At 44.0% G+C, this 72,089-nt stretch overlaps 2 protein-coding genes across 5 annotated transcripts in view; both read right to left on the minus strand.

Annotated features, from left to right (window-relative positions):
* lonrf1 (LON peptidase N-terminal domain and ring finger 1) overlaps positions 1-11,638 on the minus strand; it is a 13,134-nt gene extending 1,496 nt beyond the window's left edge. The window contains exons 1-12 of one of the 2 annotated variants that reach the window (XM_071911397.2): positions 10,916-11,638; positions 8,620-8,738; positions 7,277-7,399; positions 5,516-5,719; positions 5,171-5,390; positions 4,557-4,662; positions 4,314-4,428; positions 4,007-4,128; positions 3,664-3,822; positions 2,818-2,980; positions 2,478-2,630; positions 1-544 (exon numbers count right to left, since the gene is read on the minus strand). The exon at positions 1-544 is cut by the window's left edge and continues 1,496 nt beyond it. In XM_071911397.2, coding sequence (XP_071767498.1) covers positions 386-544; positions 2,478-2,630; positions 2,818-2,980; positions 3,664-3,822; positions 4,007-4,128; positions 4,314-4,428; positions 4,557-4,662; positions 5,171-5,390; positions 5,516-5,719; positions 7,277-7,399; positions 8,620-8,738; positions 10,916-11,534 — 2,262 coding nt within the window. In that variant the 5' untranslated portion in view covers positions 11,535-11,638 and the 3' untranslated portion in view covers positions 1-385. Of the gene's footprint in view, positions 545-2,477; positions 2,631-2,817; positions 2,981-3,663; positions 3,823-4,006; positions 4,129-4,313; positions 4,429-4,556; positions 4,663-5,170; positions 5,391-5,515; positions 5,720-7,276; positions 7,400-8,619; positions 8,742-10,915 lie in introns of both variants that reach the window. The other variant, XM_071911396.2, reaches the window with a different exon arrangement.
* Positions 11,639-21,302: 9,664 nt separating this feature from the next.
* On the minus strand, positions 21,303-48,817 carry dlc1 (DLC1 Rho GTPase activating protein). 3 transcript variants are annotated; one of them, XM_071911379.2, is made up of 14 exons: positions 48,526-48,817; positions 41,704-41,775; positions 39,655-39,736; positions 37,606-37,669; positions 33,275-34,944; positions 32,482-32,661; positions 29,707-29,866; positions 28,338-28,545; positions 27,302-27,518; positions 26,719-26,833; positions 25,017-25,232; positions 23,819-24,036; positions 23,482-23,655; positions 21,303-23,339 (listed from the first exon to the last, which is right to left on the minus strand). In XM_071911379.2, exons 1-14 carry the CDS (start codon positions 48,536-48,538, stop codon positions 23,240-23,242), a joined length of 3,489 nt encoding a protein of 1,162 aa, XP_071767480.1. In that variant the 5' UTR covers positions 48,539-48,817; the 3' UTR covers positions 21,303-23,239. The 3 variants fall into 3 exon arrangements, with proteins under 3 accessions (XP_071767480.1, XP_078146758.1, XP_078146755.1); XM_078290632.1 differs by lacking the exons at positions 21,303-23,339; positions 23,482-23,655; positions 23,819-24,036 and adding an exon at positions 24,060-24,627; XM_078290629.1 differs by lacking the exons at positions 21,303-23,339; positions 23,482-23,655; positions 23,819-24,036 and adding an exon at positions 24,060-24,630.
* Positions 48,818-72,089: the final 23,272 nt, after the last annotated feature.

The raw sequence follows: 72,089 nt of genomic DNA on the forward strand, positions 1-72,089 counted from the left end.
TGAGGACAAATCCTCTCATCGATGTCTCAAAGAAGTTAAATCAGCAATATTCTAGATGGTCTCAGATAAAGAGTGTGTGCCGTTTGAGGTATCCCTGAGGCGGTTTGGCCGTAATTCTGGTTTCTCTGCTGTGCTGAGCAGTGATCATCAGTTCAAGGATGTTACAGCTTCGCTCTGATCTCGCGTGGATGTCTTCCCAACATTAAAATAAGGTTTCACATCTCTGACAGCCAGTGGGAGAGCCAGGTGAGGTGCAGAATACTGTAGAATGATGAGGGGCTTGGTGGTGGCAGGGAAAACGAAAGTTGGCGATAGGTTGACAGAAGGTTGCCTGAATGTCATTCGAGAGTCCAGAGGATGTTCGGGGCGGTGGGAGGAGGAAGCTCTAGTCGCTGGGGATGCTCTGCAGATACGTGAGAATGTGCTGGATCTTCACCAGGCGGTCTCGGAGGGTGGTCATGGACAGGACAGACAGCTGGTACCGCGGGTCGATAGGCAGGACAGCCAGGAGCCACCAGCAGCAGGCAGGACCGTTAGGAGTTGCCTAGAAGAGAGGGGGAACAGTATGAGACATGTGTTTCCACAAAAATATCTTTTCTTTCATGCAATTTGAGCCAAACCAAGCTAAGGAGCAGCTTACTGCCTGGAACTATTCTAGACAGGACAATGTGAGAACCTGTCTGGGCCAAAACACCAGGACTCAGAGTGGGAAAATAGTAGGAACATTTTTACTAGTTGGAATTAAAGAATAATTTGTAATATTTTGGTTCCTGGGAAACTTGTGCATTTGACTGCTCTCCTAAAAAAATAACTTTGCCAATATGTGGAACCAAATCAGACGCTTGGCCATCACGTCTTCCAAGAATCAGCTGGCACACTTGAAACTAAATCAAATAAAACATAAATGAGCTTTTATGGTAAGCTGCTTGAGGACTGCATGTCCCCGTATTACCGGATGCTGCGTCAAAGTTACATGGCTGAAAAATCCCTGTTTCTTCAAGTTAAGAAACCTGAGCCACAGTTTCAAAATGTGCTTAACACTTGCAAGCGTAAGAGGCAACTCAAATTCACCATGACTGTGCTCTGTATCACTTTAAGACAACACATTGGCTTTTAACCAAAGCATTAATGTATTTTGCCCCGGAACAAACATGCTTAAAAAATGACATAACGCTTCCGTTGAGAATGACCGATGCTTTGCCTCTAAAGTGTGTGTGTGTGTGCGTGTGTGTGTGTGTGTGTGTTAGTATTGGGGATTCTCTTCATGACACCCTTATGACGCAAAACAGCCAGAGGGATTAGGTAAGTAGTGCCCATAAAGCTCTTTAGCCTATATATTGTGAGCGGACTCCGCCCTGTGGTTGTCCTTATAGCAGATCTATAATCCTTTTATAGAGTGCAGGGTGGAAGCCAGAGCACAAATACACGTAACACCTGCGTGCCAGTATTCAGACCTCTGAGGCAGGTGCACACATGGAGGTTCCCCAAAATGCAATTGTGTCCTGAGATGTTCCAAATTCAGACTTCAACTTAATTTGTTTTTAGATATGGAATATCTGCTCTTTTGCCAGATTTGCTAGAACTCTCAAGAGCAGAGTTCTGGCAAACTGTAACAGTAGCAATAATAGTAGGTAATAATAGGCCACAGCCTAAAACGAGTTGGGGACATGAACAAGCCAATTTGGTTGATTCACAATACATAAAAGAATGCCTTTCTTTTAATTGACACTGTTATGATTTCCAAATTTACAAACACACCCCACTCTACAAATTGTTTATACAAGTTATTATGTTGATTATTCACACTTGAACATAGACAACATTATTTCACTTTGGAGTGGATAGTACTTTCTACTAATCTAGTTCTAATTCAGCATCATTAAAATGGTTTGTATTGTAGCCTAAAGCTATTCAAACAAGTGGAAGCCAGATGGAGCCAGTTCTGCAGTGAAGTAGCTGCCGAACATCTGCTTTCTCAGAATTAAAGGCAAGTGCCTTTTTAGAGGTGACAGCCAAGACACACTGAAAACCCAATTCCCAAAAAACTTTCTAATGACAAAAAACTTAGAAATCCAGGGGGCAGGTGCTGCATTTGACTGATTTCAGTATTTTGGATGCATTTGGAAGAGTTTAGCACCCCATATCTGAATACAGAAAGCTTTCCCTGCGGATACATTGCACATTTTGTTTCATGTGACAGCCAACATTAAATTAGAGCCTAGATTATCAGTGCTAGTTCCTGTGGGGAAACCAAGCAACAACACTTCACAGCATCAGGAAACATCTCCTCCTCATTAATATCCTCAAAGGGGCCATAACAGTAAACTGGATTAGAGGAGTGAATTATACACATTACAAACTCCAAAGGGCATCACCAAAGCTTAGGATGTGGCCCCCAGGGCAGCTGATGTTGGCAGGGATTGGTAAAAAAAAAATCCTACAGGTGGAAGTGGAAGGACACTGTGTCTGAGGTGTACCTGGATGTCGGCCTCTCTCTCCGGCATGGGTCCAAAGTGCTGCAGGATCTGGTTGTGGAAGCGGATCTTGAGGTTCTGGAACCAGGTGCGGGCCTGCTCGTACACCGCGTCATGCAGCTCCTGCAGTCTGACCAGCTCCTCGCTGTCCTCCACCTAATAGAGTCAATCAAACAATTAATCAAACAATCACTGGAATCTGGATTGTCAGAATTCAAGATAAAAGCTTTTGTAAAGAGTTTGTAACAAAAGAAATCACTAAAAAACATTGAATGGACAAATATTGTACTTAACAGCACAACACAGACAACCTCAGTTAATTGAGGGTAACTGTGGTTCTTACCCTGGTGTCCTCCAAATGCTCGATGTCAGCAATACTGTAGCCATCCTTCATTCCTCGGGACAGCACCCGAAAGCGCTTCCCTCCGATGGTGTCCACTACTGATCGCCCGTCAGGGAGGAAGTGGACGCTCCTGATGATCAGCATACAGCCATAATCTGCAAACCTGCAGGGAGGGATCCAGTCATTCAGTTAAAACATAGGAGAGATGTTGTGGCAGTTTGTCCCAGTCATCGCTTGGAGGTCTTACATAACCCATAAATTGGTTTATCTTGGTATGTATGTTATGGACGTATGTATTATGTTCTTGGCCAGCATGGATTAGAACCCCAAACTGGTTGTAGGCCTGTTTCTGTTGATTGCCCACATGAAGTGTGTATTAGTGTATTAGTGTGTTTTCATTAGAGTGGGTCTCATAACAAGACTAAATCTGAAATATTTAGGTGCCGAACTGAAAAAAGGTCCAAGGTCCCCTAAAAGTGCAAGCCATACAAACTACGCCATGTCCTACTTAATTAATGAATACTAAGGACATATGACATTATAATAGCCCTTGAAATGCAAAGGGTATTACAGTTCATACATTTTCAAATGATTCTATAAACCTGCCTTAGCATTGGATTATTCTGCTACTAGAACGCTTAAAATATTAAGTCTGAAAGCCTGTTGGCTAAAATTTTCACAGTTACACTCTCTCTCTCATTATCTTATTCCAGCAGAGAGTAAAACATTTTATTATTTCTCCGGGCAAGGTTACAAAGAGAAAAAGCACTAGTGCGGAGCAGAAGAACAGAACAGAACAGAGCAGTATGGGTGTGTGAACATATGCTTGTGCGTGAGATGCCTTACCCTTTCTGGGGATCGTTGATGCACATCCCAAATTGCCGCGTGCCTGTATCCATGCAGCGGCGGATCATGAGGCGGTAACGTGGCTCAAAGACATGGAGGGGGCAAGGCACGGTAGGGTAAGCCATGGTACACACAAAGATAGGCACGTTCTTCGTCAAACTACACCGAGGGAGGAACAGACAAAGAGAGAGGCATAAGTTAGACTCTCAAACTTTTTCCAGACAGAAATACCTGATGATGAAAGCTGGAATGAACCAGAGACAGGCTAAAAGAGAGATGGAGGAAGAAGGAAGTAGAGAGACAGACAGACAAGAGAGATAAACAGTGCTACAAGGCTACTCACTCTGAAAGCTCTCTGGTCTCCTCCAGATGAGTTTTTGTCCTCTCTGCATGCTCCTCTCTCAAATACTGCTTGATCAGCGCATCCAAGACACTGGTCACCATGTATTTCCTAGATGCTAGATACTGGAGAGAGCAAGATACAGGTGTGAGATAAATAGAGGAAGCAAGAGGCACTTTGTCAATTCATCAATGTTTATCCAACCAACCCAACAATTATACATATTCTGACAAATCACATTTTCTCAAAAATTAAGCATGGATAGAGGGTCAAAATCCAGATTCAGCAGCAGCCAACAATGCTTTCTCACCTCTTTGAGGCTCTCTTTGCAGAGGGGGCACTGAGGTGTATGGTCCAAGCAGCGCTCCAGACAGTTTTTACAGAAGGTGTGGCCACACGGTGTGGTCACAGGCTCATAGAACAACCTGTAGTGGTCAGAGAGACGCAAATTGTCAAGTGGTCAATCTTAATGTTAAGTCGCAAACCCACCCAAAAGCACACTCCAATGCAAGTGTGTGTGTGTGACCCCTTGTGTGTGTCAGCGTGTCCCTACCTCATGCAGAGAGAGCACTCCAGGTCGTTGGGGTCCGGCAGGGCCTGAGGACCAGCTCTGCAGGCTTTGGCTGTGGCGGCCTGTTGTTTGGAGGCACTGGCCACACCTGGGGTACGGACAAGGAGAGAAGGTCATGCATCACACACACACAAGCAGAGGCAGCATTTCATCACCGCTAGGATATGCTGTTACTACTCTTTAGTTGCTAAGACAGCTAGCAATTAATTGTCTTAACGAGGCACCTGAGCTGTGTGTGAGATGTCCCACCATAATCATCATGATATATTAAACACAACCAGTCATGCTAATGAGGTCATTAAACATGTACCAAGGTGGCGGGACATAAAAAGTGTTGGGAATAGCCTTCATAGTGGGATTGAATGAATGTATACTGAATCCAACATACTATACTATACTAAGGCTGAATTACAGTATCCAAATAAAATTACTATTAATGCAGTGCTACTACTATAATATTGCTTATATTCTATTATTTTATACTTGTATGATGACAGAAGCAGAAAAGGATAGATTTGGAGCTTATACTACAATGCACTTGAAAGAATACAAAGCAATAGAACTGAGTAAATATAATGTTGCGGGTGGTGACTGACCTTGTTTTTTCTGCTTGCTGCTTCCACTGCACACAACAAAGTGTTCGGAGTCTGACACTGACAGCTTCCTCTTCAGCAGGCTGCCCTTTCCCTGGTCCCCCAGCTGAGGGGCAGAGCACACTCTCTTAAGCCCCTCCTCCCCACAGTTAGAGCTGTGGGTTCGTAGTGAATGAGCTCGGCTCAGACCGGTGCGCTCCAGGCTCTCCCAACGTTCAGGTTTCTGCACAATGACAAAAGACCAAGAGAAACAAGATGCTACTTTTAACACAAAGCGACCACAGCTGCCTTAAATCAATCCACTGTTATACTGAGTGACATCAGTATCATCGTTCGGTGCGTTTGTACCTCCTGGTTGTCAAGATGGGGGTGCCCGGAGGCGGCACGGACCTCGTGTTGGTGTTGTTTATGGACTGGGCTCTGTGGTGGAGGCTGGTTCTGGGCATCAGCTACAAGGGTTTTACAGCGCAAGTGAGGCGAGGCGTTTTGTGTCGTCTCCCTCAGGCCAACCTTGACATTCTCACCAGCCGGGGAGAGCAGGTCACACAGAATCTGTAAAAAGCACTCAGTTAGTCATCGGAGCAGGGCCACTCAAATGTCTTATCTGAAGTCAGTGTCATCAGAGAGAAATTAACACAGTCCTGCATAACTGAGAAACTCTATCTCCAAATGGGTTAAGTGCATCTGCAAAGAATCAATTAATGACAAAAATATCATAAAATACAAAATACTGTGAATAGAACGCCATAACCACCAGCCACTACACATGAATATCCATTCGCTGTCTATGGATGACATTCTCAGGCGAAGATAATGCACAAGGCAATAATTTGAGGCAGACAGGCAAAGGATCATTGGTCAGAAAGGCAGCTTAGGCTATGCTGAGAATGTGATTGAGCCTGAGGATCAAGTCTGACCCAGTAGCAGAGTAGCATTCTGTCCGCACATCGCCCATGAGAGCCTCATCCCGACGATTCACCCAAGCATTCTTACTGTGTTTATTCTGTGCATTTTTATTATGTTATGTACTTTTCTTCATATGCAAAGTGAGCATGATCAGTGTGAAAACAAAGCTCGCACCCTCATACAGGAAGATGACTTCACCAAGCTTGGGCAACATTAGCAATCAAATTTTACGTAGTATCAAGACAACAAATTGCCATGTCATGCTAAAGGTTACTGTACTATTGGTTAAATATGGGTCAACTGTGTGTCACTTATGTAACTTCTAAGTGTGTGTGTTGTCTAAGAAGTGGTACTAATGTCATTACAGGCTGTCACAAGACCTGACCCACTAACACAACTTACGCAATTCCAGAACAGATGATCCTAATAAAAAGTGTGGAAAGCTTATCTGGCAAATATGCAACTAGAGATGGAAATGCTGACTTATTTCCTTTAAAACATTTACCTTGTATTTACTTTGCTTTGCATTTGTCATATATAGCCACAGTAAATGCTTGATCTGTAAAAACGGCAGATGTGTGTTGGATTTTCTTCCAACCTCAAGTCTATCAGTATAGACTGACATACTGTACATGAACATGGACAAGAAAAATAATCGGACCATTATAGTCAAGACACATTTCTAGGTGTGGAGGACAATGCCACTTCTAAATTATAATAAAAAAAGCAATACTGGAGACACAAAGTTTCATCAGGACGCCTACGAAACACAGCCTCCCTGCCATGTTTCCACTTTAATTATTCAATTTAACCATTAGGCTGCAGTAAGATTTTAAGCTCATGTGAACCTAAGAGACCGATTCCATTAAGCCAGCACTCAAAGTAGTACAGAAGCAGATGCTAGCTATAAAAAGGGAACAAATGGTTCCATTCAATAAGGAAGAACTCATAATGGGAGAGCATAAAGATCCCATCTTATCAAAGGGCAGGTAGGCCAAAGTAAACGTGACATATTCCTTTGGGCAATGGTACAGTGATAGCAGTTCCAGCTAAATGTTTGGTCAAACTTGGTTTACACAGTGCACAGAGTCTGGTTTCTCCACCCTGCTTACATAAACCTTTGCCACACTTAAGGATGACAATTGCAACTAATATTCATCTCTCTCCCTCACCAATCATCACTTTTCTTTCTGATTCTCTCACCATTTCCACTTGTCTTTTAGCACAGGGGAAGTCCTCATCCAGAGCCAGGCAGTGGAGGAAGACTTGGAGAGACTCGTCCACCTGGCCCATCTCCTGGAGCACCATAGCCTTCCAAAAGAAAGCCTGACCGAGGGGAGAGGAAGAGGGAAAGGAGGGACAGAGAAAGAGAGAGACATGGGGCAGCCATGTTAGCATTCATGTTCATGTTTACACTGGGTCAGCTTGCCCTTCATCCGCCATCCTGCCAAGCCCCATTTGACTACTGTGTACACACAAACTACAGGATATCTCAAAGTCCTGAACAACGGAACAACAGCAATTCCTTGTAAGTGTTAAATGATGAATCTTTTACAACAGCCAGACAAAACATCGATTAAACTTTGCAAGAAGTGATGCAACACTTTCCCATTAACAACTTTCCCTAAGGGGTCAATAAATCAAAATGCGACAACCGTACAAATATATAAGATGGGGAATATGCATAATATACTCAGCACCCACTTTCTAACTCAACCACCACAATTCAAGGCTATCTTAGACTTCAAACCCACGTTTTTGGTTTCCTGTTCCTGATATAACACTTACTAATGGCTATGACCTTAATCACTACACCCGCAGCCTAGAAAACCCTTCTTTAGTCATGATACTATTTTGTAAATCATTTACCTCGAGGGAAGCCCTTTTTATACAGCATTAAAAATAGAGGAGGGTGGTTAAAAATGTTCCGTATAAACAAATGGGCTCACCACAAAGAGCCATTCTTGAACTAAGATTCACTCAGCAGCACACCATGCATCACAAGTTATCACATAACTTTGAGAACTGCTTTTTTCTATGAAGGAATAGGATAAATGGATGAACATGATTCAGTGTTAATGTCTGGCATCCTATAACGTTAAACCAATGATGCAACGGTGCTGCGACTGAATGCCTCCGTCTGGAGCATTGAGGGCGGCACAGTCTTAAAATACACCTTTTCTAAGTAATGGCCTGCTGACCAACATACAGGAACAGACTGACTGACCACATGACAGACTCCCTAAGCAAAGGCAGAGATACAGAAATGTGTGTGAGCAGACGTACACACACTCAAACGCACACACAGGCAACCCCACTACGCTTGTGGCACCCACAAAACGGCTAGCATCAGAAGTGGACTAATCATATTTGACATCGCTTTTCATTTACTAATAAAATTTCAATAACAACAACCACAAAATGCCTGTGCAGGGGAATTTTCAATAAGGACTTAATACATATAAAAATCCAATTTCTGCAGCATTCACGCCTTGTTTCACGTTGGAGCAACGAGGCGGTGCGGTGCGAGCGGCGGAGTGACCTACTTCTGCAGAGCGGCTGGAGCTGAGGCAGAGTTCTGTGTCCTCCAGAGCCAGACGGTACTGTCTGAGAGCCATGTACGCCTCCGCACGAGACAGCCGCACCACCGCTGCAGCTCCTGGGTCTGCTGGGAGACAGGAGGAGGTGGAGAGGGGACAGAGAGGGAGAGCAGGGTTGAAATCATATCTTCCTCAGACATCAGAAAGGAGAGAGACTTTTATTTGACATTGGAGAGTTTTCTTTAGACAACGGAAAGCTCGCTGTTTCAGTTTTAACAGATATCACAGATGTAGTGCTAGTCTGAGATTACCCTGAAAATAACATCTCATTATTGCACATAAGATGAGAAGGTAGCACAAAAACCACATTTGACCATAAATAGCCTACGGTTTAATTGACGAAGTTACGTCTTTTTCTGCTTGCAGGAGGAGGTAAAAAATCAACTGGTTTCTGCAAGTCATGCATTACCAACACTGTCAAAATCAGGTGGTTTGACTGCATCGCTCCCTTACTCTAAATCAGTCTGTGTCCTCACACCAATGTCACCTGACAAGTTTTCTCTGCAAAAGGTGCCACAGCAGTTATCCTTTGATGCACATAGCATACTTGGCTGCAGCTGTCAGTATTCCTGCGCTACTCAATGCAGGAACACAGGAGGTTGTGACTTCATCAGCATACTTTTGACCTTATGCAAAACTGACATTAACCAAAAAAAAGAGCATACAAATGATGTGTGTCTTCAACAGACTATCCTGTAGGTCATGTTTGAGTAACAGAGGGCAGGTGGGTTATATGTGATATTATATCACTTGACCCAGAAAGTGTGGCTGTTCCCATGAGCCTTTATACAACAGGTAAAGGGTGGGGTTTAAATTATGAATCACTTAAGAGAAAATGGACACACACTGGATGCTTTGTCCAACTCAAAACCTCTGAACTGCTTTATAGATGAGCACTAAGTGCTTCCTGCTGTGCATGTTAAGGCAATTTTATCTGTATAACCTTTAATCACAGTTACAATCTCAAGAGGGCTTCACAACGCCGCCGTTATGAAACGATAAACGAAAACAACACTCCCCCAACCTTAGACCCTCAGTGAGAAGAAGGAAAAACTTCTGCAAAAACTGCATCAGGAAAGAAAAATTTAAGAATCCTTGAGACATTGCACCCCTCCTGGACGGTCAGGGGTGCAATGGCTACTCTGAGCAGGCAAACAAAGATGAAATATTGGTAACCAAATGGAACATAAACAAAATACACAGACCAAAGCCAGCAGGCCATGGCTGGCTGTCAGTGTTTTGTGTCTCCATACAGGCTCTGGAGCGAATGATAAAGGCTATTTCTGTTGCAGAGCAGTGTCATGCCTGCAGCAGCTCATACTATGTTACAGATTCTCCTGGAAGTCAGGCCCCCTATATCCCATGAGGCCTAGCACTGTACTTAATCCTTTATTTATCCAGGGAGTGTGGAGTGGGCATGCATGCTGTCTCCTACTTTTGGCCACTGAGCAGCTCCACTGGAGCAGTTGTGGGGCTGGGATGCCTTGCTCAAGGGCACATGTATAGTAGGTGCTGATGGTGAGGAAAGCATTTATTATTCACTTTCCCCACCCATTTGTGGGATTTGAACCAGCAGCCTTCCTGTCACAAGCCCACTGCATCACATCACCTGAGAAAAGACACGCTCTTCCACAGTTCTTCAGGCAGATAAATTACAAATCATCTGACACAGAGATAGTCTAGTTCACCTCCTTGCATAAGGGGAGGGCCTGTTACAAAAGCTAATTCATTGCCTGCTGTGTGCCTATCTGGACCAGCAGCCTTGAAAATAGACCCAATATTAGTATCTATCCATGCGTGATACCTAATTTCACATATATGTAACAATGGGCCATTGCAGTCACAACAAATTACAAATACAACTGCCCTCCACCCCTCGCTAAGTTACAAAACCTATCCTAATGTGTCACGACCTGCCTTATGCAACGCGCATCTACCGCGCATGCGCCACTTGTGAAATTTCGTAATCGGGTCACCCGAGGTTACATGACAGTTAGGAGGAGGAGTTTTTCGGTCCAGCACATGGTAATGGGTTTACAAATGTTGGTCAGTAGTACTGAACTCACCCCCTGCAGACTCGTTGACAATAACCTATATAATGAATGGTATTACGATTTAAAAAGTATACCAACAGTTTCTATTGTGGTTTAGTATAATCAAGTTATGAATACACCGGTTTCCCCATCATGCTCACAGAGACTGCGCAGAAGGCAGAGGAAAGCAAACCCCTCTTCCCACTTACCAGACTGAATAACACTGGTTGCTAGTTTTACAGCCTCTTCGTAGCGTTTTCTTCTGGACAGCTCCTCAACTTCACTGATAGCTTTAGATTTTTTCAGCTCGTCGGGGAACCATTTATCTAAAAGTCCAAACAGTATTACATTCACTCTCAGCTCCGCGGGGCTGGCCCGGACTGCTTCGCTGCACAGCTTGCATTGTGAGAGCTGCTTGCGTTGTAAACACCGTTTGCAGTATGAATGTCCACAGGATATGGTCACAGGCTCGCCCAAAAAACTGTGACAACTTGGACAGCTAAACACATCGTCCCGGGTGCTGTCCGCTCCGTCCTGCCTCCGTCCCGCAGGCGCATCTGGCCCCGCACCCTTTCTCTTGAAGTTGCGGAGAATACAGTCCACTAAAGTGCTTAATTGCTCGGGCCGCACGCAGCCATTCCGCATGGCCATAGAAAAACAGTCAATAGCTTCTTTGAGGCAGTTTTCCGATGCTAGAGCATTGGCTTTCTGCAAAATAAGTTTATGGTGGTCAACATGGTCCTCTCCCCAGACGTACTCTGACTCGGTCTCGATGAAGAATGCGCTCCTCTCCTCCGGCGCGTCCTTCAGTTGTGGTTGAAGCGACATTGTGGCGTGGAAGGAAAAAAAAACTATGTCCGTTATTTCAATTTTCCTCTATGTACTTGTTGTCTATACATTTCTATAGCTGCCGAGCGCCCTAACACAGTAGTCAAGGGGCTTTCCAACAGACACCCTTTTGTTACATAAAAACACCGTCACGTGAGCACCAGTCTCGTGCTGTGATTGGCTGGGACGTCTCGGTTACAAAACCTGCGCTCGAAAGTTTCATAACTACGGAAAAGACGTAGTGGCCACGGAGCGACTCGGCCCGGGAAGTTCACTGTACCAGATTTCAATACTGTGGCGTCCAGGCGGAGCGAGAGGCTTCACTCCCGTCCACTTCCGTGTTCGGTTAAATTCCGTTAGACAGACTGGACCGCTTCGTTTTGGCCGGGAGTCAATGGGAGAGTCACACTCCCTCTAGCATCTTTTTTTGGGCGGGGGGCCGAAATTCTTATTTGATTTAGCCAAACATTGTATTGTTTATGGTTTAGGGTTGTGAAACTTAGACATATCTTTAAATTATTAAAACAAGTTTGTTAGGTAGGCGCTCCCTTTTCGTGTTAGTCGAGTATGGTGATGTCTGATGTCCGTGATGAATATTAATTAATGTTTCGCATAAATTAGCCATCGTACGCGCTAGTTAGCCATCTTGCTCGCTGACTGTCAAGATCCCAATTTTTAGACAGTTGTACGCACGTGCGATATGATTTCCGGTCTAGGATTTCAATACGATGGAATAGGATGCGATCTATCTTGAAGTTTAGGATCTTTGATTACTTTGTTACATAGCTGCCGGGAAATGTATCGATTTTTAATCCGTAAATACTCAAAAGTATTACCGTAAATTAACTTGTTACATGACTGTAGTAGTACATACTTACAGCAGGTCTAATGCAATAGCTGACATTGCATATTTGTAGTGGAATAGACTCAAGGCGAGATTGTTTTAACAGGAGGTTACAAAAACGGTTACATCACATCCAAAATCTGACTGTCGACTGTTCCTACTGTTCTGTCTTCAAACGATCTTTCGTGACATAATGTGTCTTGAATAAACTGGGAATACATTTTCAATTTATATTAAAAAAAAAATATATATAAAAAGAATGGTAACATTTTTCATTTACCAAAAGTTTACGTTTTATTGTAATGTTCGCTTCTTAATTCAACAAATGAAGTATCAATAGGATGAAATATCAGATATAGGCCGACTAAATTGAGAACTGAATATAGGAAAAAGTATTAATTGGCCTACATTTAGTGCTTTAGCGTGGGAAATGACAGCACATAGACCTAGTAGAGGGACGGACTGCCCTTATGGCAAAACTTCTTCTTGGGGACTTACTGTCTGAATTTTCAAGAGTTGAAATGAAACATTTTGCAATCCACCGAAATTTGCACAAGAAATTAAATAGCAAACAGTGTTTATTAGAGCTTGGTTAAATACTGTGGAAATAATTTCGAGTCCTATGCATGTGCCTGCAGTAGGCTAGATAACTGCAGTAATATAGTCAGTGTGATTTTGAATATTTAGGCTATGCAAATATGCACTGTTTGCCTTATAAGTCTTAAAATATCAAAGGCTTCAATCTCCAGACTCGTTTTCATAAATGGCGCCCAGACAGGTTAGAACAATATATACCAAGTCTATGTTTGAACACACTACCTACAGCCTGAAATGCCAGCAATAGAAAAACTTAAAAGCGATGGAAGTGATCTGTAGTTAGTATTTATATCTCTTGTGCAGATTTGTATGCTTCCAGGAACATTATGCAGAAGAATATGAAATTGAAATGTCTCTTGCATGAGCCTCTTCTCTGTGTAATTATTGTATAGGTCATGTAGCCCTCAGGGTAACTTGAAGTTTGAAAGTTCAACCCATATTCAACCTTTACAGACTTTTCTGCAATTGGACAGACTCCAAATTCTAATTTCAGCATATATTTATTCTCCTTATCTCCTTATCCCCACCACATTCTCCGCACTGTGTCTCTCTCAGACACCAGAGGTTCTGCACAGATCTGCTGTTATGACAAGCTGCTCTGCCTGTCACCTATATGCTCTCCTAACCTCTGGGCTCCCATTGGCCCATAACCATGTGTGTCGTTATATTGCTTCTTACAGCACAGGGGCAAAGGTTACTAACCTTACAATATGCCATGTTATGGAAATTGCAAAAGTAACTGATCCCACAAGATCTGGATGGTGTGACAGTGCTATTGCAGATGGCTGTAGATGACCCACCAACAGATTGATGACATAAATATATTTTAACATTCTTGTCCCCACATGGGAAATGAATGTTTATTTTAGATAAATTTGACTTTCATTAAATCGCTCCTTTAAAAAAAGACAGATTAGTACTATTCTATGTGAATACTGTGTCACCTCTGTAAGCGCATACATACATATGCTTCAGCTACTCTATAGATGAGTAGTAAAACGAGAATGATAAAAGATGCTGTGTCCAGTTTTTCACATTTGACCAGAGCATGCTCTCAGTGCAAATATGAATTTGAATTTATGAATAGATATTTAAATATGAATTTGAATATCTATTCCACAGTCTCATATGAAGATTAAATGTTGATCTCTAAATCTGAGAATACCTCTGTGACAAGTATATAATGTAGTTTTTAAGATTTTTGTAGCCATCAAAAAAAAAACTGATCGTCTGTGGCAAAACATGCCACTCATGTCTAAATGACGCGCTGATGTGTTTTTCTGGTGGAAGTGAAACCGGTGTGTTGGGGTGCTGGGTGCTGGGTGCCCTGTCATGGCTGCTGGAAGGGGGCCAGGGTCCTGTTGTGTAAGGGCCTCTTGGCACTAAAAACATCCTGTCCTTGATTACCCTCTTCTATGTCAGAGATGTACAAGCTGGATAAGAGCATCAGCTAAATGTTGAAAATGTAAATCTAAATGTGCTGCATAGCCGTTCATTCTGCTGCAGTGTGCAGTGAACACACAGTCAAATTACTGTGTGATTGTTTGTTCATTGATATTCAGATTGTTATTTGACCTGAGAAATAGTCAAATATAATTAATTGCCATACAAACATCATCAGCAGAATTTAGCCACCAGTCATGCCAAATGATTGGGAATAATTGGAGCAATCTGGTCTTTAGGAAACACATGTAATTAATTTCATAAAGTGCCATTTAACTGCAATAGAATCTAATGATGTTTTGAAGTCCCAGTGACCTGAGCCTTGACCAGCAGAAAACTACTGTAATCTAGTGGTGCAGTATGGAAACTTGTTGACGTTGTGTAAACACTACTATGTTAGTCTGATATGTCAAAGGGCTTTTTGCCTTACTGACCATCTGGACTGAGGCTTTAGGGGTTGCAGGGTTCTTGTCCCTGACCTGGTAAGTTTCTTACAACTGTCACGTCATAATCTTTAAGCCACACAGCGAACATGATGAATGTTTACATCACTCTGTCATTGCTCTTTCATCTGTTGTAGATGTCCTCAGTGTTACAACGGTTTGAGGAAACTCAGGTCTTTAAGAAGATTTTCAGACTGGTGTCATCTAATAAGAATTGTAATAAAACTAAAAATTTCAGGCACCCTAGTTTGGTAAGTATATGGAGCACACAGAGTACAAACACTTACTACGCTGCCTTTCTCCATTAAATATAAGTTAATTCAAATAAGTGCAAAAGACAATAATGAAGTCTAGGAATCTTTGAGCTGCAGCAGCAAGAATCTTCACTCATTTGGAGCGAGTGACTTGTTGAAACATGATGAAAACTAAACAAATTGCAGTGTCAGTATTATAATGAATCAGGGAATACATAGACATATTAACCATATTATCTATGGTTTATTATGCGTATATGCTTCATATAGTCTTGTTTCTTGCACAATCAGCTCTTTTATCATATTAATAGAGATGGATTGTGATATACATATTACATGAGTAGGAATCTAACAAATATGGTATCTTTTGTCGGAGCTAGGTGCAGGAAAGAATAATAATAATTTCCCACCTGATTTTTGAAAGTGCAGCTCTGAATAAAGGTTGCCCATTAAACACTGATGTATGAGGTGCCGTATAGGACATAATCCAAACTTTGGCTTGCACATACAACTACTTTACCTCTCACATGCATGTACTGTGAGATCCTCTCATTTAACCTACTGAAATACTCACACACACTTTACTGAAAACCTCTCACATTCCCTACTAAACTACTCTCATATATGCTATTGAAATTGAAAATGTTCACACACACAATAGTAAGACCTTTCACATTCACCACTGAAATATTCTCATAAACTACTGAAATTTAAGCTTTTACATACACCACTGAAAACCACCTCACACATATACTACTGAAATTTAACCTCTTATATATACTACTGAAATTTAACCTCTACACCACTGAAAACCACCTCACACATATACTGAAATTTAACCTCTTACATATACTACTGAAATGTAACCTCTTGCATAAACTACTGAAATTGAATTACATTGTTTTATTTCAACAAATCTATTCTTTCGAAATGCCAATGAAAAACCGCTGCACAATAGTATATGTAAGAGGTAAAATTTCAGTAGTATATGTAAGAGGTAAAATTTCAGTAGTGTATGTAAGAGGTAAAATTTCAGTAGTGTATGTAAGAGGTAAAATTTCAGTAGTGTATGTAAGAGGTAAAATTTCAGTAGTGTATGTAAGAGGTAAAATTTCAGTAGTGTATGTAAGAGGTAAAATTTCAGTAGTGTATGTAAGAGGTAAAATTTCAGTAGTGTATGTAAGAGGTAAAATTTCAGTAGTATATGCGAGAGGTTTCAGTGGTGTATGTGTGAGCATTTCAATAGTGTATATGATCATTTTTACACAGTATGTATGAGCATATAATATTTCAGTCGTGTTTATGAGAATATTTCAGTGGTGAATGTGAAAGGTCTTACTATTGTGTGTGTGTGAACATTTTCAATTTCAATAGCATATATGAGAGTGGTTTAGTAGGGAATGTGAGAGGTTTTCAGTAAAGTGTGTGTTTCAGTAGGTTAAATGAGAGGATCTCACAATAAATGCATGTGAGAGGTAAAGTAGTTGCATGTGCAAGCCAAAGTTTGGATAATGTCCTATACGGCACCTCATAGTATTAGGATGTGGCTGGATATTTTATAAGACATCTTCAGCGCCCAACAGGGTTTCAACCTGATGGGGCTTTGTATTCTGTGAAATGACATCGCCCTCTAATGGTCAAAGTGAACCATTACTGCGAGCAGAAATATTCAGAAAGTAGTTAGTAGAAACTTTGTAATGTTACAATTTATAAAAATAAACTACAAAACACAAATGGGAAGAAATGTAGTTAATAAAAATACATATATTGTGTATAGTGAAAATATATGTATATTCATATATGTAGAAACATTACTGTAATCTCTTGATTGCCAGTGATTGCCAAAAATTGAGGAATAAAAGCAGCATAAAGTTATGTAAGAAGCAGGATGTTATGTAAATTTTTCATTACCCATGTATGTGTCACTTAATTGCAGGTTTTAAGTGGTTGCAGGTGTCCAGTAGAGAGTTGATGATATCCCTTGAACATATAACGCTGCTTTATGAGTATGACTGGTGCATAACTACATGTATCTGATTAGTCAAAGTGCAGCCGTATGATGTAATCCTACCAGTGTGATCAGTTGCTTATTTTTATCATTAGTGTCATTAGCCTGCTGTCACTCTGAACTGTTAAAGGACCTTCACAAGGATAAAGGTTTTCTACATGTTTTGTTTTTTTGAAAGGAAGTCTCTGTATTTTAATCATACAAAAACACTATCCTGAAGAATGGCTTGTTTCAAATTCTACAGTGAATTTGTAAAATGCAAATTCCAGTATACACAGAAGAAGTTTGTGTTTGTAAGAATGTGTATTTGTAGTTGTAGGTCTATGCATGTGTGCTCATCATGTCTGTGTAAATGTGCTTATGGAGTACAGGGTGTAAAATATGCCACATGCTTTCAAGTTATGTGTCGTATGATTATGTTACTTCAGTGTTATATTTAAGGAGCGTTTTACGGAGTGGTCACTGGCTCCCTGGCACAACTGCAGCACTGTCTGAGAATACACAGGCGGTAAGGAAGCTCACCACCAGAGGGCAGTGTTGAATTGTGAAACTGACACAAGTTGTCAGTTAGCAAGTTCAGTGACTCCTTGTGTCTGGTCTAGGACTGTTCAATGAGACATCAACTGGATAGGGTTTTGAAAGTCTTTGAAGTATGACAGATGAACATTTGGAAACCAAGGCTAGGAGGGCCATAGATGTTAGAGGTGTCAGAGGATTTCAGCCCCACTAGCCTTGGTCTTTGAGGTCACAGGAGGAAAGGTTTGGGTAAGACTGAATGGCAAGAGCAGGCTTGAACCAACAGCAAGGTTGAGGGTTTCTAGACGGGCTTGAGGGCTGGACTCTGTCTTGAGGGAATGACTCCATGATTACATTTACAGCAGCAGTTTTCACTGTGCCATGTCTCTGAATATATTTATTACCTAGAGTAACTGTCACACAGTGATACTGAGAAGTCCAAGAGCAGAGGCAGAGAGGAGGAGGAGGAGGAGGAGGAGGAGGAGGAGGACAGCAACTCCAGGAAAAGATGCTGTTGGGACAATAGTGAGATTGAGAGTCTGACAGTGATGACAACAATGACGAGTCTGACTCAGACTATGGATGAGACACTGACTTTGACTGAGGAAAACAGCAGCGGGGTTAATGACATCAGTGAGAAGAGACCCTCAGTGACCCAGAAATCAATACAGACTCAGCCTCATAAACAGACAGGGACACTGACAAGTACAGGCATCCAGGAAGAGATTCAGGACTGGTGAGATGACATCAGAAAAAGATGGCAGTTGAACCTTTACCAACTCGTCACACACAGGCAGTATGAGTGACAGTAGCACATGAGTGGCGGTAGAAACAACCATACCAACCTTATAGATGCTGCATTTTTCAGTTTGGGTTTGTTTGATACGATACGATACGATACGATACGATACGATACGATACGATACGATACGATACGATACGACATGACGCAACACGATACAATATGATACGACTTTAACTTTTAACTTTAACTTTTAAGATCACAATCAACAATAGATAATTGAAGAAATGGATCATAGCTGTGTATCTTCAGTTCTAAATTTATCCATCATTGATTATGACTGATTAATACTATATAGTGGAAACATGTTCACGAGTATCTCTTTCCCTCTCTCTCTCTCTCTCTGTGTCTCTCTCTCTCTCTCTCTCTCACTCACACACACACACACACACACACACACACACACACACACACACACAACCATGTCCAGACTGTGACACCATCATTCTGTGGGATGTTGATTTGACCCTGCCACATCTGGGACACAGTCAGTGATTAGGTCATTAAGACAACAAGCGTGTGTGTGTGTGTTCTTGCATACACATGTGTCTGTCCATGCGCTCGTATCCACAAGCCTTTCTTTTTAGCCCCGTAATCAACGTTGAAGCAGATTCTGACTCTCTTCGGAGGATCGGACAGATCTGTTTTTCCTCTTAAAACCGTTCACTCCGGCCGTCGGAATTTGTGGAATATAGAGATATCGTGAGGAATGATGTGAGGCGAACTGTAGGAGCACTGTGTGACTAAAGTCTTTGCTGTTCTCTTCCATGTTGACACTTACAATACCGTGTTATCGTGATGACATACCATTTCTGTTGCCACAACAATACCACAAGTGATCCATCAGAGCGTTCCATTCCACATGGAGCTATGTGACCCATAGTTCCCGTCAGATATTTGGCGCGCCTGTGGGATTTCTTGTGACCAAACGAAACTACTCACTGATGGTGTTGACGCTGAAGCCAGGGGTCAACTCTGCTTCAGCTGCACCATATGATGTGACTAAAATTATATTCTGGAGTAAAGAAAAGGCCGGTGCTGGTGGTGTTGATTGAGTTGCGCCCATGCGGCGGGCTTGTCAAAGTTGCAATGAGGACAAATGAGTACGTACAGGCAGATGCAGAAACTGTGATTGTGTGTGTCATTATATGGGTGTGTTTTCCCTCAGCCTTGCTGTTGGTTCAAGCCTGCTCTTGCCATTCAACCGTACCATAGCCTTTCCTCCTGTAACCGCAAAGACCAAGACTAGTGGCGCTGATTCAGGAGAGCAATTTTAGAAAGAATGAGAAGTCCCCAGTCAAGAAAAGCAACTTGTTTCCGACCTGCTGTGGATTCAACAACAACTTTAACGCTCAGCTACTGCAGTCTGACAAGAGCCTCTTATGATAAATGCTTGAAGAATTAAAGAGGAAACACGCACACACACACACAAGCGTGCACACACACACACACACACACGTTTGTATTCATCCTCTTTTTGTCCATTTATCAATGTGGGAAACCTTCTCTGCTTGATTCTCAAACAACGGCGCAGGAATGCAGCCCTGGTGCTGACTCTGGGTCAGCCTTATCTGGCCCTGCACAACCTCCCGGAGGTGTTTGGGTTCCCAGCACAAATACATACACACACATACAAGCGAAAACATACAAGAATGCAGAGTGCAGAGAGGGAGAGAGAGAGAGAGAGAGAGAGAGAGAGACACCATACACCATTTGTCTGTACAGGATATGTTATACAAATAGTAGTGGCAATTACAAATCTATGTTGAATGTCGAAAACAAATTCAAAGGCAAGGACATGCATACACATGTAGCCACGTGTGTGTGTGTGTGTGTGCGTGTGTGTGTGTGTGTGTGGCTCTGGTTTATCTCTAGTTCCTGAGATGCACTCAAGAGGAGAGTATGCCAAGTGTTCATGGCCCATGAGAGCCAAGAAAGGAATGAGTGTGCCAACATAAAAAAAAAAAAAATCTATGCATTATCTTGGCTGAGGGCTTTCACGATCAAGTTTGTACTTGTTTCTCCTTTCGCACTGTGCATGTGTGGAAAGTACCTGTGTTTAAGCTACGTAAATACACAGTCAACGTTTATGGATCATAATAATTCCACTGTTTGAATAAGAGCGAAGCGAGTACAAAACAAGTGCAGCACGTGACGCGTATTTACAGTATGTGCATGTGTGTGTGTGTGGTGGGAAAGATGTTTTCGCTCCTACAGATGGCCCCCTGCTCGCCTGCCATGTGATAAAAACATAAAGGGGTGCACTGCCCCCCTCCCCTCTTTCTGACCCCCTTGACGCTCCGCTCTTGGCCGTGTGACTGCCCCCCCCACCCCCCTCAAGTCCGCCTATTCTGCACCAGGCCAGCTGTGGTACAACGGACCCCATTGTCTTCTGCCATATGAAACTGTTATGTAAGAAACAAGTGAGTGAGATCACCATCTACCAAGCCAGTTGATACCCGCCTGCTCTGCCGCTCAGCCCTCTCTGGCCCACTCTCTTCCCCTCTAACACACATATTTGTGTGGAATGAGACCAAGACAGAGAGAGAGAGAGAGAGAGAGAGAGAGAGAGAGAGAGAGAGGTGACAGTGGTGGGGGGGAGATCAAGAGTTATGTACCTACTCCAGTCTGAGCTCTGCATCTGAGGAGGTGTAAGCACTTTGTACAAACTGTAGCGTAAACAAAATGACTCAAGAGATTATGAGGGATTTGAAGTGCAAAAACAGCACAAAGTCTCATGTTTTGTCTGAAAAGCTGCTATGAAGAGAGTAACTGTGAAAAAAGGAATATTCTATAGTATTCTACTTCACCCCACAAACCCAGTTCATCATATAACTCTGAGAAGACAAAAAAATTATTGTTTTAATACATTTAATAGTGCACTGTGATTAACCTGTACAGAAATAATATTAATAAAAAAGATAAAACATTTGTTCATTTCTGTAACATAAAGCTTAACATTTACAATAAAATAAGATGGTATGATACAAAACAAACATATATCTGAGGTATAAATATATTTGTTTTTAAATTAACTGTCATTGTCATGCGTTATTCGTATTTGGCAGAGACACAGTTAAGGTACAAACACTTATGATATGAACAATGGCTTAGTGAATTAATCATACAACTCAATGCGAGCCCTCAGATTTAAATGTGAGTCTATGCACGAAGGTCAACTGAGTTATGAGGACCTAAATCTCTTACTTCATTTAAACACTGACGAGACAGTACAGAGGAAGAAGCTTACACATAGATCATATTATTCCTTCTTTTAGATCGCCCCAACATTCGCTCTGCCCTCGCTGCCTCTTCTTTACAGTAAAACCTGTAAAATCCCCCCCCTTTATAAAAGGACCGTCTTTGCTCTTTTTTTACTTCTCATGCTCTCTCTTATAGGACTAGCCAGAGGTTTCTGTTGCAAGTTAGAACAGTGCATTATGTTTCTGCTCTCACGTATATCAAAGCAATTGTGGGAAAAAAAAAAAAAAAATGTATGTGATGTTTGGCCTACAAACTATTTCAAAGAGATGTGATTTGACTGTGCTCTTAACAACACTGCTTCTGACTTTTTTTTTTTAGGAAGGAAGAAAATTTGGTGACACTACCTCTTTCGGCTTTTTCCAAATTTGGTCCATCAGATCTATTGGTTTTACATTTTAGTTTGTCGGTGTGATCCTCTAAGGTCAGTTCCCCTAACAGTTCCTTTCTGTGACAAAGGGCCTCAATCACAATCAATTTCTTATGGTTTTCTTGCCGTTGTTCTTCAAAGTCATTTAATAATCTGCATTTTGCAAACTGTTTTGTTACTAAAATGAGCCATTTTGGACACCCCACTTTATAACATCATTTTAACAGCGTAGCTTCAATGCGCGTATCAATTATCCATATCAAAATCAGACAACAATGAGGAATACTGACTTTTAATGGCGATATTCTTCATAAGCGAGTGTTTGTATGGTGAGTGAGGCCCATTGTTTCATCGTTACATTTCCTATTGGTGAGCCAGCCACCAATACTGATCTGCCCCTGCCTGCCTCTACTGAAACACTAAAACCCTCTGTTACCCAACCACCTGTCATTGCACAATATCCTGCCTATTGTCTGCATCTCAGACTGCACATTGTCAGCACATTCGCATCTTTCTTCACCCATGGACTCATCAATCAACCGATCATATATTGTCTTTCTATTGTTCCTCCTATGCTTCGCTGTAACAGAAAAAGGGACATAGGCAACACAAGACAGACACGCGAAACATTACTGTGAACAGTTTCGGAATACTGTATGTACACATTATACTGCAGCTGGAAACCAGTGCAAGGAATATATAATTATCAACCGTTTGTTGCTTTGAACACGTGTGTACACACATACATGCTCACACTCACACCCGCACACGGCCACACACACACACACACACACACACTGAATCTCCTTGCTTCTCAGAAGCAATAGCACCCTTTGGATATGGTTTAAACCTCACATCCTGTATCAGTGATGTCATATCCTTTGGCCCAGATAAATGTTTCCATGACACGAGTCCTCTGATCATAAACTTGACAAGAAGCTGAGCAGTTTGAAACGATAATATCACTCTATTGTGACAAAATCAGAGCAAAAAAAGTCCTTCAGTCCAAGATCCAGGATTTGTCCTTTAATTTAGTATATAGAGAGGTTTGGGATCCCATATAGCACTCTGTCAGAATGGGTTGAGTCATGTTAAGTCCTCAGTGGGATCCAAAGTGTGGTCCAACAGTCTCAGGGTCCTTTGTTGCCAAGGTTGCACCCTTGGCTCTTACTTGTCCATGGGCACAGTGAACGAGTCGCGTATCCGCGCCACCTCAGCAGCGCACAAGTGTCCATACAGCTTATTGTACCACTCTGGGAAACGACCCCTGGATAACAAGGAAGAGACAGACCATTAGCAAATCCACCGAATCATCATCCATCCATTACCACTCACAGCCAAAATACATCACATGACCAAGAAGCTTCATCTTTGCTCCCCAATTCATCCTCCTCCGGTCATCCACTCACCTGCAGTCGGTCCGGGAGATGTGTGTGAGGCGGGATTTGTTGGCTCCGCAGGGCTCGATGAAGTAGCGCGAGGTGATGACGTTGGCCCGCACGCCCACCACCGGGGCCCCTTCATGGTCCACAGATGTACACACCAGTGCGCACGCTCCCTTCGCCAGGTCTGTCGCCCATGTCCTGGTAGAGAAGAGAGAGAGGTTGGGGTGAGAAATATTAATACGGGAGAAAGAGAGAGAGAGAGACAGAGCAATGCTGAGAAAGTGACAGCAACATAGGTGCAGAGATGAAGAGATGAAGAGAGGACGCTGGTGGAAAAGCAGCCAACGAGCGTGAACCCTACCTGAGCACCAGGTGGTCTCTGGTGGGGTGCGGGGCCATGGTGTTCCTGACGTACTGGTAGACCTCCGTCCTCTCGTCCAGGGTCTCCACCACCCGGCTCTCCAGCAGGTCCTCGTCCCAGCGGCCCTGCTCCCGCAGCACCCGCGTCAGCACCTCCTCGGGACTCGCCAGCACCTCCACGGTCACCTTCCACAGCCGCAGAGGAGACCCATCATGCACCTGGGGACGCAGACGAAGCGGCAGAGTTAATTTACAGTTTAATTGAGGATGAAATAAAGTTTTATAGTCATGAGCTAGTTAAGAAAAAGTGTACCACAATTTATGAACATTGACATATAACGAGTATATAATGAGTCTTATGCAAGAGTCCTGAAGAACTTGCTAATTCGATCAGTCCTATTCATAGAAATTAGATATGGCAATCCATCTTCCTGAGCTAAGATTTGATACACAACTGTAAGTCTATGCTCCAAAAACCCCTCAGTGTCCTCTGGCCTAGTCAGCTGCCTCGCTCCGCCATCAGATGATAAACAACACACACTCTGGGCCTTGTGACTCTCAAACCGGAGAGAATGATAACCTCAAACAGGGCCCTTTTACTCTGGACACAGGAAATGTAGGCCTGGGATAATGCTAGGGTTGTGTATGTGTGTGTGTGTGTGTGTGTGTGAGAGAGAGAGAGAGAGTCGGTCGTGTCTATGTCAAGCTGATGTCATTCTGGGATAGAGGCCAGTGCTGGGGTGGGAATGAGAAGCCAAGGCCTGGGCCAGTTTCACACGGATGTGTTTCTATACAGGAAATACTGAACTGCTGCTTTTCCATTAGATATTCAGGGAAGCGGGGAGGGAAAGGCCGACAGAGAGGGGAGGAGGGAGAAGATAGGGGAGAGAGAGAGAGAGAGAGAGAGAGAGAGAGAGAGAGAGAGAGAGAGAGAAGACAGAGGGTTCTTCATGAATGGCAGTTTGTTTACACACTAAAGACAGACTGACTGATGCCCCGCTTATCCTCTCATTAATGAATCTTTTATGAATCCCATTACTTTCAGTCTGCAGTGAATTTCATCACTCATCGCTTTTATCTTCTTCCTCTGCCGCTGACAAACACCCTGACAGCAGCCATATGGGTCGAATGGACGACGTGTCCAAAATAAAGACAGCAGTTTTCTTTCAAAAGCTGAACCAGAGAGTGAGCGGTCTTACCTTCCTGTAGGCCAGCTCGGCGTGTTCCGGGGTGGAGCAGCTGTCGTAACCTTTGAACTTGTCCTTGGCCTCCTTGAGCAGGGCGTCCAGGCCGTCCCGCAGGTAGGTCCTGTAACCCCCCGGCCCCGCCTCCTCGCCTCCGAGCTCCTCCAGCCGCCGCGGCAGCAGAGCCTGCTCCACGTAGGAGTTCCTGCAGCGGCTCATTTCCTCTGGGATCTGGGGGGGGAAAGGAGGAGGAGAAGAGTTATTCACAGTGTTACTGAGAAAAACTAGTCCTTGCTTTTCTGTTGTTCGGTCGGTTTGAGGGGCGTGAGCAACAGAGGCGCACGTTTGTCCATGGTTAAATGTGCATTATAGATGCTCAACAGTTTGATTTATCAATACATAACCACAACAATACTCCTCCATAGAAGGCTGAGACGTACAACAGGATGAAAGCGTATAAATAAGTCGCATCAGTCATCAGTCAAATCAGTCATTAGTCATATGATCCAAGCTATCATAAACAGAGATAAGCAGTTCCAATCTACAAGCTACATGTTTTTTCCTTTCTCAGGCATCTCCATCCTAATTACATTCATCATGTTGAGCAATGGGAAACTGAATTAAGTTTAGATGATAAAAAATGGAAACGCAACGCATCCTATTTTCATCTCCCTGTTCTTGTCTTAAACCATCAAGCTTAATTACCTTGAACATTCTCTCTCTCTCTCCCTCTTGTTTTCTCCCTATCTGCCGCTCTCTGCCTCTCTGTACCTGTCTCTCTCAGATTTAATTAAACTTGCATAAGACCTCTAACAACATTACTGTCTAAAAAAAGGATTCATATTAGATAAGAAAGTCTGATTAAAATGAAAACAAATTATAGTTTATTTATCCTATTTGTCATTTTCCATTCATGAACCTTTCGCAGGCTAAAATGAATCCAATTAAAAGAAAATAATTCGGGAAGTAACGTAATTGACTTGTTGTGGGCTGTTGCCATGTCAGGAAGCACTCCCAAAATCTAATAAGCTTGATTGATCCCTCGCTGGAACGATAATGACACACAGCAGGTACTGTGGGCTTTCAGCAGAGAGAAGCCTGTGCCGGGTGGAACTCATTCTGAGCCGAACAACACTGAAATTGGATTAGTAATAGTCTATTCTGCTGATTATTTCCTGTTTATCCAATCAAGCCTCCTCTCCCTCCGGATACATGGACCCACGCTGGCTGAGACGGATCCAAGGGGGTTTTGTGGGTTTTGTGGCACTCTGCTGTGTTTCACCTTCCCACACACACCTGTGTTGGGCTGGATTGTGCAGCGTAAACAGAGATATGGAGCGAGGCCAGGTCAGGTAGAACGGGGGCATATGGGAAGGGAAGGACGGCTGGCGGATTTACTTTATGTAATCATAACACTGCCTGAGCAAACGACGGCAAGAATTGGATCACAGAGTTTTGTAACTGGGGCTAAGTTTGTTTACAGGACAAATACTGGGTCACAAGGTGTTTGACGATGACATGGGGTGACGTGCATTCCTCCAAAGCAAACACTTGTTCAACTGAAGTGGCAGTTTGCTACGTAGATCTCAGTCAGTAAATCATTCCATATTTATCTTTGCCTGCCTCCTATCTAGCTCTCAAACTAAGAGAGATCCCCTCATATAGTTTAAAGGTGAGGTGTACACTTTTTTTAGACACAGTGTTGTTAACTACTGACCCGGAAGAGTTTCCTGCACTCCTGGATCATGTGCGCCAGGCCGTGAGTGGCAGCCAGGTTCTCGTTCAGGTCCCTCTGGTCCGGCTTTCCCAGAGTCTGCTTCCTGTTCATCACCCTTTGACCCAGGAAGAGAAAAGAGGAAGACAAAGTGGACAGCGCAAAATTAGTAACATCATCCGTCACCCAGACAGAAACGCAGAAAGAAAGCAGAAAGAAAGAAAGAAAGAAAGAAAGACAGAAAAGAACACCTGATGAATCCTATTGTGTTTAGAATAAACTGTTGTGTGCATTTCTTAATGTAACCATAATATTTCCTCTGTCTCTCTCCCTTCCTCCTCTCAAGCTTTGCTCTCTTCCTTTTCTTTCTCACTCCCTCCGTCCTCCACCTACAGTATCCTGCTCTTTTGTTTCTTTAGCTTGACCCTTTCCTGTTTTGAGAATGTGCAGCATATTACACGTTATGTAAGCTGCTACCACAATCACTGACAAAATAAAGGTGACGATAAAGGTGATGAAGTGGCAACAAGGGTTTACGCACACACACACACACACACACACACACACACACACACTCGACACCCACCTTGGCGAGGAGCTCTCCTTGCGGCGCAGGGTGTTGAGGTGGAAGAGGGACGGGGCCAGGCAGACGGCCAGGTTGGTGGGAGTCATCTGGTTCTCGGCCACGCTGGCCGTCACGTCGCTCAGCAGGCACAGCAGCGTCCGCAGCGCCTCGCGGTTCTCGTCGGGGAGCAGCAGCACGGCCGCCCGCGCCGCCTGCAGACGCAGCTCCTTGGGCATGTCTGCGGCGGAGGGAGAGCGGAGATTAGGAGGGGGGGGGGGGGGGGGGGGTTGTTTGGCTAACTTCATTTATTCAGGCAAAATCCATCTCTTGCGAGCGCAGGTAAAGAGAGCAGATGGAAAATGAGAGCGAAGCAAAAACCTGAAGGGGCCGTCTTTGTAACACAGAGCGTAATCTTTTGAATGCTGTATGTAGACTTGTGTCTGGGAAGATTAATAGTCCCTGTCACACTACATCATGTCTCACTGCACCTTTATCTGTGTCCATCGCTTAACTCAGGAAGGAGCCCCCCTCAAGCGTTATCTGGGCTACGGCCTGACTGGAATGAACTATAATGGGATGTATGTCATGCTAAGTGGGTTACATAAGCCTATATGTGTGCGTATTGTGCCGTATGCCCCCGACCAGCTTTGTTTTAGCTTGTATAAACAGTTCCGAACACTTAAAATCATCATGTAACAAAATGTGACTGGCTCCCCATGCCGACAGTCACAGCAGGATGAGCCAACGCGGTGGCAGTCTGGATTTACGGTGCCATTGTGTACCACATCATCCCACAGGTATTTCCTGCGCTCATCTTGCTTGTTTTCCTTCCACGGTTTCACAATCTCTCATTCCGCGGCAGGCAAGCATCTACAGCTCCAAAACAATACCACCATGTGTGTTCCTAAAGCTTATCTAATGCAAACACCTTAGAGCTGTGTTGTTGAGTGTGTGAGGTAAAGGGATATAAGACTGAGTGTGGATGTGTATACAGGATTTTGTGTTTACACATACACAAGTACTTACAGTGTGTGTGTGTGTGTGTGTGTGTTCTTACACTGGTAGATCTGGAGGAAGGTCTCAGACAGTTTGCTGGTGAGCAGCGGCTCCGGCAGATCCCTGAAGTACTGCTTCAGCATGTCCGCCACGTCGTAAGCCGATTGGCCCTCGTAGTTGACTCCTCCTCCGTCGGCGCCACACGCCTCGTTCATCTGGCGCAGAGCTTGGATACGAGATTTAACCCCCGATTTCCGGAAAAGACCCACCTGGACAGAGGGGAAAAGAAAGAAGGGGAAAGAGAGAGAGAGAGAGAGAGAGAGAGTTACGTCATTCATTCATGCCTGGAAACTTGATTAGTCAGCCTTGAACATCAATTCCCTTATGATCTCATTACCATCAGCACGATATTAGATCTCATCAATAGTGAGTATCGACATTGATTCATGGGCTCAAAGCACAGATAAACATGACAGCTCATCTTTTAAAGCCTGAGGGTTTCACTTGGTTGAAAAAGAATATTGTTCTTGACTTATCCCTAAAGTCCAGAGCTTACAGTCAACATGTTACATCACATCAGATCCTGTTGACTGTATTTACAAGAAGCTCTCATGACACCCAGTAGACATTCTTGTTGCGTAGGACCTCATCAGTGGCCTTTTATGGCTGTACAAAATGGCAGTGTTGGGGAGGAAAGCAGAAAAGGGCCTTTGGCTTGTCCAGCCAGAATACTTTCCATGAGCTTTCACCACTTCCAAACAGAGGCTCCTTGTCCAGCTTTGAAGAGAACGCCATCGCTCACTGCCTGCTTCTCTCGCTTCTCTATTTTGCCCTTCATTAATGGCTATTTTCTGCTTATTCCCTCATTCTTTCTTTCTTTCTTTCTTTCTTTCACACATGTACACACAGGCATGTTTTTGTGCAGACACACACACACAGATCTGTCTCGCTGTATTAAACAGACTGACATAGGTGACTAAACAGCTGGAAACTTTGATTCTCCCCAGGCCTCCCTGCTGCAGCGTATGTGTGTGTGTGTGTGTGTGTGTGTGAGAGAGAGAGAAGAGAGAGAGCAAGAGACAGAAATTATGTATACATACACACACACACTGAGCAAGTGAGAATCAAGCTCTTTCCGATTCACTGCTCCGTCTTATGTAACAGCCGTGAAAAAATCATGGATGAATATTTGACTGATTGCAGATGTCTTAAAATACATGTATTATATAACTCAAGGACCTCTTTCCAACTCTTGTAAAAGAAAGACTTTCTCTCACACACATGATGAGATTGGGAAAGCAGCACTTGAGGCTAAATGACAAGCCCGTAAGAATGCGTATGTGTCCATGCGTAAGGGCATGTGGGCATGTGTGTTTATGTGTGTGTGCGTCCGTGTATTTGTGTGTGTGTATCTGTGTACTGTATCTTACCTGGTCTAGGCATTGATTGCGTAAGTAGCGCATGGCCTGCTGAATCCCCTGAGGGAGGGGCTGGCCCGTCCGCTGGACGTTGACTTGTAGTGGCACACCGAACACATTCCTGTCTTTGTAGTCGCGCACCTTGATCCGCTTCATAAACTTTGGCACAGCCCTGCAACACACACACACACACACACACACATACACATAAGAATGGTCAGCTTATTATTATCTGCTATAGGGAATATTGACATGAATCCTGATATCAATATGAATCTTGATATGCAGTTTAGTGATTCAATACTGGAAAGATATTTTTGAGCAGGTTGACAATATGATTTTGGTTTGATCTGATACGGTACGATTTGATTTGATTCAGTGTCATGAAAGACAAAGCAGAATTTACTTGTTTGGTATTGTTAGTTTGATTCTGGTTGGCACTCGCGGGAACAACAACAACAACAAAAAATCATTAACCAGCAGATTCAACATTATCCAAATACATGAAATGTCTGACCAGTTTCACATTTTACTTTGAAACATAATGTACCTTTGTTTGATATTTCTCTGAAGGTTCACAACATAAATAAACACAAAAATCTTCCATTCCATCCACCAAAAAAGAAAACTACAAAAGGTAGTTGAAACAGAGTGTGACATGGAGGTACAGGAAGATGTAAAAGAAAGAAAGAGCAATGGAGAAATCTATATTCAGAATTTTGACTTAAAGATTGCTGATACCCCCCCCCCCCCCAGCTTTCACCCAGTCCTGTATGTTTGAATCGGTATCTTGCACAGCTGGACACTGTGATACAAAACACTATATCTGGGGGAATTATTTTGCTTGTGTCTTATAGTGGCCCCAGTTAATGCAGAACACTGAAAATTGTTGCTTTCAGTTTTGTCCCATTTATTCAAGTTGCTCTCCTCAGATCATCTGTTTTAGGCATTCTGTTTTTACTTGAAAAATTCATTCATTTCCACAAAAATGTGAAGTGCTATTCACTCACCACAGTTCACATAAACTACTGTGCATGACACCAATCAAGTTACCACACAGTTAGCCGGGCTACTGAAGAAGACCATGTGCATGTGTTTGTGTGTGTGTGTGTGTGTGTGTGCATGAAGGAAATTTCCAGAAGCCAAGGGGCCGCAGAAGCCTGTCTCCAGGTTTATGAGGGGGGTGGATAAACAGAGGGTGAGAGGACAATAGAGGAAGGGGGCGGGAGGTACGCCGGGGTGTGGAGAGGGGAGGGTCCCGTTGCTTTATACATCCGCAATGTGTCTGTCTCACTACCTGAAACTGTGTGTGAGTGTGCGTGCATGTGTGTGTGTGTGTCCACCTGGGTGTGTGTGTGCAAGTGAATAGCAGGTCTATAACCACTAATCCAGGGCTGAAACACGCCACTCCAATCGTTTCGCAAGAATGTGCCCACAGATTTATGGTTGTGTATCTATCCGTATGCGTGTCGGTGTGTTTAGTAAAGAGACGATATGCGTGACTATGGACAAGCGTGTCTTTGTAAGAGCGCGCTTTCACACGACTCAGTGTGCTTCTCAGAACCGCAGTTTGGAAAAATGGAAAGGGAGCTTATTACGATCCCAGCCCGGAATTCTGAATATGCGCGGGCCTCCAACGGCCAACAAGTGGCCTCTGTCTCTCAGAGAGCTGCTGTGAGCCTCGGCCTGTCATAAGACTGTCATGACTCCTTCTATTCCAGGCCAAGGAAGGCCTCGGGTAGCAGAAACAAGGGAGGAAAATGATGTGTCTTTTCACTTTTTGCTGATTGCCTTCATAGCACCTTTTTTTTGAAAGGACATGTGAGGCTTACATCAGATGTTGTGCTGGGTCACTAACAGTATTTACTTGGTACACAATAAGTGAGATCACAGCTATCAATTCAAATGCATTGAATTGCAAAAGCATTTATGTCAGTGTAACACAATAAGAACAATATAGTGTATATTGTTCTTATTGTGTTACATTGACATAAATGCTACAAATGAGGGAAGTCACAGTTAGTTATCAAAGCCATTGCCTGAAATGAGCAAATAAACAAAAAAAACAGTAAGGTCCTATAATTTGTTTGCTGACTACTACAAATACAAAGAATTGATTTGCTCAGTCTAGATCTTCAAGCTACGTGAGAGAGTTTGGGAAAGAGAGAAAAAATACAGGAATAAAAAAGCAAAGAGAATGGGGAGAGAAACGTGAGGAAGAGGGATTGCAAGAGCTCAAAGGAAGATACAGTAACAAGGGGGATATTGGGTGACATTGGGCAATCATGAGGAGCAATATAGCGTGAGGTCAGGCCAGTACTCTAGAAATGGGTGAGACGTAGGTGGTGGAGGGATAATTGTTGAGGGCAGATCGTTCCAGCCTCCAGCTCTTGCTCTAACACCATGCGTGTGAACGGCTATGATTGCCCCGTTGAGAAAAAGACAATGTGCACCCCTTCCCAGCAATTACGGGCCTGGGAAAAGAATGTGAAACCCAACCTCTCTAGACAGCCGTCAGTACGCTATACAACGACCTGCAGATGGACGGGATAGCGAGATGGTGGGATGGAGGAAAAAAGGGAAAACGGCTGCTAAGTGGATGGATGGATGATTGAATGGATAGATCTAATGGGGTCAATTACGAGGCACAATTAGTCAGATGTGACAGCATTATAAAAATGACTTGGAAAAATCAATGTCTGTGTATGTGTGTGTGTCTGGATCACCACACCTAATCACCTACTCATAAATACATATACACTGCATGTCCCCCTCCAGTCCACTCACCAGCTGAAGCCATGTTTGTTAGTGGGGGTGTGCTTCTCCAGCAGGGCAGTGAGCTGCAGCAGCGAGAGCTTCTGGAGCAGATTCATCTGTAGCACCGACTGGCAGCCGATCTGGAGCTGGGCCGAGGCCAAGCTGGGCCGATGGGAGTTCTGGAAGCTGGGCCAGCGGAGTTTCTGAGGCCTGGGGGACAGGAGAGGTAAGGGCACCAGAAGAGATGGGAGAAGAGGAGAAGAGGGATGAGGTAAGCATTTCTTGTTTTTAGTCCCTGCTCCTTTTATCACCTGGAAGTCGGCAACACACAGTATCTCTAGTCCTAAGTGATCGGTTTTGGGATTACACAGATTTATGTACACATCAATCAACAGGTTGTCTAGACGACTGGAACCCACCCCCCAAATGTTATTCTGCCCGTGGATTCCTGAAGGAATGGCAACAATCCCCATGGAGACCAAGGAGCATTCCAGAGTATTCAGTGCCGTTACGTAAGGACAGCAGTCTCAACGTGTCCCCCCTGTTTATCCCTGTCTGTCTCTTTCTATGGGAAACTCTTCTCTTTGTTGTTACATCAGCATTTCTCTTTCTACTGGACTCACATTTGTCTTTTCTTTCCTTCTATGTCCCTTTGTCCTTGAGCTATTCATGTCTAGTAATGTCTGGCAGTTGTTTTACAGGACGACTGAAAGTATGAGCCTGTTTGGAAGTGTTGCAGTATTCAGTGTTTATTGTGGTATTTCTCTCTCTTAATAGGATCAATGAATCAGTCAAGAAGACATTTTAGATTCTCTTCACTGACCTGTTGGTGCGGGTTAGAGATGCTCCCACACCGGAATCTCTCCTCTCCCTCATCCCCTCTTCGCCCTCACCCAGGGGGTTCCCTGTGCTGTCTTGATCACTTCCATTCTCAGTCTCCTCCAGCCGGTTCTGCAGAGGAGAGGACGGGCACGGGGAGGCGGAGTCCAATGCTGAATCGGAGTCTCCTTCCTCCTCTTCATCCTCCTCCTCTTCTTCCTCTTCACCGGTCACGGCTTCTGACCAGGCATTAACGAAACGCTGCAGGCCGCTGACATGCTGTAGCACCTCCTCCAGTTTGCGTTCATCCCCTTCTTCCTCCTCCTCTTCCTCCTCTCTCTCAGTGTAGGGCACGTTGTCATAAAAACTGAGGCGGCTGTCGACGGAGCCCGCGGAGCCGCGGTGCTGACGCCTACTTTGCCGCCCCCTGAGGATCACCGAGTTCCCATTGTCGTTCCCATTGTTGTTGCGCGAACTCCCGTCCCGCAGGGCCTTGGGAAAGGTTCCGGGCTTGTGACCTTCGGGTAAGTAGAAGAAGATCACTCCCTCCTCGTCCTCCTCTTCTTCTTCCACTTGTCTGCTATTGTCTCGAACACTGCAGTTGTTCCTGTGGTTCTGCTCGTCAACAGTCGTCCCGTTGCTAGCTTGGCACGGGATGGGTGGGGCGGACTTGGGTTGGGGTGTTGGCTGTTGGTTGGAGGCCTGCTGGAGAATGCTGAAAGGATCGAAACCCTCTAAATACATTCCTCCTCTCTTACTGGAGCCTGCCGCTGTGCTGTGGCTACGGGCGCGAGTCACCGGGCTGGGCGTGCTCACGGCGCTCCCACTGCTGGCTTCGGACTGGCTGCTGCCAGTGCTGCCGGTGCTGCCGTTGCTGGTCTGGGTGGAGTAGGATACGGAGCGATTCCGGTTCAGGGTCATAGTCTGGGTCGGGTTCCGGTGGTGGTTGAGGTTCTGGTTGAGGTTCATGCTGGAGATGTCCACACAGTTGAGCCTCTGCAGTTTGTCATCGTCCAGACCCTCCTTGATGACAGGACCACTGATTTCTATCTTCCCTCCGCTGGTGCTCAGCTTCTTCTTTCTCTTGGAGGAGGTGCCGCTGCGCAGCCGTAGACTCTCCATCCTCTTGAGGAAGCTCTTCGCTCGCGAACGGGTGCTTTTGCCACTGCCGCCTCCTCTGTCCAAACTTCCTCCTATTCCTCCCATTCCTGTTTTCACATCGAAGGTGAACTGTCCGAGTGTCTCCAGGGGCGATGGAGGCAACCCGTCAGACAGAGAATCTTCATTGGCGCATCCTGACCCGCCTGTGCCTGAGGACGAGCACATGCTGGCCACAGAACTGGCACGGGTGGCACCAGCGGGCACGGCCTGGTTTGCCAAGGCGCCGCCATGGCTCTTCTCCTCTCCTCTTCCTCCACTCCCGCTGCTGTGGATGGAGCCCACTTCAGGCTGTTCACTGAGATCCGTCAGCACGCTCTCTGAACTGTGGCCTTCACGGAGGGTGAGCGTGCCCGCCTGGGAGCTCTGGTCCTGGGGAAAGGGGGGCTGGGAGGCCTCTGTGGGCAGGCTGGAGAAAACCTCCAGCTCCTCCATGCGGGACCAGCGCTTGCTGTCCCTCTGGAAGGTCCAACGGCCACTGATGGCACAAGGCTCGTCCTCATCGGAGTCCTCACTCTGGGGAAGAGGAGGGGGTAAGGGAGGGAGAGAGAGAGAAAGAAATGGCAAGAGGGGGAGGAAAATAGAGAGGGAGGGAGAGGGATAGTTAGAAAACATTATGCACTGCTGAGTTTTCCATTCCTTTTCCAACATTCCTCACCTTGATCCAGGAAACTTTTTGCAGTTATGGAATTTTTTTCTAATTGTCCTAACCATGTCAAATGATGGCAAGCATATCAAATGCCCTGGCATTCCAAGACGTTTTACATAAGTAAGTCGAATAAAGACTTGGCGTTTCTTGAAAGATATATAAAATGGCAACAACTTTGTAATATAACATGGCTTTTGTGTTAATAATATCACTAATTGAGGTCTTGTGGTTGAGCATATGACTTGATGGGGGAGCAAAGATATTCACAGTCAGCCAGTAAACACTCTTCAGTCACCTCCTGACCGCTTGGACATTACACACAGAGCACACAGAAAGAGTAGCTGTTACTGTGGTGAGATTTTTCTCAACCTGAGTCATATATACAGCGCACACACACTCACACATGCACCGTCACAAAATCCACACACCTCCCCCAGTTTGGTTAATCTATCTCAGGCCCTGAAGGGAGTCCAGGAAATTCCACCATGACCCCCAGAGTTCACAATGCAGCCGGCCAGGCTAGGGTCGACCCCCCCCTATAGTCTTTATCCTCTCTGTCTTGCTCTTTCTCTGTCATACACAAACACACACACACACACACACCTATACACACACACACACACACCTACACACTGGGGTGTGAGATAGAGGTGTAAGGTGTAACAGCTTCACTGTTACAAAAGGCTAGTCTGTCTATCCTTATTCCTTACCCAAGAAAGAGGTATCCTCCATCTGTCAAACACACGCACACACACACACACACACACACACACACACACACACAAGCTGAGCTGAGAGCGCGGGAGCCCAGAGACTTCAGAGGTGACTCCTTCACGGTTACCAATAACGGTGGTGGACCAAAGTCCATAAAACCAAACCACAGGCCACAATTTAACGACCCCCTTCTCCTCACCTCACCTCTCTGTGCCCCTACCTCAGCCTTTGATCTGAACCACTGGCCAAAAACCTGACAACTCTCTCCTATCTGTCAAATTGGAATAGCTTTTCACTTTAGAGATTTGTCATTAGAGGTGTTTTTTCAGCAAGCGATGATCATAATCCCCTTACAAAGAACACATGCCAGGAAATTAGCACTTTGAATGAGAATTAAATTCCGGTATAAAGATGATAAAATCCACAAAATCCACATTCCACTAGTTGTGTGCCAGTGTTCCGTTTTTCGCTGCTCACATGGGCTCCAAATGCAGACATAACTACTGGTGTGCTTTTCAGTGGAAAGACGATGCGTTGCAAATGAAAATAAAAGTGAAATCTATCCCTGCTGCTATATACATAGCTTTCTGAGCAGGGTCAACAGTTTAAAGAGGACTATAGAGATCCTATGGCTATTCGTGACATTTTCGGATTCCTTTGTGGCTTGTTTCTCAATTTACGTTGGTTGGAATGTGAGATAACGGCACTATAGGCTACTCTCTCTGAATGGAGTGCAGCGATTGGCCAATAGAGCTTCAACCATTTGTCAACATTCAGGAGATATCTTATCCTCAAACCATCTCGCTGCATTCACTCACTGCTGCAACGGTGAGTGCTTTGAACGTCAAAAGAACATCACATCAATTCTGCAGAATGAAAAACAAATGTTTACTGCAATAAAAACTGAGCGAAAGGGAGAGAGAGAGAGAGAGAGAGAGAGACTTAAGAGAGAGAATCTTAAGACGTGAGGAGATCAATGCATTCCTAAGCTGTCTAAGGGGGGTTGTGGCAAATAACCTCTTTGACTCCTCTACTCTTCTCTGTTGACTCCTGAAATGAAAGGTGACACAGAAAGGGTCATCCTAATGAATACCACTACACACGGAACAAGGATGTTACTATGTAGCACTTAAGGCCATTAGGGGACCAAGGTTAATTTGGATGAATGGGGATGATTCTAGGTAAAAGAAAAGCAAAGTCACCGTGTGACAGTGCATGTTAGTGTGTGGCATCTCGACTTGTTCGTTTACTGGAAACGCACATGGTGTAAAAGAAGAAATGTTTTCCTTCCTTTGAGGAGGAGAAAAACATCTTCCAAGATTCCAAAATTTAAGATTGTTATGTTGAATGAGGTTGAATTTCTCAGAACTCAAATGCAGTATACTGCACACACTCAAAGACCCCTAGGAGCATGAGCGCAGACAAGAGATGTATAGTGTTGCGCTCCATAAGAGCGCCATGAAAGCAGCATACTATTTCCTTTTATGGTGAGCCAGAAGTATGAGGAAGTATTTGAGAGAGAAGGGGAGCACGCCTTGAGTAGGGGGAGGTCCTGGTGAATGCAACCCCTTCATTTAGACATTAAAGCTACCCTCCCTCCCCCTAGGGTCCTCACAACCCGCTTGATATAGAAATAAACCTAACAGGTGCCTTCTTATTAAATAAGATGAGAGAAGACACAGCTTTGCCCTGTGGTCTAGACTGAACTGAAGGTTGCGCTGAGGAAACGCAATTGTGGTTGAGGAGATGTGAAAAAGGGGAATTTTAGAGAGGGGTGGAAGAGTGTGTGTGAGTATATGTGCTCCTATACTTACTCTCTTTCTTTGCGGTGATATCTCCAGTCTCATTAGAGCGCACTTGTTGAGGGTGTTCAGTCTCCTGCAAATACAAACATGCACACATATAAAATGGGTGAAACTTAAAATGGGCATTCACACATTCTACCCCCTGATTTTCCCTAAAAAACAAACTTCTCACCGCTCTGCCGAGCCCAAGAGGATATGTGATGGAAGACAGGAAGAGATGAGACAAAAAACAGAAGAGAGGAAGAGAACGACAGAAAGAGAGAGAACTGGGTGCACCCAGGCTGGCTAATGAGCTGCTGAAGGATAATCCCCACATGAGTGGGAAGAGAAAGAGAGGGGGAGAGAGAAAGGAGAGAGAAGAGAATGAAACCTGCCGGAGTGGCGACGAAAACCTGGGGAGGGGACAGAAAGCTTATCCCCCCAGCCACCTGGCGGAGGGGAGCGAGGGTGGTGGGGTCCACCCTCTGGAGAGCTCTTAGCGCAGATCATGTAACAATAGAGAGACGAAGGGATGGGGAGTTGAGGGATAGTGGGGGTTGGGGGTGGGGGGTGAAAGGCTGCCAGGAGAGGAGACACTGAGATGATAGCTTCCAGATGTATGGATGTATGGAGGGACACCTGCTGGGGTTTATTGCCGGGGAGTCCAAATTTGATGAAGGAGTCAACTCCGTTAAAGAGCCATTAAAGGATAAGGCTGGTGTTTTTTAATGCACTGCTTACCGTCAACAAATCCTATGAAAATAACAAAATCAGCAATGATTTTGTCTCGTCCATGTAGCCGGTGCCCAATGAAGCCATGTCCCAGCAGCCATAGAACTCCATCGTATTAAAAAAACGATTAAAAACACATCAAAGAGCCATGCCGTTGCTCTGGGCAACATATTTCATCATCACGATGCACCGGGCCAGCCGACTTTTTCCTCAAACAACTTAATAAGCCGGCTGTAAACACTTTGCGATCTCAGGAAAGTAGTTCCGTAGCACCGAAAATAGTCCCCGGCGTAATGAAGAATTTGTTCCCATTTGAATTTGATTTGGTAGTAACTAAAACTTTTTGTGGTAACAGTTAAAAAATTTTTAAATTGAAACTATGTCTTTGTGAGCTGTATTTCAAGGTTTTTAGCTTACAATTGGAGCCAATGACTTCCGGGTTGACGGCTAAAAACGGTACGTGGGAAGTCAGAAAGTAACGGGAGTAGAGCAAACGCATTGTTGATTTTGTTATTTTCATAGGATTTGTTGACGGTAAGCAATGCATTAAAAAACACCGGCCTTATCCTTTAACCTCCTCCTCATATGCTAATTTATATGGCACCAGATAGGCTACACACCCAGTCTTCCCCAATGTTACTTTTCAACATCTTGCTCCGCTACATGAGTGGTGAAAAGCCTGTGGTCTTCTCCTTCATTTTTCAAAACCAAGGCAATAACTAGCTATAATTCTAGCCGGGGGCAAGTCATTAGTGACTCATGTTTCAGGCATATTTCGCATAACACACGCAAACCCATCTCATGACAGCAATGCAGGAGATGCCCAGACACTTCAAATCAACAAAGCCTTGGATCTGTTTTGCTACCCAGTTGTGGGTAGCAATGAGGCGGAATGTCCTCGTTCTCCTACAGCATGAAAGAAAGACCAACATAAAGAGAGCATAGCGTGTCCAGCAAGGGAAGGTAGGGGCGAGATAAGATATGCGCCTACCAGCACAATACAAAAGACCCTAATGGTAGAGCTAAACACTATCAGTCCCAGAAAAAAAAGGAAAGAAGAAATTGAAGACAGAAGACAGAAGAAGGTAAGGACAGAGAAAATCACATGGAACGAGGGAAAGGTGCGTGGCTCCAAGGTGCTTATCGCGTCACTCTTTCATCTCATCTGCAAACTTTCCGAAGCGTGCCTTCTTTTGATGTCCCGCCCTCATGGTTTCATTTGAGGGAAAACAAGAAGAATACAGAAGAAGAGAGAGAGAGAGTAGAAGAAGAATGGAGCATAAAGTTGGGAGAGAGAGAGAGCGGGAATATGAGGGGGTTGATACTATTTGAGGGTTAGGGTCTCACCTGCAGAGAGCCTCAATAGCGTCCCGGTCCAGGAAGTCATGATCTCTGGTGACTGAGGAGATGTCAATGGGAAATTGGGCATCTGGAGAGAGAGAGAGAGAGAGAGAGAGAGAGAGAGAGAGAGAGAAAGAGAGGGAGAGAAGGAGACAGATTAGCGAGACCATATCCCCGCCGCTGATTGGATCAATGTGTTCAGATAAAACTAAAGATACAGCCCCTGCCCCCGAGAGCCCGCCCACTCAAACACCCACCAAGGCCTTCCGTCCCACCTTCTCCCCCCATACAGCCTTGATGAAAAGCTAAAAGAGGAAGCGGCGTCTTAGCCGACCAAACAAACACAGCTGCAGCATTCAGACCTGGCAGGCAGGGGGGATGTGGAGGACAGAGGGAGAGAACAGGGGCTTGATGGAAGAATGACAATAGGTACTCCAACGCTCCTAAGGGATCTCACTTCCTTTTCTCCCTCTCGTTGCTTCTCTCTGTTCCTCCCTAATTAACAGCAGCACCTCTTCACCAAGTTGCAAGTTACACCGAGTTACAATTTGCCTTATGTCATGTCAAAAAACGTCTGAACACAATATTCTGGTGCTAAAACAAGTATAGGTGTAAGGACGGATGGACAGATACTGAGATGTTTGCTGGAATGTGTTGACCCAACCCTGACTGGGAATCTTGGATCCAAACCCTCGAGGGCAAAGATGATAAGAAAATGGCACTCTATTCAAGGGAGGCCAGCACCTTTAGCCTACTGTATTGTAACAGGCCTATCACTCGGCTTATCTTTAGTGGGGCAATAGTCCTGACAGCACAGACAATAGAGATTGTCCCACGGATACAAGGGAAGGAAAAATGTGTCATGCGTCGGCACAAATTCCATGCCTGTGCAGGGACGGCTGCAAGTGAGCAACCAGCAGAGCAGTAAAATCCGGTGTGACTGATTGTGGTTGGGAGCGTGCTTGTGTGTTGCTGGGTGTGTGTGTGTGTGTATGACAACTTAGCCTTATCACCTATGCAGAAACACACCGAGCTTCCCGTTCAAATAGGACACCTAGCACGGTTCAGTGACAGCCAGCAATGAATTGTTGACAATGCTAGTTTGGTCTTGCTTTCAGCTTTCTATAGTTACATAAGGGCCACTGATACACCCATGGTATGCCATAGATAAGTTACATATATTGATCTTAAAGAATGTTTAATGTGTTTGGGTAAATGTGTATGGTTTCTTTCAAAACCATCTCTCATTTGTGACTCTTTAGAGGGGAAAAACCTTTGCTCCCCAAACAAGTTAGACCCTATACATCTATAGTTAATGTTTGGATTATGGTAAAGGGTGCTTGGGTTTGTGTGCAGGACTGTGTCATTGACACAAAGCAAAAACACACCCTTTACTCCTCAGGAGTGTTCTGCTGGAGTTGGGGAGCTGTGTGTGTGTGTGTGTGTGTGTGTGCGTGTGTGTGAATGTGTACAAGTTTATGCATTATCAGTAGGTTAAAAGGCATGGAGGCATAAATTCACACTTAAATTGTCAGTGACTACTGCTATCCAATTTACATGAAAATAAGAGAATTCTAATAAGAGGAAATAAGCGGTTCTGGATCGAGTTAATAAAATCTCCTTCATTTGATCAGAATTTAAATAAAACTGAGACACGCCGTGACATCATCAGAATGTCTTGTATTAGCCAACTAGCATTAGTGCAGCGGTCTAATTTCCTGCAATACATTTTTTTCCAGCCCACAGAAGTTGGTCACTGCATCTCTACTTCTTGGTCGGCTGTTCAAAAAGAGTCAAATGGATCAAACGAAATGATGGAATTTCTTCCATCTATTTCTGTTAATTATCCATGACTTCACTAGCTCCTGTTACTTGACTAAGTGCTAGAAAGTGCTAGAAAATCTAATTACACTAAGGCTCCCTATATACCTATGACCATCTCACACAAGTACCTTTGAGAATAGTCTTTTTTTTAAATCCTTTTTTTCTTACTACCTCCATTACTCCCAACTGGGGTGTGGAGGGCGGGTTGGGGTGTCTCATAGGTGTCCTTACCTTCATAAAGCTGGGCATACTGTGGGAACCCCGCGGCCCGGAGCCAGGTACAGGCCTCTTTGGCTTCAATCTCTGCAGAAGAGAAAGAGTGGAACAAGACAGAGGCACGTTAGGGTGTGTGGGAGACATAAAATACAAAATACAAACTTGATGATTTTAAAATAAAAGCATACAAAACAGTCTGCAACGATAATACAACTGATACACACTGAATATCCTCTTGAGAACACCAAGTAATGAAATCCACTGAAACAAAACCTCTCTCCCTCCGCAAGTGTAAAACGATCTCATTTGCCACTGTTATCCCGTCAAAATAGGACCAATCAATTCTGCAACTGAGCACTGCTACATGCCTGCAGCCTGTCAAGTGTGAACCCTTTGACCTTATTAGCTATCTCACACTTGGTCACTCTCCTCTCACATGCTTCTAAAGCTAGAGCTCATGGCAACATTCGTGCAAATTGCGTTAACCCCCTTACACGTCATGTGTGTGCCACTCGTATCGCACGCATTCCTCTCCGGTGTCCAGCGCTGCCTTTACCACAGTCTGACATATTCTGAATGCTGATTTCTGCAACGCTGCCCAACAAACTCTCCCCATAAGTCTATTTTAACACGGGGTGTGACATTTGGGCTTGTTCTGCTAAGTGCTATGAGTGGAGGTGGAGGTCCACTGTGTGTCAGAGGAGACATGGGGATGTCTCCCAATTATCTGCGAAAGCCCTTTAGATGACATATGCCAAATGGTGGCCCACACCCCAGCCTCCTCAATTGCTCCAACACCCCCACAGCCTGCAGTCTGCAGAGAGGGGGCAGACAGAAAGTGTGTCTCCAGGCCTTTAAGAGCCGACTTTACAATGTCTTCTTTGGTGGAATGACAGCATGTACAAATGTAGCACAACCTTGAGAAAAACTTGTAAACAAAACCAGTGGAACAAAGGCAGGAAAAGACACAGCTAAACCATGGATGTCTGTGAAAGTGACAAGTATATGGACTGCTAAACATTAAGGGCAGTAAGTAGTTGCTATTCACACAATAAATGCAAAGCAAGATTTTTTTTAATAAAGTCTAAAATTATGCCAGGATACTCAAAAGCTCTGATTTCAAATTCTGTAATCCAATCTCTACAATCCAATCCTTTTCCCTTTAGTATGGGTGCTATGTTTGGCTGAGCGTGACTAAGCTAATAGTAACCATTGGTGAGAGATGCAGAATGGTTTATTCCATCTTTAGAGCACCAGGCTAGTAGTTCCACCTCATTTCAGAGCTAAATTACACCAAGGAACTGCTTTTTTTAACTCCAGCTCGAGAAATGGAGGATAAAAAGAGAAAAGAAAGTTGTCTCAGAGAGGACCCCGGCCTTTTCAGTAGTTTAGATGGAAAGCTAGAGAGACAACCAGCATGTTTGACAGATAAAGAGAAACATATGGATGCGTTAGAAGTGAGAGACTATACAACTGAGAATTGAGTTGAGAGATAGGGAAAATATAAGGCTGCCAGACAGACAGAGAGCAAAAGACTGCTGCTGCCAAGGGTCTCCAGCTAAACCATATACGAGCATTTACATACCAACAACAAGCCTAGACGGCAGACAAACCCACTGACAACAAGGTGTGACCCGACCTAAACAGGGTCTCCCTGATGCCTTTGCAGGGGCCAGGAACTCCCACAGCAACCCCAGTGACACCAGCATGCACCCAAGTGTCAAATAACACATTAATGACCATGTTTAACAGCTATTTTATGTGACAAAAGAGACGCATTTTTCCCCTGTGGATGTGAATTGGCATGTTTCCGAAGCTGCGTGTGTGTGTGTGTGTGTGTGTGTGTGTGTGTGTGTGTTGAGCCTGGTATTTTTAGAGGGTAGTGAACCCAAAGGAACGTAGAAACCAAAGAGTAATTATACCGACATTCTTGAAATCAGGCACTGCATAGGGTTAGAGAATCTTGTGTGTGCCTGTGTGTGTGCCTGTGTGTGTGTGTGTGTGTGTGTGTGCGCATATGTGTTTGCAAAGACCAAACTCATGTTTAAAGACAAACCACTCAAAAGACAGTAAACCTATTGAAATGCAAATTAGACATACAAACACACAGAGTTAGCTCTCCACCCCCAAACCCCAAAAAGAGGGCCATGGGGTCCAATAAGTGACACGCCCCATCTGGCTAGAAGGTGTGTCACCTCTCCTTACATATGTGAACCTTTTGCAGTGACATAGCGTGGACTTGGTGACCTGACCCCAAGAAACCAAATAATGACAACAACAGTCACCACAGCGATGGATCAAAATAAATATTCCATGTCACTGCACCACACTGCGTCTCCATTCATTCACTGAGCTAAACAAGAATATTTTTCTATCTTTTGTCTGCCTGCAGGAAGCGGACAGGGGCATGGGGCATCTGGCACAAACAACCTAACAATAGAGCAGCGCACACATCAAGTCATACGCATCTGGCAAGAAACGAAGCAGTCGTACGGGTGTTACAAGAATATTGCAGCCACTCCCGTTATAACAAGGAAATCCTAAAATCCTCCCGACACTATAAACTGTTTAACATAGCTCCCTTTTGCTTCAGTTTGCTTCTATAGCTGGAGATTGATGGGTGTGTTTTATCTTTTGTCCTCCCCACTGTCCACCCTCCTCATTCCTCATCCCTCGCCAGGGAACTACTTCACTTCCTCTTCCTGCTTCCCTCGCAGGAAGAGAGCCGAGCGGCGCTGCAGTGGCCGCCGACCACCCGGCTGCAAGGCCCCGCCCTCGTTTGTTCCCGGCCAGATAATAGGCGGGGAGGCAGCCAAGACAAACAATGGCTCCGGTGATTGTGTGTGCCTACCTAACGTCCTCATGGTTCGAGACAGCCACAAAGTCACACTGGACAAGTGTCTTAACGCCGAGGACTTCGCACTTATATATCACAGCGGGAAAAGTAATCGCTGAATCACTCTGAAGTGGCAAACTCAACTTCAGCACCTTGATTGTGGTGGTGATATTTGGCCTATTTATGCCCAGCTACAGAGGAGTAAACTGGGGTTAACATTGTGAAGAGGTCAGGTCAGCACTAAATGTTCCAAACCGACTACAGAAATATAAATACATGTCCTGGAATGCTTGGCACAAACAGATTACGCTATAGTTTACCAAACATTTCCTTGTATATAATGTCATTTTTGGTGCAGCACATTCAGATGACGTTCCTTTTCACGTTTAGCTCTTTTTTTCACTTAGTAACCAACTGTTTAAGAGGACTGAAGAGTCTCTTCGAGCGCAGATGGATTTAGTTAATCTAAAAAACACACCACAAGTACTTTGTCTGCCTTGTGCCATTTTGACCCCGGTGACTCCAGGCTAGGAACTATGGGAGCACAGCGAGATGAGGCAACAACATTCCTCTGGCATCTGTCTTCCTGCCTGCAGAAGGCAAACCCCCTGCCAGTAAGTCCACCAAACCTTTCTCCCATTCTGTCATCCCTTAACCATCGCTGCTGGATAGATGAATATGTGAAGCCGAGTTCCTGACCAGACCAGATCTCCTGGTCCTGCTGTGGGGGTCACACAGGATGTCTGAAACATGTCCGTCAGGCAGGACAGAGAGACAGATGGATTATGTGGCTAAAGCTGTGAATCAGCCTCATCAGTGCAGCAGTAATATGGAATAAACTGACCGCAAACAAAACTTTCCTGTTCACTCTCAGCGGGAAAGAGAGAGAGAGAGGGCGATCATGAGCAGATAACTTGACTAATAAGAGCCGAGCCGACGCTAATAGAGATTTCATATGGATCACGGGTGGCTTTTCCTCTGGAATCGTGCCAAAGCTGAACTGGTGAGGGGCCAGTCAGGCTTAAGCTTCGCCCTCTGCCCACTGCTAAAATTACCCAGCAGCGCCCCACGCTCCTTTCCCTCCTTTCCTTTCCCTCCTCTTACCCTCACCTCCTCTGCTCTCTCTCTCTCTCTCTCTCTCTCTCTCTCTCTCTCTCTCGTTGCTCAGTTCAACTCCACTCGCCCCTTCTCTTCTCTTTTCCTGTGGCAGGAAATTCTCACAATTGCCGGCCAAAGTTTCCCTCCAGCGCAGGAGGCAGCAGGGTCTGGCTTGGCCGGGTCTGAATGCTCAGATCCAGTGGGAGTTCGTCAGCAGCTAGCAAACAAAGCAATCTGCTCCCCACCTCAAAGGCTCTGCTACATACATGGCAAACCGGAGGTCAAGAGTCTGAATACAATTATTACTGGGGCTGGGTCTTTGAAGTAGGCAGATTGAGAAAAAAAACCACATACTTGACTATCAACTCTTTTGAATTGAGGCTGCTTATCTGGAATTGCCCTATCATCGCTAGGTCTCGGAGCGCCGACTGTAAAGCAACCCAAAAGGCAATCAGAGGGTTGTTATCAACTCCAGGTCTGAGTGGGTCATTCTGAAGGAGCTGCAAAGTGGGTCTAGACAGGTGATGTGATAAACCAGGCCAGACTCTGTGGCTCAATAGTAATCTACAACAAGCACAGGTAGGCGTCTCAGACCGAGCCAGTGTTCCTCCATCACCTCCACGGCGTCAGGAACAGACTCCTGAATTTGCCAAACAAGTTTCTGACCGACTCATGACCTGGTCCTCTGTGAAGCTTCTAAATGTGTAACCATAATGTCCATCCACAGCTCGATTCAGCATGATACCATCAAGGACAACTGGTGATAATAGCTTTTTCAATTTGACAAAAAAAAAGAAGAAAAAAACTCAAAGTACTCTAGTGGAATGCAAAGATGGGCGATAGCAGAACATTTTTGATGGGTATCATATTTTGTGATTCCATGGCGGAGACATCTGGTGATCTCCCTGAGAAGATCTGGCTGCTAAGTAAGTGAGACGGTGCCCAGAATATCGCCATCTGGCCGGCCTCAAACCGTGCCCCTTACACACACACACACAAGAATAATGAGGTTACCACCATGGTCCGTTCCAGTTATCTACCACCAGCCGGTACATGCACACACACACTTATACACACACACAGCTGGCCCAGATGGATCATCACAAAGCTAACCCCAAAGGTCCCAGTGTTCCCTGACGACAGATTTATGCTCACAGAGGGCCCTAGCTGTGGATCAGGTGACCAGACACATTCAAAGCCTCTGATAAGCTTTCCACTGATCCACGGTCAGATGACTGCCTACCTGCCATGTCTCCCTCCTGATAAATATCCATTCATAAACAGATCCCAGAACAGCCTGTCAGTCATCGTGATCTCAGAATGCAGCCGAAAGACGGATGGGGTAAGAGCGACCATGGACGTATCTGCGTTTCTTCACAGGACATAAAGAGACTGTGTGTGTGTGTGTGTGTGTCAGCTGGATGTAAATCCTTCAGATAAGGCTCCAGCTTACTTCCTGTCTCACAAAGAGTGCCGATGAAGCGTGTTTCCTTCATTCGCTCTCCTCCCAGAACAACCAGCAACTACCACAAACCAACTATCCCAGACTGCAAGCCAGGGACAGAGACACACAGTGAGAGAGAGAGAGACAGGGAGAGAGGGAGAAAGGTAACCCACTCAGGAAGAGAGGTGTCGAAGTATCAAACTGTCTCCAGGGCAGCAGTGAAGGCAAGGCAAGGCAGCTTTATTTGTATAGCACATTTCATACACAGAGGCAATTCAAAGTGCTTGACAGCGTAATAAAAAATGCAGTAAAGGTAAAAGATTTACATTAAAAAGTGCAAAAGTACAGACAAGAGATCCAAAAGATAAAAGACTTAAAAAGTAAACTAGTGCAGTTCAAATCAAGTGAAATAAAAAGATAAAAGAACACAACAAATAGTCCCACTTTTAGATGCATATTGTGGAAGGCATGGTCATTCATCTTGTATCATGATGGCTGGGTGTGTGTGTGTGTGTGTTTGTTCTTATAACTCTATCTATAATGACTCAACCTCGCTGTGCTCTTCTCAGTAGACCTTTAGCTGTACTGTACCTGTAGCTGATAAGCAGCCATATGCTGTATAGAACCACAACGGAAAAACAGTTAAACCCAGTATGTTAGACATGTGGACAGAAGAGTACAGCCAACAAACTGAGTTCAGCCTGCAAAAATAAATAGGACTTTATACAGCCACTGCACAGAAGGCGCCTTGCCCTAAAATTCCTCTTTAGCAAAAGGTCGCCGTTCAGGCAAAAGGCACGACGAGTTTACAAATTGTAGGCACTGAGGTGGCAAAAGTGTCCCAGACTGGTAGGCTACGGTTTGATAATCTTTCAGGACACTAAATACAATTTAAACTACACATTCCACATCCCTATTTCCCCACGGGTATCATTCAAATTGCATCTAATCTAATTCAAACGGTCGGCGCAGGCTGTTTCTACCAGCAGCTCCCCTTGGCTGTGTGCGTAAAAGGAGAGATTTCAAATAAAGATTTGGATAAGTCAAGAGAGCATCCCTCACAGGTCAGTGTTTAAACTGGGGGAAGGTCCCAGGGAACTGTTTTAACGAAACATGGGGTTATCAGGGACTTTAGTGAATTGGAGTAGGAACAGTGGAGACGCGGAGTTGTGCGCAAAGCGGGTAGATTGCTTATCTGACAGCCCGCAGCGTTGCGCCTCTCCGGGGGAGTTAAAGAGTGCTATTATCGAAGCTAAAATTAAAACAAGTCGTTAGAAATGAAGGGGATGAAGACATAGAGACATTGTAAACTACTAAAATATGTTCTCCTCAAAAACTAGAAACCGCGTAACTATAAATTTGTACTTTAAGTAGATCTATAATAATAATAATAATAATAATAATAATAATATTAATACATTTGAAAACACCCATGGTAATAACTCTGAAATGTACTTACGAGTTAATATCATTGTGAAATGTCTCGGCCGTGACCAGCCTCAGAATAAACCAAACTCCCGGCTGCGCCCTGGAAGGCTACGAGTGTGCGCTACGGTTTACTCCAATGTTAGGGCGAAGCCCGCATGATAAATCCACTGAAAAGAAAACCGTGCCGGACTCAAACTACAGTCGGTTCCAAATGTCCTCTGAGCGTTGAGCAAGACAGTAAATCCATGGTTATAATTTGATGCGGCTGTGCGATAGACAGAATTCCACGGTCTTCAAATCGTTGCAACACTTGTGAGCCCCTGAATGAGGTCCCGAGCAGGAATGTGAATGGAGAGTAGTGTGATTCAGGCTTTAGGAATGGGCGATTCAGCCGTGGCTCCACCTCCACCCCCTCCGCTGCTACCCACCTGATAACGCGCTGGAGGCACACACACACTCACAGGACCCCCTCAGCACTGCACAATATCACGGCCCGCACACTGAAGTTGTTAACAATTATCATATACAGTAAGCTACAATACGACGCGCACTAATCATGACGCTCCATATTTTTTTTTTTTTTTCTGATCTGCACTTCATTTTCTAACTTTGTTTATCTCATTTTTATTTTGTTGTCATTGAAATTAATTAATTAGTAGTTAACCTAACTCGTCCTTGAATTGCTGTGTTTACAAATGTTCCAGTATATAAAACTGAAAGTGATTAACTCGGCTCCCCGGGATTCCCTCTATTCATTTCTGCAGTTCAACTGCCCTAAGCAGCGATTCCCCCGGAGGTTGGTACCCAGTTTGCATATCATTAGAAAATACTGGAGACAACTGAGAGACGCTCCTTTGTGACTCCAGATTAGTCTGAAAAGCGCAAGTGGCGCAGTGAAAAGAAAAGGAACTGTTGCAGGTATGGTAATGCCTTTGCCAGCCCCTGTCCCGTGCGCTTTAGAATAGCCGTACAATGCAAGAACACCACGCGCAGGTCGCCTCTGCAACAGCACCTCTCAAGTTTTTAATGCAGGGTGGATTCTAGGGCAGCCTTGATGATATGAAACATCTTTGTAACTTTATACTATAAAATAGACGTATCTCACTGCTTACAGTCCTACAAGTCCAATGTGATTACTATAACAATATGACAAATCTAAAGATGAGCTGTCCATTATGCTATATGGCCTGGGAATAGGCTACATTAGGCTCCCCAGGCCTATTTTACATCCAGCTTGGTCTGCATGTCTGTCTCACCTAGCTCATTCCTCACTTGGACTGGGAAAGTGTTGACGCCTTGCTGATATGTTCCAGACTTTAATGGATTTTTGCGGAGGGGAATCACACATTACTCATGAATAAATGCATGCACAGCCCACTTCAAAACAGCCTGTCAAGTTTTTTCCCCTCCTTTCTCTCTCTACCTCAGTACTTTTCACCCGCTGTTTTCCTAGAACCCTTCGACCACGTCAGCGTTTGGCATGGGCCAGCGCTGTGTTATTGCCATAGCAACACACAGGCGCTGAGGTGGTATAAGCAGGGAAAGCCTGGCCAGTCACCATATGTGGCAGGGGAATACAGTACATGTAACGCAAAGCTTGGAAAAAGAGAGAGGGGGGAAATGATGATGCGGAAAACCCTGGCTAACCATGCAGCGTGCCGCTGGCTGCCATACCAGGCCCAGCTGACAAACTGGGTGAGTCACAAGTGACTCACCACAAGTGTTCCTCCCAGCTATTAAAGCAAGAAGAATCACGAGCCTATTAGCATCCCACGCATTCATCTATGTAATATCCCAAGCTGAGGCATAAACCATGGATGCAGCCACAAGGCCAAAATACACTGCGGGTCTCGAGAAGCCAGTGCAACCGTACAATATAAACAGTTACACCAAAAACATGATGTGAACTGACCAATGCTATTATCCGTGAAGCAATATCATGTAAGAAGAAGTCAATGGAAAACCTCTCATGAGCCAATGGAAAACCTCTTGTGACTTCTATTCTATATCTGTGACCTGAAGGGAGGGGGCAAGAAATAATTAGCGACTGCTGTGTGTGTGTGTGTGTGTGTGTGTGTGTGTGTGTGAGTAAGAGAGAGAGAGAGAGAGAGAGAGGGAAAGGGAGGAAGGAGAGATGAACAGAGATTACCAAACAAGGCCAAATCCTAGAGCCACAAAACCCCGACCACCCAGACTCTACACCCAAAACCTCCGACCCAAACCCACCCTCGGCAGAGACGGGTCAACGATCCGGCAGGGAGACGAGCGGCTTCAAACTTTCAGTTGTTTTTTTTTGTTTTTTTTACGTTGATAAATACACAACAATGCCGACACACTGCTGATGAATGCGTGTGGTAAAGCGTTAAGAGATCCGATAACCAGACCGGCCCTGCTGCCAGTCGCCCCGGGGGCACATGAGTGTGTGTGTGTGTGTCTCTTTAGAGCGTCTACGATTTTCATTCATCAGAGCTCATCAGAGTCAGCCGCTTGTTTGGCTTATGATTCAGATAGAGATCAAATACACAAAAGCGTAATGAGGGCTTTGGAGAAAGGAGAGGAAACGAGATGGATCAGTGTTGGAGCAGACAGACCCAGGGGATTGTCCACATTAGAAATCATTAGTCACCTTTAAAAAAACACTTTTACTTATAAAGCGTGTCAGAATAAGACTGCTGGTCTAGGAATAGGTCATAGTAAAATGTATATATGCTCCTGTAACTAGTTGTCCTATCAGCACTCCTATTCTGAGACACAATACAAACCCCAGGTGTAATCACAAATCCCCATAGACATTTAAATCTTTATAAAAATGGCCTTGTATGCCCCATCAACTCATTGCTACTAAACTGGGCTGTTGGGCACAGCCGCTGTTGTGGGTTGTAAACTTTACTGTGCCACCTTTGACCCCGGGACAGAGAGGGAGGGGCTGGGAGAAAATAGAGAAAGGAAGCATGAAAAAGATAGTAAAATAAGGCACTTGACCTAGAAAATACAGAGAGAGGGAGAGAGAGTAAGAGGATAGGGAAAAGATGAAATTAAAGTGATGGGGAGGGATGAGGGAGAGAAAGGAAAAAAAAAAAGAGAGTGAGATAAAACTGCAGAGCGAAAAGGAAAGAGCTGCCGCCGTGCAGAGCCCTCCCCTGGGCTCGCCTCTGGGGTGAACATTCCCCTCTGCTGCCACTCCTAACCCCAAACAGCGGGGCCAGGTGAGGGTCAGCGGACGGACGTGTCAGTCCAGCACACACCAAACACCCTAGGCCGCGTCAACAAAGACACACAGGAGAGATAACCAAATGACGGGTTCCCCAAAGGTCACGGCTGCCCTCCTGAAACAGAGACGAACTCGTTAGGTGTGTGTGTGTGTGTGTGTGTGTGTGTAGAAGTGTGTGTGCGTGCCAGTGGCTATACACTCACTGAATTTTTGTTAGGGATGAGATTGTGATAACAGCAAGGCCATAAAGATGCTTTTCACAGATGATGGGTAGGTCATAAGCAGTGCTTAATTTGTAAATGATGAGGTCCCGGAACACAAAGGGGTCGGTGTTCCCGCGAGTCGGTCTGGAGGGAAAAGGTTCCGGAACATATCAAGACAACAAGCGCATTGGAGGCACGGTGGTGCTCAGTACAGCCATATAGCTTACTGTAGACCTAACAGCCTAAACATTACTAAATGACCGACTATATGACCTTAGAGCTCTGACTACTGCTGACCTATAACAATATTTGATTATTGCATAGGCTACATAATGCTAATTTTGTCCAAAACGATGGGTTTTTACAAACCTGCCCTTCAAGACGTGGACTAAAGATATAACTGCACTGTGCACAACATAAAAATGCCCACATACTTGGCTGTGAGACATCCTAATCATATATAAACACATCAAGGAAACTGCAATGGCTTCAACCATTTACCAGACAAATTCTGGCTCGAGTAGTTACGCATTAATATTCAACACAAATACTTTCATAGGATATCTATTTTGAACGTAGGAAACAATGTCAGTGAATCATGAAATGACAGCAATAAAACGTGTCATGGTCATGCCATGCAGCTAGAAGTCGGCCTAAATGCGACACTCAGCTGGACCGTGCTGGTTTTGAAATGTCCACATTGATGTGGGGCTTACAGACCTTCACTCAACCAATTATATTACCAATTATTTCTGGACACTCAACATAACATGCGCAATGTCCCACATATTTAACTGCAGGACTTACAAGTCCGCACTCCAAATAAGTTCTGTTTTCATCTATGCAAATATGAATTTAGATGTTATTGTCCCAGCAGAGAACTGTAACACGTTTACAAACAAAAAAAACATGCTTACCGTGTCTAATTTTCCAAAAATAGTCCACACAGCAGACATATGGACAGCAAATTCAACTGTCTTTTAGCCATGACGCTGTCTGAAGTTTACCATAACACACTCTGCAGAGCAGCTCACTCATGTGACGTGATTACTATGCGCTTGTTGTTACTTTCTAATAGGGTAATCACCTGTCTTCATATGGAAATGAGCCAATTCAGTTTTTGGAAGGGAGGGGAAAGGAAGAGTCAACTATTGGGATTATTACATGGCAGACAAGACAAGAAAAAAAAACAAAAAAAAAAACTTTCAGAGGTGCCAGCTCCACGCAAATAAGTACCAGAATGCAGGTAGTCCAAAACCGCGAGGTGCCGGATCCTGTTCCGGCAGGATCCGGCACAAATTAAGCACTGGTCATAAGGTGATGGGTAGGAAATACAAGGAATGGGAGGAGCGGAGCTTGTGTGTTTTTTACATTGATACCTAATTGATTTATTGGTTTGATTGTTGTGTGTGATTGCCACTGTGAATCCCTGAATCTGTACCTGCTGTGTCAGCTAAATGTCTACAATGTAAATGTGTGTTCTGGGCTGCAGAACAGCAGGCAAATAGGACTGTCTGCATGACTCTGTGTATGAGTGTGTGTCTTCTGCCTTTCACATAATGACTGATGCAGTTTGAGATAATGAGTTTTACTGCTGATGGATATATCTGAACAGCGTGCATGTGTGTGTGTGTGTGTGATATCTGTTCATAACAGGAACATCCAGAAATAGCTTGTCCATGGGGTTCAGCCCAATAAGACACTGATTAGAGAGAGAGAGAGAGAGAGAGAGAGAGAGAGAGAGAGAGAGAGGGAGAGAGCATATGCATCCACACACACAATGGCAAGGAGGAAGTGGAGGGGAGACAGAAGCCTGGACCAGCGCACACACAAACACACACACAAACAAAGGAAGTGTGAAGCAGACAGCGCACCAAATGCCTCGCCGACACCCTCCCCGGGCTTTGATGGACTGATCGCGATCACAATAGAGGCAGGAGACACACACACACACACACACACACACACACACATGTTCACACAAACAATGGATTGATCTTGTACTAGCATGCATTTTTCATGCAGATGGTTGGTCGAAAACATGCTCTTTATGTCGGTTTATGTAGTTATCATTGAAGTTTTACTGTTTGACCACAGCATTAAAATGTATGATGATTACACAAGAGTACAAAAAAACAACTCTCAGGAAAAGTGAACCATTGAGGGTGGGGGGGCTTTTAAGTGGTGGAGTCTTGCCAGTGTGTCTGTGTTTGTGTGTGTGTGTGCCTGCTTGTGTGCATGCATACACACACGGTTTTGTGTGTTAGCACCAGTGATATAGCGGTAAATAAAAAAAGATGGGGAAACTATGACCTCCAGTTGGTGATCATAAGGCAAAGAGCCACCATTAGAAACTAAAATCAATTATATTTTCAGAATAACATGAATTTATGCTTTCTTTCCCAATAAAAAACCTTATTCTCATATAACTTGCATCAGTTTGATACCATTTACTATTATGTATACTATGAATTTAGGTCATAAACATTTCTATAAGCCTAAAAAAGTGTGTAAACTCAGGCTAGATGGGTTTACCCTCCACTACATCCTTGGTCAGCACTTGCTATCTGTGCACAATATGCACATGCAACCACTAAATGTGTCATGCACATTATGTACACAAACACACATGCACAGTACTGTACTGTATATCCCTGTACTATCAGGGTGATTGCTCACAGTTACTATCGGCGCTGCAGTGTTAATGCAGTCAGATGATATCAGCAGATACCTCACAAATCTACCATGCTGCCTAGGGAGTGGACCTACTCACAGTGAGCAATTACAAGGTACATCATGCAGTCTTACTATACATCAGACACACATGAATACACACATATGCCCACACATGCACACCTACTCACTGACTCATTACCCTTTTACGACATGATAAACATGCCAGAAACTGTACTGCAATACACTGTGTGTGGAATGCAGACAACAACTTTTCCAGTTCTCTGTGTTAATGTTTGTCCTGGAAGTGTACATACTGTATGTGTCAAGATGAACTGGCACATTAGAGACTATAGATCTACAGATTTATGATGTCCATAAAACTAACTACTGTTCTACTTCCATAAACTGTAACAACGTGGGTACCTAGACCCAGATAAGTTAGGGTAACTTGCTGAAAAGGTTAAATGTTTTACTCAGCGAGTGTAAATCCTGCACATTGAGCGCCACTGACATCTTAAAGGAGTTAAATCACTCTGTTTCCCCGTAAAGCATTACCATATGTGGCTTCTGCTCAACCCTGGCTTTAAGACAATAGCGGAGAGAATTATTAGCCGACCCTAATGTGTAAATGCTAAAGCAAACAGTGTGCGAGTTAGTGTATACGTGCGTGCACACACACACACACACACACACACACAAACAAACGCACCCACGTATGTGCAAGGACATGCACTTTTAGATAGTCCACACATTTGGGTGCCTCCCTACCAGAGAGTATATATGCACACATTATGCATGTTGCACACATACACACACACACACACACACACACACACGCTTTTTCAATGCTGGTTAAGTGAAATAGTCACAGCATGTTCGTAACTCCACTGATGTCCTGAAGACATTCTTCACTAAGGAAGCTCTGCCTCTCCAGTAAATCCACTGAACAACAAGTCTCTCTAATGTCCTCCTGATCAAGATAAAGAAAAATAACACACACACACACAGCCCCAGATTGTTGCTCATATTTTTCTTATTAGTCATGCAGATTAGTGATGGTTTGCTTTAGGATGGGAGAGAGGGGGGTGGAAGAGGAAGAGGAGAATCGGAGGGCAAGGGTTAGGGGTTCTGGAGAAAGACAGAGAGGCTTCGAGGAAAGACGAAGCTGACATAAAAAGTTACATTTAGAGGCTACGGGAAAAGATAAAGGACAAAGGTTGGGAGTGGGAGTCATACATGTCCAGTAAAGGTGGTGACGAGATGAGAGAGAGACAAGCAGGGGTGGATTGTGTGTCAGAGGGGGAGCTATATAAGACGAAGATCATTTGAAAAAAGCTTGAGAAGGAGTGAGAGTAAACACATTTATTATTATATATAGAGTGCATATATACAGTAGAGTCTCACAGGTAATATATTTTAAGTGACAACTTCCATTCTAACTTACAAATGCTTTTTAAGGTGATAAATCTCACTGTTGACACTCAAACACAGTGTTTCATGATGACGTACAGTAGTTTACTGACCTAAGAAATGCAAGTGAGAGAAGCAAGCTCTGTTCTCCATATATAACAAATAGGCAGAACTTCTTCATTTATACCTTATTGATAAATATCATATTTAACACAGGAAGAATAAATATTGCAGCTTTCAGTTTGCTGATGATTCTCCCTACTTACTGCGCAGCAGGGTGGCATAATGAGTAGAGTGTAATCATAAATCGGGGGATACTGGTCCCAGATTTGGCAACTGTCCCTCCTGTTGAAGTGTCCTTGAAGTGACACTGAATCCCTACCAGTTCGCAAGTCACCCACTAAGAGGCCATCATAGGCTTACACACTAGTGTTTATTCATTTATTCATACAGGCTCTAGTACTGGAGAAAAAGCATTTTGACATGTAAAGTGTTAATGTATTCGAACCACATTTTCTAAGAATTACAAGAGCTGGAGGTCTGCTCAGGAAACCAGCGAAATATTTGGGGGGTGATTAATGAAGCCAACCATATGGCTGCGAAATGAACACAGAGCAATATTTTTGGGCTCTGCCGTAATGCCTGGAAATTTCCAGGATTCCTATTCCAAACCGAGTGAGGTATAATAATTACCGTTTAGAATAATGTGCGCTCTTGTATCCGCAAATTTCCACACTGAACACGCTTGGGATCGGCTGGTTCATCAGCCAGATCAAAATACTCCAAACAGGATTATGTTTTCTTAATCCTAAATGACTGTACTGTTCACAGACCCGGCACTTAAAATATTGTTCCTTGTAAAAGCTATTTTTAGTTGCTCTGTCTGCCAAACCCTCACGCTCCAAGACGCATTGTATATTACTGTTCCCTCTCTTGCCTTGTAGATTCAAACTGAAGAGGTTTGCACTTACTCATGACTCCATATGGTCACGTTTAAAGAGCTGAAATCTCTAGGCTGTTGAGCCCACGCCTTGTAAATAACATCTACCTGACATCTTCCTTGCTTTGACGGTTACAATCTGCGTATGATAGCAAGCTATTGTGTGGATGTTGCCTAATGACTTATCAGACTGAAGACAGGGTTAAAATAGCAATCATTCTACAAAAATGTAGCGCCAAGGGTCCCTGAGAATGTGGGGTCTGGTGCTGGAGGCTGGCATGATGATGAAGTGTTCTGGATAAGGGCAGCGCTGGCATACGGCTGCAGGAGTTGGCATGGGTGCCAAACATGTGCCAGCTACCTTTCAGCGGCGATGAATCACGGGGCCACGGGTGCAGGGTTTGAGCTGCACTGAGACGAACGGCCCTCCAACCGAACTTGTGGAGGGTTAAGTGTGTGGTGTGAAGATGAGGGGAGATGGATGGTCGACGCTGTGCCAAGGAGATGGGAGATACATGACATCAGGATGGAAAAATGTGCATGCCTGCCTGTCTGTGTGTGTGTGTGTGAGTGTGTTATCTCAATATCTTGTGAATATATGTGTGGAGTCCAATACCATTTTCCACAATAGAAAGTGAAGACCTCTCCTCCCTCTTCTCCATTCTTTCCTGTTTTGTTTCTGAGTGACTCCCAGACATGTGGAGGGAAGACCAGATTCCACAGCACCATATGTCCTCCTCTCTCTCTGTGCAGAATCAGCCAATGAGTAACGCAGGAAGTTGATGCCTTCGTCTCCCCTGCCCCGACCCCTTGACCTCCTCTGATCCCTGACCCGCAGTGAGCCACGTGACAAACCGTCCAGACATCCAGGCTGTCATGACAAACACAAACCAGGTTCTGCCGGGAGATTATCACTGATCCTGAGGTTCCTTCGCGAAACGTGCAACGCGCAGCCCCGGAGAATCAAGGTTGAGTTTCACACTGATATCTGCCCGCTCCTCTTATGGCTCCTGTGCCATTACTCAAACGATAAGATGAAAGCGAGTGCCACTGGCTGATGGACAGAAGACAGATGAAAGAGAGAGATGGGATAAAGGGCAGATAAAGGTAGTGAAAAATCACCAAAAACCAAAGCCCAAGGCGTGACAAGCTGCCTGAAATCCATTTAGTCTCTTCTGTTCACTGTAGAAAACACAAATTCTCTATTGTACTTTATTAAACTAATATAGTGATTTGAGCTTTTCCATAGTTTTGACATAACTGTTTCATTAGTTGTAAGGAGATCCCATAAAACGAAATAAGGCACCGATCAGGTTGAAAGAGTGACTTGAAATCTAGTTGTGACGACAAACAAACGTGCATCTGTTCCGCTCATTTAATATCTTGTCTATTATTGACTTATATGAGATTGTAATTCCCTTGATTTGGAAATGACTGTTGCACCAAGTAAGAAAATAACTGGAATCTCAACTACTTTTGGTGACTTTGTGAATGATGTTGACCCAACTACAACTTTATTAATGATCTTATTTGACTTATGTGAAGATATTGCAGTTGTGTCTATTGTGTTGCATTCATTCATTTATCACTTACTGTAAAAAGAAGCATTAGCTTAACACACTACTACTACTTACTATATGCCATACTAAATAGGTGGAATAGCTAGTCACTGAAATGTTCATACAGTATTGGCTTCACTTTAAATACCCATTGCTGGTGTATTCCTAATGATTATAACGTGTTCTTTCCTCCCTTCAGGTAAAACGCTTCAGATTACTGCACTTTCATTTTGTTCTGTCTCTCTTTGTTTTGTGTGCAAGCAATTTACCGGCCTTCAACTCTACATTGACAAATCGCCGTAGGGAGGCGGGCAGCACCCCTCCTGATCAGCCGGAGGATATTAGCTCATTCCTCATGTGACAACCTTGACCTACTAAACTAGAGATGGACGTGAGATTCACAAGGGAACTGCCTATAGCACATGCAGGACTTCAGGGAGATTCAGGTAGAAATGGTAAATGGGGCTTTTGTTTGTGTGTGTGTGTGTGTGTGTGTGTGTGTGTGTGTGTGTGTGTGTGGGCACGTAGGTGTGGATGTATAGTCGCATGCATGACGTGGTTTGAAGATATACTGTAAACAGTGATCAACAAGGAGAGTTCTTGATATGATTATGAAGGGCCCTTATTCAGCTGGAGAATCTAAATGTTTGTCTTTATGCATAGCTGACCCAAATCTACTGCGTAGGAATCCAAGGAATCCGGTTTATGAAGCCAAACACAAATAAACAGAATGAGGAAGTAGGTATATTAGATTAGCTGTATGTAAGGAGGCAGCAGCATCCATGTAGGTATGCAGCGGACAGAAACTCATTATCAGGAGAGCGGGACCGTAGGGCTTCTCTCCATCTTAAAAAGGGAAAGCGTGATGAGTAGGGCTCAGGGTCAAGGATCAAACAGCTATTAACAAAAATGATAAACTAAAGGTTTGAAGTCTTGAATCAAAGGTGTGTGAAAGCGAAAGAAAGGAGAATGTTGTTATTCAAGATTATTTCTGTTTTTGATAGAAGGTCTGCAGTTTTGTTTCTTCCTTAAGCATGAATCCTTTTATGGATAACACTGAACACATACAAGATACAAATGCCTCAGCATCTGGTGCATTTTCTATGGCCATTTAGATACAGTTTATTTGATTTGTCCCAACCTGATTAGCCCAGATGCCTGGAGGCCTCATTCACCCACATAAGTAACCGCTCTCTCCCTCTTGATTCTCTCTCTCCCTCTCCATCTCTGTCTCTCTCCCTCTCCTTCTCTCTCTCTTTGTCTCACACACATGCACACACTGCAGCTGGTTTATTTACTTTGGGAGTTAATGGACAGCAATGATGTGTTTGGGGGGGTGGGGTTGGCTGGGTGATGAACAGGAGCCGCAGTCAGACCTGTAACTCCCCCCTCATCCCTCTGCTCCTCCTCAGTCCCTGTGGGACCGTAGCTAAACTCCTGAGGGTGGAGGTGGAGGGGGGGGGGCTAATACCATCCAGCTGGAGGTTGGCAGCAGTGACAACACCTCCATATGCCCAACAGATTGGGCTGTGGCTCCCTTCGCTGACCCCGCTCTGTTTTCCTATTCCTCCCCGTCTTTCTGTGAGTGAGGGAATAGGAGTGGACAGGAAACGTAAAAACAGGGAGAGAGAGAGAAGGACTGGAGCAGTAATGCAGGAAAATACTATGATGAGTAACATTGTAATGAAAGATGAAGCAGCCCAAACCACTCAGGCAGATGTATGAGAATAACATATTACTATTAAGTGGCATGGGGAACAGTCTTGAGTAGGTCTGATGAAAGGCACTGGCCGGACCACCACAGAATAATTAGTTAAAGTGCATCTGCAGCGGTTTGAACAGTTTGAGGCAGTCCGTCTCAGTTAGTGTCCCTCAGTGGGAGTTGGCAAACACTTGATGGCCAATTTCAAAGTGTGGACTCTGTGTTGGCAGTCAGCGAGCGCTGGGCAGAGCCAGCAACGTATCAGAGTTTTTGACATTGCTAAGAGGTTACGCCTAGTGGAACAAATGTGTTTTATAACCGAAAGCTGCAGATGATGCAGACAATTAGCCTTTTCTTTGCCCTTATAATTACTCTTTGTTAAATGAGATTCCCCATAATTTTGAACCTGAAGCACATATGAATGGCAGTATGTATACACTTTAAACTCCAAACTTTTAGCTCAACTCTAGGGGTTTTGTAGCACAAGCCCTTGCAATTTATAGTGAATGCCTAAATGCCACTGAAACTAACAGTTGTTCATTCTGGAAATGAAAAAAATTGAAAATTTGACATCCCTTCAGTTAAACTGTAAGCATTTCATTCAAAGGAACATCACATGATGCTAGTGCCGGTCACAAACAATGATCCCTGTTTTCTCAGAAGACAACAGATTCCTTGTAATACAAGTGTTGAGACAGTATGGCCCAAGAGGGATCAAACCACGTCATTGTCTGCAGAAAAAAAGTTCTAGGCCTTAGGAACCATGAACCAAGACAAAAAGCCCTTTGCTTTCTCATTTCAGGGAGACAACTTTGACACTATCATTTTAGTGCTAACAGCTTTAAGGCAATAACTAAGCAAAGGACAAGAAAACAAATAAATTCAAAGCGAATGAAGGCTGCTAGGTTACCAAGTCTTATGTTCTTGCTTCATTCGCCCCAAGGATTTGAACTCGATCCACAAACTGTTGTGGTGCTGACGCTTGAGAGAGCCAGGCTTTTCTAGCTCACGTTTCAGCGCCTGCATGTTGGCCACTCAAGTGGTTCACATGACAGCTATATTGACCCTGGAGAAAGGCAGGCAAAGAGAAGAAAAGACTCAACATGTTTACTATTCATTAAGTTTCAAATGAAAGCTATTTGAGGAGGGGGCAAATAACACGCACAGAGGAATCTCGGTCACAAAAACACCAGAGGCTGAGCGATAACGGACTCGTCACCTCAGGCAAAATCAAACAAACCCTCAGTTTTGAACGCTTCATAACATTCCCAGAATGCCTTGTTCAGAACATTATGGACCTACCATTTTGTTTTTCAACCCCGGTCACCACTGAATGAAAAACATTGTGTTCGAGGGAGCAGAGGGCCGCTTTGTGACCTGTCAGGGCTTTTAGTCCAAGAAATGCTGGACACACACTGTCTTCATTGACCCTGACCCCAACCACACACACACACACACACACACTGAATGGGCATTACATCGTCAAAGTGTCACTTAGCCAAAACGCTAAGCGCTCCATTGCTTTCATTATTAGCAGCTGTAAGGAGTTAAAGTGGAGGTTGGCCTGGAGTGACACAGAGGGTGACAACACTCAGCCAGTGGCCCTGTGTCCAGCCATTCAGGGTGACAGGGGGGTCATGATCCCTCAGTGACTAAAAGGTGGAAGGTCACCAGCACCTCTCTATCAGAGGGAGAAAGGGACGTTAAGTGGGTGCTCAGACTAAAGAGAGATTATGTTGGAGCTCTGTGGAGGTCTCTGTTAGGATGAGCGAAGAACAAGACCCAAATGAGCTGGGCCATCTCTATGTTGGACCAGTCACTCATCAAATGATGCTTCAAAATATGAAATAATTGAAACATTTTAGCAAAAAATGAACGTAACGCTCACTGAAAACAACCATAAAATACAATAATATGATGAAAATTCCCTACAAATTATTGTATTACAGAATGTAACAATCGTATCCTGAAATACCTCTGAAAGGTGGCCACAGATAATCTGCACAGAGCTGATAAAGCAGTGGCTGAACTTGATGCCCTCTGGTGAGAGTGCGTAACACAGCTTGTGATGGATCACAATCTTGCCTTGACACAGGCTTTTCCTTTGAGATTCTCAGAAAAGGCTTTTGAAGACCCAACATCTGCCTGAAGGCATCCATAACTCCTTCCTCAGAAGTTTGCCTGACCACTTGATGCATTTTTACAGAGGCTGTTAATGACTCCAGACCTGCAGCTAAATTCATACTAACTGAAGATCAGACTCTTCCTAGTATGACATTTTTACTGCTGACCTTCGCCCTGGTACTTTGCATATAATGTACTTATCTCTTCCTCAAAGAAATACGCCAAGTCTCATGTTTATCTAACCATTTCTCTTCTTAACATCTGCACATCTAGAAGGGATGGACTGTTGTATCGCGGCAGAATTTCAAGGAAGCAATGGAAAGCCATAGCTATAACATTTACAACTCTCTCTTAGATCTCACAAAGTGCCTGGGGGAGAGTGTAGGCTAAAGGGTCAGTTTGGAAATGGTCCTCTTAGCCTTGCCGTTTTGTCTGTGATATGGTCTCAAACGTTCGAGCCATTTGACTGTCAGGGATCTTCAAGTCCTCCCTAACCCAATGACAAACGCAGAGTGGAAAATATGAGGAGATGGAAAGAGGAAAATGTCTTCGCCCGAGGACCCAGAGCGGCTGTCAACCCCCTCATAAATAAGGATACCAGTCACTTTCCAATGTGGGGCAGATAAGAAGTGAAAAACCAGGTCACATGTGTAGTGGAGGTGGTATGTCAGCCAAGTTTGCTTCCTTCTCGCAATGTCAATATCTACTACCTATCTGGAGCTGGTGGGTTGTCAAATCTGATTAATTTTCCTCAGTCCTATGTGGACGCAGCAGCAAAGAAATATTGGTAATATACACAAAAGTCAATGTCTGTCACCCCACTTATGTTAAGCACAGACTCCACACACTGCATTATTTCGATTGCTTGAATAAACCAATACATTTATGACAGAAGTTCAAGCCAGACCTTTCTCCTAGTACATGTACAGTGCTAAAGCCAAGTCAAACAAGGCGTGGGGATGAGGTCTGGGCATACACGCCTACTAACACTGACTGAGGCCTTGGCATTATGCATGTGCAGAATCTGGGCTCACATCCCTTCAACCTTTTTGCTGGATTGTTAAGAAACAGTTGATTTGTTTGAGACAAATAGCTGCAACCACACACCCCTGGGTCAAGGTCCTCATCGTGCTGAGGTTCTAGAAATCATTTCAATGATTGCAAGAAGCACATTGCAGCATTTCATTGATGTGGGAACTTGTCTGTTTTGCAGTCTGAGGGTGAGCGGCTAAAGATATGTTGTCAGCTTTGCTGTCTGTATTGATTGGCAGATCAAAAACCCAAGAGGGCATAACCTCTCCTTGAAGCTACACATGCTCCGGTATCAGACTCAGATACTCACACTTCTTTTTTAACCTAAACCTTTACACTTGCAAACTCTTTTACTTTGCTATTTCTCTCCCTTATCCAAATTGTCTTGAGTCATTAATGTTTATGTCCACCAACATATTTTACCTATGCAGCTACTTTTACTCTTTTTAACTTTCCTTTTTCTCAAAACACGTATTGATCCTTTGTGTAATATTCTACCTCCCAGCCCAAATCTCTCTGTTAGTCTTTATTTTTCGAGAGCTTGTGTGACTCATGCAGTCTTGTGAGACTCAGCTCAGACAACTGTGAAGAGGGACGATTATCTATCAACAGAGTCAGCTGTCTGGCATTTGACTCTGTGCTTGAGGAGATTAAATGTACGTTTGTGGGTACGTGCATGTTTTCTCAATGTGTGTACGATACGATCTGGATTCACTCTCGATGGGCAGGTCAGCATGACCCTGAAAGGACAGTCGGACGATGAAAATCGCTGAGTCCCGTGTGTTGGAGACCGGAGTGGCACGTGAGGATCTGGGTCAGTGGGTTTGTGTTTCTGTAAGCAAGACACTGAGAATTGATCCAAAAAACAATCTCTGCCCCTGATCTTCCCAGTGTTTGCAGATCTCAGTTAATATGATAGGTGTTAGAGTCTCCCACAGTATAATCAGCCCCCCTGCTGTAGCTCCTGGGTTTCTCATCTGCCTCGATGGGGAGGCTCGCTGTCCCCTGGCCAGCAGACACACACATTGAGAAACATCTGTTAGTGTTTATGAATCACATGGCACTGTTTCACACTGATGGGTCTCCAGGTTGACATCTGTATTCCTTGTTGTGTTTATTGGATCGATGTTAGAATTTCGACTCATCATTACTCATGCATCAAATATTTTTTGGTACTGTAAAACTCATCCGATTCTGTTTCAAGATATGATTCATTTATATTCAAGTATAATTTGATGCATTTTATAATCATGGCTTAAAAATACACAAATCTATCCAGTTCCCTCCTCCTGGCTCTTTCCAATGAATAATATAGACATTAAACATCCAAAATGCACAAGAACATCATGCGTCACTGCTACAACACTGTAAGGGAATGCGCCAATCAATGGTATTAGGAGGGTCAAAAAATACCAACAAGAGCAACAGGCTTAGCCACAAATCTCCTGCAGATTGACTAAGTAAATTAAAGATGGCTGCCCCCACCGAGGCCCGCTAGAGCCACAAAAAAACAGCCGACACAGGAAATGAAGGCCCATTGGAGAGTAAACAAACAACATACCAGGAGATCAGGCACCCCGAGAGGCAGTTAAGTCACCAGAGATGAGACCATTTTAATGGGGCACTAAAACGTGCTCTAAGTACCCATCTGGAATGGATTCTTCCGGAATGTGGCTGTTTTACAACTAATCACCAACGACAAGCCGTCACGCCATCATTTCACTCGTCTCACATCACAAGTCTTGTTAGGCGCTGCATCAGAAGTGGGTGCTAAAACCGAATCACATACTACCAAGTCCAAGACATGCTGATAGACTTTTGCCACTCAAATTATATAGAAATCTCTTTTCCAATTGACCAAAAGTCCAATTGTAAACAAATATGACTTTCCTGTAATTACAAAATGATGCTGGCTTTAGTCTCTCTCTCTCTTTCTCTCTCTCTCTCACACACACACACACACACACACACACCAGTGTCCCGGCTCGGTGGGGGCCGGTCACTTCCCAGTGCCATTGCCACTCGGTCCCTGTGGAGATTTATTTCCGTTCACTGTGAGTTGGAACCAATCCCTTTACCGCTCAGCCTGAATGGCACATCCTCCCTCATATGGTGCTCACACCTTGTATTCACTCAGCCACTCACTCATGCATGAATACACATACACACACACACACACACACACACACACATACACACACACACGCGCACACACACATACACGCACATACATAGAGGGCTTTACTGCTTTAATGAGCCTGATATTATTTCACACAATTTATATAAATGAGAAATGTTGCCATGTATGTTTATATTTAGTTTGTCTCAGAATTTCTGATTCATATTCTCATACACACATGTGCAAACACACATGCATGCATACACATAGAGTATGTGAACACGTTTCATTTTGTTTCATTTCATTTAATTTCATCAGCTCTGTGAGTCCTTCGCTGCCTTTTTGAAAGCTCCAGGCTGCTGTCATGTGCCTTTTCTTCAGGAGTGGCTTCCTTCTGGCCACTCTGCCACACAGCTCAGATCTGTGAAGCTCTGCTCTGACTGTTGTCCTTCCAGCAAAATCTCCCATCAAAGCTAAGGAACTCTGTAGTTTCTGGGTTCTTGCTCTCCTCCCTGACCAAAGACATTCTTGCCCAGTTTTTCTATTTGGTTGGACCAACCCTAGACCAACCCAAGTCTAGGTAGTTTATTAGTTTATTTTTTCCGTTTCCTGGTGATAAAGCCAACTGTGATTTTGTGAACTCCCAACACGTAGCAAATTGTTTCATACCCTTCTCCAGATCTGTGCCTCCTCACAACTGTGTCTCTGAATACTACAGACAGTTCCTTGGACTCGATGCTACAGTTTTATCTCTGACATGCTCATCTGTCATCTGTGGGATCTTATTTAGACATACAGTACGTGCTTCATTCTCAAATCATGTCCAGTCAGTTGAATTGGCCACAAGTCGACTCCAATCAAGTTGTAGAGACATCTCGAGGACATTAAAAGGAATTTGGATGCATTTGATTGAACTCAATTTGGAGCGTCACCGCAAAGGGGTTGAATTACTGACTGAAAACATTTCAGCTTTTCATTTTTAAGAAATGAAGTAAGTAAGATTTGTAAATCAAAAAATCCACTTTGACATCATGGGTTATTGTGTGGAAAATCCTAATTTAATTCATTTGAATTCAGGCTGTAACACCACAAAGTGCAGAAAGAGTCACAGGTTTTGAATACTTTCTGAAGGCAATGTATTTTGAATCATCAGTTCAATGTTTTTGTTGTGTTGCTATGGGAGGATTAAGGGCACTTCATTGTAATGAACAGCGTGTAATGTTCTACAATGATGATATTCATCCTCAGTCCATCCTTAATGGGTTGTTTAATCCTCATTAGTTTCACACAATGGAATATGCAAGGGTGGATGTCTCTGGATGGTTACAGCAATAACAGTCTCACATCTGTAGGAAGTGTAAGCCAGGCTGTACCAAGTCTTCCTGTATTTCATGCCTTCATGTTTATTTTTATTGGGCTGTGAGTATTGCGGTAGATATGACTGCCTCCCATTTTCTGTGGGATTGCAGGAATTAATCATTGTAAGTGTTGTAATCATTTCAGTAAAATAGGAGAATCATTCATTTTGAATAGACAAGGCGACTGCCTTCACATGATTTTCTCTTCGTGTCTGGCTCAAACAGTAAGTGTATGGACAACTGCTTGATCTGCAACAACTGATTTGTGTGCAGGACTTGGCCACACCGTGTGGATCAGAGAACGACATACTGGAGATAACGTGTCCGTACGTAAAAGTGCATTCCAAACATTCTCCAGTCCCCTATGCCGTTTGCAGTGGGGAACTGATTGTATTCATTAGGATTATGCTTTAACCCTTTGAACAAATATTGAATGTAACTTTCAAAATGGAAAATAGGATTAGGCTGTGAAATCACGGTAGCACTCAGGACCAATGTTCCCAGTCAGTCATCAGTCATTTCTCCATGTGTCCACCAAAATGTAGCTGATATAAGCAGGTTTGGAAGTTTTGCAAATTACATCAGATGCTAGGACTTTGCCATTTAGATTTTGTCCTATTAATACTCTAAAACTCTTGATTATGCTGTTTGTGAAAGTTATTTCTTAAGTTATATTTAAATTATCTAGAGCCATCACCATTATTGATAGTCCAATTCTGAATCTATCAATATATCTTTAAGTCTCTGTCTGTCTTACGCCTCTTTCATCAATACTCTACATCTTGCTCCCTGTTCCCTTGACTCCATGTTTTTCTATTTCTCTCTCTCCACTCACCATCTGTTTCTATCTTCCTCCACCTCTGATCTGCTCTCTCTCCTTCCCTGGTTCTCTCATGGACAGAACATGGCTATCATTGTAACACAGCCGCACCTCTATTGATTAAGGCTGGGAAAGCACACCTCACACCATACCTCAAACTAAGAAAGGAAGATCTGTCTATGCCGGCGGAGCAGCGCCGCTCCCGACAGCGCTCGCACCATTTCTGCTGACGGAGGGAGGAGAGGTGTAGGAGTGGACCGGCCTGAAGGTCTGCGGTGTGAAATCAGACATTCTCGAGCAGCGAGGCAGGGGCGAATTCCACAGTGTGTGCAAATATTTGTGCACGCCGCTTTGGGAATCCCTGGCTGTGCCAAAATCAGGGGTTCAGCGAGCATCGGTTCTGCGAGGATCTGCTCCCCGTCTCCGTACGATGTCAATGGACACTTGAAATAGCGGGCCTGTTGTTCCAGCTCAGTCATGTCTGGCTGTCTGAATCGGTGAAGGGGGCAGAGTGTTTGCCCAAGCTCTGTGCCGAACAATAGCATCGGACTTCAAGCTGTTGGAGTGCAGCATGGGCAGAGGACGGGGCGACGCAGGAGAAGTCAAGAGCTCGCGTCGAGAGGGTTACTCGTGGACTTGCTGAAAAGCGCTAGCCGTTCTGCTTGAGCGATGGTTAAGGCTGTAATGCATCTGTATGAAAGAGACACACAAAACACAGAATAGGCTAATTAGGATTCTCCTCACGAATCAGCAGACTGAGGCCCGTACCGCATCACAACAGTGTGGGTTCAAGTCTGGCTTAGGACTGATGTCGTATGTCACTCCTTCTTTCTCTCTCTTTCTATGCTCTTATCATTGTCCATTGTATACTTTACACAATAAAGTAGAAACAGCATCATAATTATTTCTAAGGAAAGAGAATAAAGTTATTGTGTGCTTTTTAATGCTGGTAGGATTGACTCCATGCCAAAAGATAGAGATGAACAAACAGGTGTTACAAGAGGAGATACAAGAAGATACAAGAAGTCTTGGGATGGGTTTCTCCTTCAGCTTTGATGCTACTTTGTGTCTTGGCATGGTGTAGATGACTTTTATGTTGCAAGCTCAAGAGTTGCCTCCCTGCTCGAAGATCGTTGCATGTTCAGGGGGGATTCAGACTTCAAGACAGAAAGAGAGAACAAATCACAGAATTCGAAGATTGCTAGATCGGTAAAAGAGAGACGGGTCTTAAAATGAGAGACTGAGAAGAAGCATGGAGCGAGGGAGTGTGAGCAAGAGAGAAAGTGCAAAAAAGATTGAAAGAGAGAGAGAGAGCAGTAGAACAAGCAAAGTAAACAAGTTTGGCGTGAGCTCGGTGGAGTCACTGGGTTTAGCAAAACATTCCTGAGTCTTCGGAACAAGCGCCCTTGTGAGTGCACAGGGGCAGAAACAAGGGGGCTTTAAATCACTGAAGAGGAACATTGTTGAAGGACTCTAATTCAATCATAAATACCTCAAGAGGGTTCACCCTCGCACACCGAGATGTCAAGCGAAGTGACTATCAGTCATCTATATCACAGCGGGACATTCAATGTAAAACCCTGGTCATACCCAACAGGCTTGCCCAGACTTGGAAGAAGACAATTTTGTTCACAGGTACGAGCCCGTCGGTACAGAAATGATATTCTATCTATATGCTTACTATAGGGTCTATATGAAAATACATAGACACAATAGCGTGTGCAAATGTGATACTTACAGATATTTGAAGCCAGGCAGGCCAGTTACATAGGCTTACATGATTTAGCAAAAGCTCCTATAGCCTAATGTGTGATGTTGAACGTGTGTTAATGTAGGAGGAGGATGAAATAGACTACACTGAACTAACATCAACACACGAAAAGACGTGCGGATAGTTACAGTCTAACATGCTTGGATTCACATGCATATTCAATTCATATAATATGCATATGCAAACATGCATGTCCACATACATACACCACACTTACACACACACACACACACACACACACACATACATAAAGGCACATGCAGATCCACACACACACACACACACACACACACACACATCAAAACTCTTCAGTAATGCTCTTCTGATTGAAGTGGGATAACATATGCTTTCTTGTGGATGAGTGTGTTTTTGTGTCAATCTGAGCCTGTTCATAAAGAGTAGACCGCAGATTTATGACTATGGGAGACAATGCAAAGACTATGAGTGTGAATGTAAAAGCCCTTCTTGATTTGAAAGGTGAAAACAGAGATTGTCTTTGACTTGTAGATAGTGGATGAAAGTGTACTACACTTTGACCATGATACACAACAGTTGCAAAGGTTATGTCTTGTGAATCGAGGGTCATAAGATATGGAAATGATCTTTATGAAGAACCTTGACTGTTCTACTTTACCTCTACTATAGATTTTGAGCAAAGGGAGATGCCATTAAAGAGCTTTGAATCTGTGGCTTTAAAAAAAAAATAGGGGATTTATATTCTTGCTTTAGGCTATAGAGACAAAATTTTAATATCTTCCTTCCCGAGGGAACCACGACAAGACATAAACCGAGTTTTGACTGACATGTTTTGAAGTCGAGTGCTGGGTAACAAAAATGCAAAACAAAAGAAAAAAGAAAAACAATATATAGGGAGATAGGAAAAGAGGGAGGATGAGGCATAGGAGAGATGATATGTCCCTGGCACATGTCCCACAGTCAAGTCTAGTCATTGAGAGAGAAGGCTTGTCTGTAATCTTATAGGGAACAGATACACACGCTAACACATAAACATATTACATGCATGTTTTTAGGTATTCTGAGAAGTCACACACACACACACACACACACACACACACACACACACACACAGACACAACATCTGTATTTTCTAGGTCAGTGTCAGCAGTGAAGATTAGATAGATAATAATTACTTTAAACATGACACGATTCCCTCATGAGACACACATGGGCTTCAATAAACACTCAGGGACAAACACACAGATGAAAGGGAACAATGTTGTTGGCCTACTTTTTCACATCCTCATGACTGGGAGGAAACACCGCTGCAGCAGCAGCAGCAGCAGAGAGCGGAGCAGTTCACGTGCCTTGATGAAATAATAAGGAGCTGCTATTTATAGAAACTAACACAAATTGAGCAGCCAGTCCTGAACGTGACAGCGTATTCAAACGTTACATGCCAGCCAGCGCATGAAGACTTAGAAGGAATATTTCAAGCTGTTTAACTGAGAGACCAACAATAGTGCACTCAAGTAAGATCACTGCGACAACCACATGATACAAACATCATAAGCACATCCTTTGTGGGAAATAAAAGACAAGACCCCAAGAAGGGAGGGATGGCATATGATCCACCAATTAGACCCTGGTGTGTTGCGGTCCCAAACCTCTTCCAGATGAAGATGTTGTTGGATATTGTCTGTTTCTAAGGGTTAGAAACAGGCTGTGAGAACTTACAAGGTCTAACAAAGCTTGAAACACATGTTGGAAACCACACACGCTTTAACTGTTGTTGAGACCGCAACCATATCGGCCGCAAACCAACAAAGAGCCAAGGATGATGGGTTAAAGCTCAATAGCAAAGCAAGACAGCCATGGGCGGTTAAAGTAGTAGTTACAGACAAGGATGGGTGAAGTTCTACATTATATAGATAGATCCCAGCTGTTAAAATGTATGTCTCCTCGAAAAGACTTGAAACTACTTCAATATCTGCAGTTATGGTAATTATAATCCAAACGTATTTAAGCTGAACCACTACTTAAACATTAAAAGCTCTTTTATTTTGAATAGAAATGTGATTACTTCATTCAGAAGTGGCCATTCCTAAGGTGAAAGTACCTTGTTGATGCTAATTTGTTACATGGTTGCCTGTTGCGCTGCTATTCAAAGAGATCCTTGCTGATGTCACAATGGTGCGCCCCTTTTGACTTCCTCTTTTGGCGGCCTTGAGGCATGAAATGGCCCTGCTGGGCCCCTGTAGAGTTCTGTAGGGCCACAATAGGCCCAGGACATCTGTGTGGGTTTAGCAGTGGGAAGGGCCTGACTAGACCGGAACATGTCTATGTGCCTCCCACCGGCCCTCCCTTTAAGTCCCACACAAAGGCCCTCTTGGCACTTAACAATTACACATCCATCCACAAGTAGGGGCATGCACACACACACACACACACACACACACACATTCACTGGTACTCATGCATTAAGCATCAGGGAAGTTTTCTGGTTTCATATTTGATTTTTGGTACATACAAAATTCATAAGCAAAACCACACATAAGGACCTAAAATGTAAAATATGCGAATAGGCTACAGAGCATTACATTACACTCTGTCTGCCTTTACTCGTCATTTCTTCAGCGTTTATTTCGCCTCATTTGACAAAAACCCTGACCAAACCAATAAATGACCTTTTCCTTTTTCCTTCAGCTAACC

The sequence above is a fragment of the Centroberyx gerrardi genome, chromosome 3 (genome assembly GCF_048128805.1).
Source record: "Centroberyx gerrardi isolate f3 chromosome 3, fCenGer3.hap1.cur.20231027, whole genome shotgun sequence".
In the NCBI taxonomy this organism is placed as follows: Eukaryota; Metazoa; Chordata; class Actinopteri; order Beryciformes; family Berycidae; genus Centroberyx; species Centroberyx gerrardi.

What these genes read in the sequence shown, in the direction of transcription:
- dlc1 (XM_071911379.2), bottom strand. An exon ending in GTATGCCCAGCTTTATGAAG is followed by an intron (nt 39,737 to 41,703) that starts GTAAGGACACCT and finishes CTCTCTCTCCAG; the next exon opens with ATGCCCAATTTCCCATTGAC. An exon ending in AGTGCAGGAAACTCTTCCGG is followed by an intron (nt 25,233 to 26,718) that starts GTCAGTAGTTAA and finishes TTCCCCCCCCAG; the next exon opens with ATCCCAGAGGAAATGAGCCG.